General features: G+C 35.0%; 3 protein-coding genes and 1 long non-coding RNA gene across 6 annotated transcripts; 1 reads left to right on the forward strand and 3 right to left on the reverse strand.

Annotated features, from left to right (window-relative positions):
* Nucleotides 1-15,970: 15,970 nt before the first annotated feature.
* On the reverse strand, nt 15,971-18,407 carry LOC132627684 (protein DETOXIFICATION 48-like). Of its 2 annotated transcripts, none has more exons than XM_060343163.1 (2): nt 18,050-18,407; nt 15,971-17,632 (listed from the first exon to the last, which is right to left on the reverse strand). In XM_060343163.1, the coding sequence occupies exons 1-2, from the start codon at nt 18,185-18,187 to the stop codon at nt 16,124-16,126; spliced, it is 1,647 nt and encodes a 548-aa protein (XP_060199146.1). In that variant the 5' UTR covers nt 18,188-18,407; the 3' UTR covers nt 15,971-16,123. The 2 variants fall into 2 exon arrangements, with proteins under 2 accessions (XP_060199146.1, XP_060199148.1); XM_060343165.1 differs by having other exon boundaries at nt 15,971-17,629; nt 18,050-18,406.
* A 10,824-nt stretch (nt 18,408-29,231) lies between these two features.
* On the reverse strand, nt 29,232-45,048 carry LOC132627685 (sucrose transport protein SUC4). Of its 2 annotated transcripts, XR_009577950.1 has the most exons (7): nt 44,139-45,048; nt 38,547-39,289; nt 37,994-38,057; nt 37,867-37,910; nt 37,342-37,501; nt 30,698-30,828; nt 29,232-29,632 (listed from the first exon to the last, which is right to left on the reverse strand). XR_009577950.1 is itself a non-coding variant. In XM_060343166.1 (6 exons), exons 1-5 carry the CDS (start codon nt 44,623-44,625, stop codon nt 37,343-37,345), a joined length of 1,497 nt encoding a protein of 498 aa, XP_060199149.1. In that variant the 5' UTR covers nt 44,626-45,048; the 3' UTR covers nt 30,442-30,828; nt 37,342. The 2 variants fall into 2 exon arrangements, 1 of the variants encoding a protein (XP_060199149.1); XM_060343166.1 differs by lacking the exon at nt 29,232-29,632 and having other exon boundaries at nt 30,442-30,828.
* Nucleotides 34,365-35,402, forward strand: LOC132629048 (uncharacterized). Its single transcript, XM_060344793.1, has 2 exons — nt 34,365-34,826; nt 35,043-35,402. Exons 1-2 carry the CDS (start codon nt 34,365-34,367, stop codon nt 35,400-35,402), a joined length of 822 nt encoding a protein of 273 aa, XP_060200776.1.
* An 8,618-nt stretch (nt 45,049-53,666) lies between the features above and the next one.
* Nucleotides 53,667-56,773, reverse strand: LOC132623153 (uncharacterized). Its single transcript, XR_009576108.1, has 3 exons — nt 56,678-56,773; nt 54,048-54,120; nt 53,667-53,954 (listed from the first exon to the last, which is right to left on the reverse strand). It is a non-coding gene; the product is annotated as an uncharacterized LOC132623153 (long non-coding RNA).
* Nucleotides 56,774-72,089: the final 15,316 nt, after the last annotated feature.

Consider the following 72,089-nt stretch of genomic DNA (forward strand, 5'->3'; position numbering starts at 1 on the left):
TGCTCAATAATCTGATATAGATCTGACTAAGATTCTACTAGACCATTTCTAGCAATGTCGTCTTCTTCATTTTAGACGAACAACTGTTGTAATTTGATTCGAAACCATGTCAAATCTTAACCAAACTGCTTCAAATTTCAGATATGAGATCCCCTCCACGTTCCGGTTCTTTTGAGATATCACTTACGTGAAATAGAGCTCGATTACGGTAATCCAATATTTGAGCAATCATCTTCTTCAACCTTGAGGGTTGCTATAAAATCGATCTAAAATCAAGTCAAATCTCAATGAAATTGCTTCAAATTTTAGATATGATTTCTCCTCGATATTTCAATTTTTTTGAGGTATCACTCACTCAAAACGAAGCTCGTTTGCAGTAACCCACATTTTTCACTTAGAGCTTCGAAGCTTTGTTAATGGTCGTCAATTGCTTCCAACTTCTTCTTCACGTTTTTCAGCAACCAAAATGTATATATACTTCAAGTTTTGCTTTCAACGACAGTAACACACATAGAGGATGAAAGAATGAGAGAATTGGGATCAAAAAAATAATTTTCGGTTAAGAAGAACATGAAAGAAAAAAGAGAGAAAGAGAAAGGGGCTTTTTGAAAAGTTTAAAACCTAACCCCGAAGTTTTTAAAAATACAAAGAAACCTCCATGTTTATGCTAATCCTATCATTAGTAATTTCTGAAACAAAAATAAATGAAAAAGAAAATGAAGGCCCTGCCATTTAGAAAAAAACCTTTGAGGTCCTGCCACCTAAATCTTCCTACTTACATGTTGGGTGAGGGAGAAAACACAATGTGGGACCAAGCTACTCTAAAGATTTTGTTTCTGATTTCTTTTTCTGTCTTTTCTCTTCTTATCTTTGATTTAATATTTAGTGGTTCCCAATTGGAGGCAGACCTTACTTGATCCAGAGTGTGAGTTTCTAAAGGAGACAGAATTACCCTAAGTTTGTCAAACTTTATTGCGAAGGGCCCTAAAATCAACGATTGTTGTGTCCTACAAATAACAACAAATGCTCCTTCTTCTTTAGTGGTGCCCCAAAAGTCCTCACTAGCTAGGCGACACTTAAAAGAAAAAAAGTCAGAGACAGTGCCGTGGTCGTCGTCGTCGTCTACTTGTGCATGTGCTAGTTTAGAATGGTCCACTACCCACAATTGCACCGCATGATGGATTGATAATAGCTAGAAAGAAGAGTTTGATTTCTATACGTTGACAAGGTAAAAAAGAATATTATAAAATCCTTTTTTTCATGGCCTCAGGGCCATTTACAATTACCCAATTAAGAAGTGTCAGATATATGTATTAGCATTGCATTTTTAGTGCATTCATGGGTCACAATTGCCACAAACAAAGATACTAAAGATGAGGAACGTTCTTTTTTCATGCACTAATACTTGTTCTACTATTTTGTCTTAGTCTGACTGCGGAAGAGTTACGGGATGTAAAATATCTATCAGATCGATTGCTTAAAAGATACAGCCAGACAACCGTCTATAATAAGTGGAAGATAACTACAATGGAGTTTGTAATCTAAAAGATAAAACTGGTTACATACTACAATAGATTAAAATACATTGGTTATGTAAAATTCTTTTATATTAACGGTGTATATGAGCTAAATGCTAGAAAGAACACTTGAAACCTTTATCTTTTGGAAAAGGTATACGGCACTGCAGTCCTCGCTGGGTACACACAAAAAAAAAAGCTGAATGCCACACGATTGGCATCTTTGAATGGCCCCCAAAAAACAATCGATCCAAATTTGAATATCAGAATCCTACTTGTTTCTTTCTTTGTCAATTTGTCATAGCCATTTTTACACTCTATTTGGTCAGCACGCATGTTTTTGCCTCAGTCTTCTTTTCGTGGTATGGTAAAAGCCGTATCTCTTGTTAGTATTCTCTCTTATCAGTCTCAAAATAGTAGCTTGACATGACCAAATCTCAATTACTGCCGTCCATTCATCATCCCATCCATCGTACTCTCTGCCAAAAAACAAAATAAAACATACTTTATATTTTTTGGGTTTGAAAAGTCGATTGTAATACGGAAAGTTACTTTGTCAATTATGCATTTGATGTTTGCCTATAGGTCTATAATTTAACAATACGATTCATGAATCTCCATTTTTTAACATATCAGCTAGCTCTGAAGATGTATACGGCATAAGCATTTAAGCCATAGTAGTACTTCTTTTAGATCAATAATTCTTCCATTCGAACATTATAGACTATTGGGATGGGAGTAGGTATTCTTGGAATTTGCCACATGGTAGTATATATCAATGTGGGTCAATTATACTTCTTTTTAAAAATAAATATATGTAAATAACTTTTCTGATGTGTTATTTTATAGGCTTTTTTAGTGCGAATGAGAGGATACCTTTCGGCAATGGTGGAATCAAACAGTTTGTAGACAAGTTTTCCTCCAATGAAAATTTCAACACTTGTTAACGGAGTAGTAGTAAAGCATATACAATCATGCTATGCTATTTAATGACTCTGGGAAGTATTGCTCAAAACTTTTGTCCTTATCTTATGTTTGGTCGGAGAAGGATAAAACCATTTGCTATTCATCTCTTCTAGTGGGGTTTTAATTTGATTTGAAAAGATATTCACTTAAAATCCCATTAATCAAATCAACCTATCCTGTTTCCACTTCCCAAAAAGCGCAGCGTACAAAATTTGGTAGTAGTAGTAATCAAACATCAAACTACGAACAGTTTGTGCTAAATATTGTGAAAATAAGGATTTTCATATCTTCTAGAAGAATAAAATGAAGAGACCAGAATGGTAATAGAGATGGACCAATAATAGGAATTTATTTTAAAAATAAAAGGCACTGAACAGGGGAAATAAGCACAAATGCTGATTCCAGTTTAGGGTATGCCTATGAGGGGATCTCAAAAATAATTCTATCTTTTTTGAAAGAATCTCCAAAAATTTCAGTGTGTCTTTCCACCTTTTTGTTAAATTTCATCGATGCATTACCCTACCACTTCCTTCCACCAAATGTGGCTAGCTGCCAGGCAATTAATTAATTGAGTCTTGAATCTTAATTTTCCATAAATGTTTTTTTTTTCCAGTTATGTGGCACATATGATGCTGCCATTGGTGCCTTTACTAACTTTGATAAAAAGATCCTTTCAGAAAAATAAAAATGGCTTTAGCAGAAGAGGGACGCATTGCCAACAATTGTGACAAGCACTAGAGAGGAGTAAGAAGAATCGAAATTCTTGGGAATAGCACGTCGCACCAAAATTATTCGATATTCGGGAGTTAGAAATTACTAGAATGAAGTGCTAGACGATGATGGGTTTTATGGATACCACCGATGATCGTGGTGGAACGGATAGGATCAACCACTCTTGATTAGAATTCTCGTGTTCGAGTTTCGTGAATGATATTTTTTTTTTATATGGAGTGATCTCTTCTTTAATTGCCATTATGCGGCACGAATTCATGTTAGTTGAGATGCTAAAACGGGGGATCCGCAGCCTAAAGGGTATAAAAATACACGGTATTTACCAAAGGGGATGCCCAAAAATTTATATACCAAAAGGGGTATATCGTAGGCTGATCCACGATATACCCCAAAGTTTTTTTTCGGCTGTCAAAGCCAATCAACGAAAAATTTTTAAAAAAAAAAACTTTGAACGTATAACGTGGACTGATCCACGTTATACAATATATTTTGTATAACGTGGATCAGTCCACGTTTTACAAATATATTTTGTAAAACGTGGACTGATCCACGTTTTACCTCTAAAGTTTTTTTTTTTTTTTTTTTTTGCGCGAGCACTAAAAAAAAAAAATTGGTAAACTTTTTTTTTTGTGCAACACTTAGTGTGTTTTTTCATACTTTGACCAATGATTAATCGTGTGTGAAGACTCCGAAACGTCAATATTTTGGACGAAGAAGAAGTATGATTCTTTTTCTCCTTTTTGATTTCTTCCTTTCTCTCTTTTGTTGCCTTTTTCAAAAATGGAATGACCGATCATGAATTCTATGACGTTTTTAAGACCTCACTAATCAGCCAACCACTTTTTCATGAAGCGCCAGGGAACCATGCATTCCTCCCGGGCTGAGCTCTCGCGTGTCCGGGATCCGATCAGATCATATAGAACCTGATATTTTTTTTTCTGCGTACAATAATGTAGGCTCAATACATCAAGGATACGTAGACGTTCGGATCGTCATTTTAGGGGTTGAAAAGGTGCCCGAAGTAAGTTTTGTTTGAAAAAACTTAGTGTTTGACTATAAGGTTATTTTAGTCAACTTTATATGTCGAGAAAATTAATCAGCTTTATTTTCAAAAATTGAAACCGCAGAAGTGAAATTGACATTCACAGATACATTACACCGCGATTTTTACGTTGAAATCTATTGCGTATCATCATCTTATAAGTAAATAAAACTGAAAATTTCATGCCAATTTGGGGGAAAATCAAAATTGAATAGGATAAAAGGAGTTTTTTTTAAAATCGGCTCGGCCAAACTGCCTTGCGGCGTTTGTCTGCGTAGATCTCGAAAAAATACGCAAGTTCAAAAAAAAAACGCGTAAAACGGACGTCCGAGCGCAAAGTTATGACCATTTAAAGTTTGACCACTTTACAACTAGTTTTTCTCCCTATATCTTTTAGAATTATATTTATATTCAAAATAATGTTTTGTCGTGATTAAAAAATAACACACTTAAATCAAAACCTTAAAAAACAAAACACTTAAACCTTAAACAAAATTTACTTCGGGTACCTTTTCAACCCCTAAAATGACTATCCGAACGTCTACGTATCCTTGATGTATTGAGCCTACATTATTGTACGCAGAAAAAATATCAAGTTCTATATAAAATATTGACGTTTCGGAGTCTTCACATACGACTAATCATTGGTCAAAGTATGAAAAAACACTAAGTTTTTTCAAACAAAACTTACTTCGGGCACCTTTTCAACCCCTAAAATGACGATCCGAACGTCTACGTATCCTTGATGTATTGAGCCTACATTATTGTACGCAGAAAAAAATATCAGGTTCTATATAAAATATTGACGTTTCGGAGTCTTCACACACGATTAATCATTGGTCAAAGTATGAAAAAACACACTAAGTGTTGCACAAAAAAAAAAAGTTTACCAATTTTTTTTTTTGGTAAACTTTTTTTTTTTTAGTGCTCGCGCAAAAAAAAAAAAAAAAACTTTAGAGGTAAAACGTGGATCAATCCACGTTTTACAAAATATAGTTGTAAAATGTGGACTGATCCACGTTATACAAAATATATTGTATAACGTGGATCAGTCCACGTTATACGTTCAAAGTTTTTTTTAAAAAAAAATTTCGTTGATTGGCTCTGACAGCCGAAAAAAAACTTTGGGGTATATCGTGGATCAGCCCACGATATACCCCTTTTGGTATATAAATTTTTGGGCATCCCCTTTTGGTAAATACCGTGTATTTTTATACCCTTTAGGCTCCGGACTCCTAAAACGGGTACCAACCCTCGGGGGCGGGGGCGGATCTAGGAGGGGGTGAGGGTGTTCACCCGAACCCCCCTCGGCAAAAAATTATACTATATATATAAGGTAATTTTTTTATTTTTTATGTCTACATACAGATACTGAACACCCTAAACACAAGACTACAAATTAACTCAATGGTTAAGGGGGTTCAAAATTTACCTTGAGGTTTCAAGTTCAAATCCTAGACACTACATTTTTATTTTTCGAACATTTTAGTAAAAATTCTGGATCCGTCATTGCTCCGGTGGAAAATAAATAAAGGAAAAAGGGTTTTCGATAGATATATTCCATAACAAGGAGAATCTCCTTTCTGTAAGCCACATTCTTTATTGGGCAAAGGGTAAAAAAATACCCCTCTACTTTGAGAAAAGGGTTAAAAATATCCTCCGTTATGAATTTGGGCAAAAAATACCACTCCCGCCATTAAAGTTTTCAAATATACCTCTCTCTTAACGGAAATTGCCAAATCCCCCATAATAATCCGATTTCATTTTTAAACCCGCTTCATTATTTAACCCGACCGACTAAATAATAACACATACTATCCCCTTATTCCCCTCCAATTCTCTCAAAGAAACGAAATCGGGCTATTATTTAGTTGGATCGGGTTAAATAATGAAATCGGGTTATTTTGGAGGATTTGGGGATTTCCATTAAGAGAGGGGTATATTTGAAAACTTTAATGGATGGAGGGGTATTTTTTACCCAAATTCGTAACGGAGGATATTTTTAGCCTTTTTCCCAAAGTAGAGGGTATTTTTGACCTTTTTCCCTTCTTTATACGCAGCTCATGGATTTGATACGCAAAAATAAGTATAATCTTCGTCATCCCAAAAAAGGAATGGAAAAGAAATTGAAACGTGAAAACCAAAAAAAAATATATATATATATTTAATTGTGAATTCAAATATTAATTTCCTTAATTTTAGTATTTGAAAAATATAATTTACGCAATTAATAATTTTATTGACATGTTATAAACAAATGAGCATGTGAGACTTGGTTCGATATTTCGATGTGAAGAACAATTCAAAGAAAGTGATGTTGTAAACGGGATGGATACAGCGTTTCGGCTACGGGTTTATTTGAAGTTTTAACTAAAGTAGAAGGGCCGGTATAGAAGGTACAAGTAGCTAGCCTATAGTAGTCGGCCTAATCAAAGTCTCACGACAACATAAAATTAGCCTTATCTATAAATCTGTAAAAATATTACAGATAAATATTAGCACAGAGCCTATAATTTTTACATTACAGTGCATTTAATGTTAATTTTTTTAAAAGTTTCATTAAATTTATATCTTAAATCCTCCTCTAATTGTAAATCGTGTATAGTATTAGGAAATTGAGGCTTGGAGATGAGCATAATTTGCGCCTCTTAACTTCTAGAACCCTCCCGCATGACCACGAGTCGTTTCCTCATCATAAACAGCCTTGACGGAATAAATGCAATCTAATATCTAAACTAAATAAATAGATGGCGGATAATTCATAAACAGAAAATTTAATTAGTAATTAGTACAACTGTACAATTTTGCGGAAGAATAGTGGAAGGAATCGCCGCCTTAAAATATTGATCGATGACTTGCCATATTATGTCAAAGTAACCTCTTTTAGCACAGCCCAAATCTTAATCTGGATATGCGGTAGCAAGATAGCGTGGAATCTCATATTTTCTTAATCACACATTATATGTGTACTTGTATAAGAGATATTAAGTTTAACAGTAATCATTGTAATTACTTTATTTAATTTATTTTAGTAGACTTTTAAAAAAATTATGGGTGAATTCTTATTTCCAATAAGTCCATCAACAAGAATCGCCTACACACAGAGGCGAATTCAGGATTTTAAGAGGATGGGTTCACCATTAGCTATTTTTTTTTTTATTATTATTTCTTTTGTCTTTGGCTCGTTGCAGCTTAGCGCCTATGTGGTTATTTGATTTATTTTGCCTTTTGGGACTTGGGTAATTAGAAATAAAAGATTTTTTTTATTAGATGTAATATAAAATAGAAACACGATTTTTACTTTTGGGTAATTAGAATTATAGAAGAATTTTTTTTTTATAATAATATAGAAAGGAAAGTTAAAAAGTTGCTTTAATAAATAGAAACACGATTTTTACTTTTGGGTAATTATAATTATAGAACAAAAAGGATTTAGAATAATAAAAAAGAAAAGTTTAAAGGTTGTTTAATAAAAGCATAGAATGTGTAGGAGCTCAAGTTTGATCCCAAGACCTTGAGGAAATAAACACAACTTCTAACCAGTGCTCCACTTGGCCTAGTTGACTATGTGTTTCTTCAGATAATATTAGATATATTTTTAGAATTATACACATAATATATTGAGTTTAATTGAGTGACCCAAAATTAATACATAAATTCACCACCGCCTAGACACCCATTGCTTCTGGAAAGAGGTTACTGTCGATATACAACTCATTATGTTGGTCCACCAAAAGTGACCAACTTGAAGAACAGTTTACACTCTTCTGAACTTTCCATATTTCAATTGAAACTATAGATAATAAAAGTATTAAAAATACCTGGATAAAGTTAATAGTGTTATAAACTGCTTGTATATATTGTCCGCTTTTGGCGCACCTCACGGCTTTAAAACGCGTATACGAAGGAGGAGGGCCACCAGGCACCATAGCTCACTTGTATAAACTGTCCGCTTTGGGAACTTCTGGCCCCTCACGGTTTTCAAACGCGTATACAAGTAAAGGCTTCAGGCCTAGCTTATAAGCACGCACACAATCCCGTGTGCGAGCGATGTGGGAACTTCAAGTTCACAACACACCCCCTCATCGCGTTTTAAAGCCGTGAGGTGCGCCAAAGCGGACAATATCTACAAGCTGTTTATAACACGTTATCAGCACGATGCTCGCGATGAGGGGGTGTGTTGTGAACTTGAAGTTCCCACATCGCTCGCACACGGGATTGTGTGCGTGCTTATAAGCTGGGCCTGAAGCCTTTACTTGTATACGCGTTTGAAAACCGTGAGGGGCCAGAAGTTCCCAAAGCGGACAGTTTATACAAGTGAGCTATGGTGCCTGGTGGCCCTCCTCCTTCGTATACGCGTTTGAAAACCGTGAGGGGCCAGAAGTTCCCAAAGCGGACAATTTATACAAGTGAGCTATGGTGCCTGGTGGCCCTCCTCCTTCGTATACGCATTTTAAAGCCGTGAGGTGCGTCAAAGCGGACAATATGTACAAGCAGTTTATAACAAATAGAAAACTGTTTGATTCCTCAAATGATAATAATGAGATACAACATGGGGTAGATAGACTATAGAGTGATGAGTTAAGATTATAATGACAAAGATGTATATATTGGCATATGTAGTAGGCCTACCATTTATAAGCCATCCCTTTCTGTTATAAAATATCGACACGTCTACGTAGTTCAACTTGTATAGCTAGCAATTGACTGAAGCAGCAGTTGAACTTTGACTAACCTTATTACGAGATTTTTCTAAGTGAACAAATGTTGAAATTTTGGGTGAGGAAAAACGAACGACTGATGTGAACCCTCTACCTTGATAAAAAGGACATTTGAATATGTTAAATGTTCTGCAAGTGATTGTTTTTATTTCATAAAAAAAAAGGTTATTTAAAATAATATGAATTATACTTTTGAGATATTGGTGACTTTAAAAAGTTCGAGTGATACAAAATCTTTAAATAAATTGTGTAGATAGGAAATAAAAGTCAAATATGGATATTAAAAATGTAAAATCCACCCAAGATATATACTCTACACACTATCCGGTATTTCGTTATGTTTTTCTAGAGTTTCGTCTATCTTTCATGAATTCATTGCTACATCAAGCTTATTTTAATGTCCCAGTCTTGATGAGTCCAAATCTTTTCTTTTGTTGATGCCAGACTATATCAAGCACCAACTGCATAAATTTAATTAATCGTACAGAAAAAGAATCATGTAATGATAATAAACACTCCATCTTTATTCTTATTACTCCATTATTGTTGTTTGTTCTTGAATTTGAAAAATTCTTTTGGAACAGAAGAATAGGTGTATTATGAAAGGGGAAGCTTTCAAAATCATAGAGAGTACAAGAATGGTACAGGAGCATAGTAAATGAGAAAAGGAAGGAATTTGTCATTTAGTCTATAGAGAATAGAATAGGGGGAATAGGGGGGCATAATCATGTGTGTTATCCAAAAGGGACATCTCTATTTTTCGTAAGTAGGTACCAAAGGGCAGAATAAGGACGGCAGCTACACTATTTCCATTTTCAAACTCTTACAGTCTTACTCCAATATAGTTGTCATGCACGGTCTTCCCCCAATTACCCACAATCTGACATCACTGTTTCTAGTCTACTATATATATCCTTCTCTTAAAAATCTATAAGGTTTTTTCCCTTCAATTTATGATCGTTCCGCTCTAATTTATATAACATCGTTTGACTAGACACAAATTTTTTTAAAAAATACATATTTTTAACATTTATGATCTATAAACTGTAAATATTTGTGTGGCTATAACCTATTTCATTAAAGATAAAAGAATTTTTTTTGGGATTTTTACAGTTTAGGAATTACTTCATTGAAGATTTACTGCTGAATAAAATAGAGCTAAGATTTTTCTTAAAAGGTGTGTTTTGTATGGAGGATAATACTTTTTGATTTTTTATTAAATTTTCTTATATTGATTAGCCAAATTGTTTTGAAAAATATTTTCTCTAGAAAAAGAAGTTCCTTAAAAATAAAAATAAAAGATTACCTAGTGGAAGTAGGAAAACTAAATTCTATTAGTGGCATTCCACACTAATTTTCTCCTTTCCAACCTCTCCCCGCACACCAAACGCCCCATGCTCCCTTCCCCCTAACCACCCAACTCTCCACCTAGCCTCCACCACCCCCATAGTGTTTGTCTAGATCATATATAAATATTTTTGAGATTTTTCCTACTTACTTATCAAACATAAAAAAAGGTAAGAAAGTCATTTATACATTTTTCAGAAAAATATTGTCCGTGAAAAATATTTTCTTTGGTACCAAACACACCCTAAATATAAATGATTTGAATAAGGAGGAGGAAGAGAAGAAATGTGACGCATTTTTAGATATAAGAGATAACCGATGATGCAAAGAGGACAAGAATGGTACTGCGATCGAAAATTGACCTAATTCAGGCGTGAGTCTCTGATATATGATGCAAAGTCCTTGCTGTACCACAAATGCCAGCAAATCTTCGCACTACCTACTTGAATTTGTGGGACTAATACTCTGATATTTTCATAATTATTTTTCACATAAAATGGGATAAGGAATAGTCATATGATAGCTATATGCCTAAAAAATACCACTATATATCCATACTATGAGCTTTCTCTTTCTTTCCTTTTTGTTGAAAAAAATGTGAAGTAAATGGAGTAATATATTAAATTTAAGTTATATACATTGATCGAGGCGTAAAAAGCCAAAAAGCTACCTCTTGTACTCTCAACTTTTGCAGTGAAACTCACAGGTCGGGGTCTATACCTAATCTTCCACCAATAGGTGGTTTATTAAAAAAATAAATCGCGACGTAAATATTTTTTACACTTACCATTTCAATTTATCTGGCTATAATATATGTCATTATCCTGTTTTCAAGTTAGAACATCACAATATTCAATTTTTTGAGGTTAATGTTCTCCATGGTCAACTTAACACGATAACATAAACGTTTTTTACATACATTATTAGTATATAAAACTTAAACTCTGTTTGTATATATAACATACTTTTGCCCAAACTATATATGGGTTTGGTTGGACCAACAGAACCTTCTTTAACTTAGTCCGCTAATGTGCATGCTCGAAGGAACTAGAGAGGCGGAAGGGGCTCATCCAAATTCTCCTTGCCAGAAAGTCACAAGGTCGATATTTTCTTTAATATATACATAACAAATGGTGAACCCTCTTAGCAAAATCCCCGCCACTGTGTACATGTAGTGGCAGAGCCACCTTTGTCCTGAGTTTGTCGATTGACACATTTATCTTAATACTACACTGCATAGATGTGTATTTTTGTTTTTGTATATATATACTATATGTTGAATTCTTTTGACTTCTTTTATGCCTACTTTTTTATATTTAGACTTTCCTTATTGAAAATTATGGCTCTACCATTGTGTGCATGACCATGGTACAATAACGGACACTTAAATCAATGATAGAGTTCGGTTGAACCCACAAAACCTACCCTAAATCCGCCCATGTGCATGACAATGATATGATTGTGTAAAAGAAATGTACATTTAAAACAACATTGATCTTGTAGTAATTTAGCCTCCTTAGCTTCTACTATAAAAATCCTTTGTTGATTGTGGTTTCTTGGTGGAACTAGTGGATTGTGTTGGTTAGTGGCGGTGCATAATAAGAAAGAAATGGACACTGAGATGGTGGGGGAGAAGAGGCTGGAAACTGCTACGCAGAGGCACTGCACAAAGTTTTGTCATCTGAGAAGTAGACAGAGGCAATAATAGCTGGATTTTGTTTCTTCAGTTACAAACAGGGCCCCCATCTGATACCTCTTCACTCTACTGCCACAATGTTATCACTCCCCTTATGACTTGTTTGGATATATGGTACTACATTCTCTCTTTCTCTCCTCATATTACTCATTTTTGTTTTGCCTCATGCAACAACAATATAATCTCTTAGACACATTCTTGTTGTCACATATTGGGCTCATGATTCTAATTAATAACTAGCTAGATGGTTAATTAATTGTGATTCTAATTAATAACTAGCCAGATGGTTAATTACTTGTTTACTAGGAGTAGTACTCAAAATATTACTAGTATTTACTAATGGTATACTTTTTAAAAGCTTAGAATAATTATGAAAGCTTGTAAAAGATTCGATGGTTTCGAAATGCTAGCTAGGCAAAAAAAAGTGAAAAGGATTGAGATCAATCCTTTCAATTCTGGAAACTATTTTTGGTTGTGATGTTCTACTTTACCCTACTTAACGTTCTCGAAATTAAACTAGAAAAAAAAAAAAAAAAAAAAAGACAGAGGAGAGAAGAACATATATGAAAAGGCGATGAAGAAAGGATGCGTTGTAAAGCAACCTATAAGAAAATGAAGAAACCCTCCATCCTCAATTAACGAAAAAATTAAACAAAAAAGCAAATATTATATTAGATAGATAAAGAAAAAAAGAAGTGCGAAACTCTGACAGAAAAGAAAGTGTGGAAATATTAATATTTTGTTAGCGTCGAGTTGAAGTTTGATGTTTAAGTAATGTAATGTAGTACTAATATATATAGTATGGAGATATGCTTAAACTTTTCCATTTTAGGTAGTCAATGTGTGACCTTTATATGGTATGGAACAATTAGAAAGCTATTTAGTTGTATTATATCCCTTGCTCCCACTCCTTCAAACAACCGACAACAACTTTTCCCTTTCTCTCTCTCCCTCTCCTAATATCAATGCCAATATAATACTCCTAAGTAAGAATTTTAGTTTTATGTACCTTTCGTGTAAAAAATATTTATATATGTATTAGATAATTACATATAGATTTTATAAGAATTTAAGTTTTATATATTGAGCATAGATAAATTTTTACACCGGTCATTCTAAGGATATCTATAGGTAATAATCCTTAAGATGTGAGATTTGAAAGCTTGAAATTAACATATGTTACCTGTTGCAACAAGTAAAGGTAACCCGATGATTTAAAAATTATTTATAGGGATGACGTATATTACTTAAACTCATCTCATAAGTATTACTCCCTCCGTTTCAAATTATGTGGTACCTTCCGTATTTCGAGAGTCAAGCAAGTTTTTCTTTGATCATTGTCCTTTCATATGCCTTTTGAACATTTTGAATCGTTTATTATGGTGACTTATTGTATTTCTTACATAGTTTTCAAATATGTAGACTTTATTTTTAAAAAATTAAAAAATTCATGTCAGAATCTACGATAAAAATTAAGAAATTTCACTCTCAAAATTCTAATTGTGCCACAAAAATTGAGATAGAAGGAGTATTTAATAACCTATTGGTAACTAACCTACTATTACACATTAAATTTCATTCATATGGTAAAATGCCTTTACGAACTTAAAACCATATAGTAATAGAGAGGCTTTTCTGGGTTGAAACTAAAAGGCCAAAAAACGTATATGTACATAGTAAGAGGGTATATTTACAGAACATGACGATATTTTTCAGTTTACAAAATATATAATAGAATTCTTACAAAATCTATACAAATCAGGTAAATTAAAAAGAAGCAAATAAAACACACTAAATAAGGTAAGGAAACTGCTTCCCTTGTTTTATTCACTTTTCTCTCCCCATTCAAAATTAAAAGATATTGTTCATTGATTTTCTCCAACTTTTGCTCCCTTATTTCATCCCCTTTTATTGTTCCCTAATATTCTCCAACTTTTACTCAAAAAATTCATTTCTAATCGGTAATTCTCTCATTCAAAATTCACACCAGAAAACATATATATGTATAATTTTTGTATGCAATATGTATAACTGTATAAATTCGTTATAATTTTTTATATATGAAATATGTATAAAAATTGTATGTATATTTTGATTATGATAAAGTACATATAAATTGTATAAAATCTGATCAAATTAAAGTATGTATAAATTTTGAGAAAATATTTATAATAAATCTTAATTGATACAAACCAGTTTCCATACAAAGTTCATACACCAGAAAATAAATATGTATAAATTTCTGTATGCAATATGTATAACTGTATAAATTCATTATAATTTTTATGTATGAAATATGTATAAAAGTTGTATGTATATTTTGATTATGATAAAGTACATATAAATTGTATAAAATCTTATCAAATTATGTATAGATTATGAGAAAGTACATATGTATAATAAATTTTCTAATTGATACAAACCAGATTCCCTACACACTTCATACACATGTTAGTTTTCAACATTTTTAAGACTAATTCATATCGAATTTATTTGCATTTCATACACACTGTGCCGCATATATCTCAAAAATGATATATAGCAAATTCCATATATACACACATTTTACATTTATTAGTTTTCAACATTTTTAAAAACTACAGTTCATATAATTTATACAGATTTCAAACACACAATGATCACATATATCTCAAAACGATACAAACTAATTTTTATATACAATTAATACATGGGTCAGTAATCATAATCTTTCTATTTTTAATGCATAAATAATATATACACATTTCACACACACAATTACAACACACGTCTCATACACACATTTCAACTTTTTTACATGCTGCATAAAAGTATTTTTTTTCTTTTTAGCATTAAACATATAATCACTCCCAATATCCCGCTCCTTAAATTCATAAGATTTTCTATTCATTATTTCCACAAACAAAAGCCGAAGCACAATTAAAGTCTAACAATGTAGGACCGGAAAACAGTGTTAATATACAAAAATAATGATGAACAATAACAATGGTGAAAGATGATTTGAAAATCGTGAGTTGAAAATGCAGAGAATTTCTATTAGGCAAAAAACGTTAAAATTGGTGGAGAATTATTTGTCGATGAAGCTGAAATCGTATCATACTAGGAAAGAAGATGAATTTTAGGTTTGGAAATGGTGTGTATCATAGAGGGAGAGAGAGAGAGAGAATTTTTTCTTTTTAGCATTAAACATATAATCACTCCCAATATCCCGCTGCTTAAATTCATAAGATTTTCTATTCATTATTTCCACAAACAAAAGCCGAAGCACAATTAAAGTCTAACAATGTAGGATCGGAAAACAACGTCAATATACAAAAATAATGATGAACAGTAACAATGGTGAAAGATGATTTGAAAATCGTGAGTTGAAAATGCAAAGAATTGCTATCAGGCAAAAAACGTTAAAATTGGTAGAGAATTATTTGTCGATGAAGCTGAAATCGTATCATGCTAGGAGAGAAGATGAATTTTAGGTTTGGAAATGATGTGTATCATAGAGGGAGAGAGAGAGAGAGAAATCTTTTTGAAAAGAAGAAGAAGTTAGATTGTTAACTACCCTAAAATCTAAGCCCACATTTAAAATCAGATTCTATTCCTAAAAAAATGCCCAAAATCGTGGGTATCTCATTAAGTCCAAATTTGATATACTTTGTAATTTTGTTGGTATGTTTTATAAATATAAAGAAAAATATCCTTATATTTTGTGATATAGGGTCTTAAGTAGTATTACTAGTTACTTCTTCTGCACAAACTTTAAAGGGATCCTTGAGTAGGATTATTTTATATGAGAGTTAAAGTTGGAAGAAACAACGAAATTGGGAATAATCTATACTAAGATGATACGTGTATATCTATATATTTCACATTATTACAAGGGACATGATGGAAAAGAAAACATCAAGAGAATATAAAAAAGCTAGTAAGGTTTATCCTCATGATCAATACACTGTTTTCAAATGGTAACATGATTAGTATATAAAAATCCCAATGAACAATTTTTCACATCAACCCATTAAAGGGTATTTGGGGGACCAAAAAAGAAAAAGAAAAAAGAAAAAAATGGAGAGTTAATCCAATCAATGCACAATAATCTCTGAATTAATTAAGTAGTAGTGGAAGGTAGGAGAGGGTCTGTGTCAAGTGAAGCAGCTGCTGATTTCATCAAATCATCTTCCTCTTTATTGCACAAAATCTCTTCAAGATTATTATTGTTTGCCCTCTTTTTCTTAGGCATTCTCACTGGCAAAGAAGCAGCACAAGAAGAAGTTGATTGTGTTAGTTGTTTTGATCTTTCCACTTGAACTTTCCAATCAGTTTTGCACAACACATATAGCATGAGAATTGCACATGAGGCCTGTGCTGCAAGCAACCCAATCCATAATCCAGCAAACCCCTTTTTAAATATAAATCCAAGAAGCATAGCTACTGGCATTCCCACTAAATAAAATGAGCCCAAATTAATATTTGCACCAATTGTAGGCCTTGCACTTCCTCTCAGCACCCCACAACCTGTAGTTTGTGGACAATTTCCCAACTCACAAAGCCCTACAATAGGCAATGCAATTGAAGTTAACTTAAGAATCTCCACATCATTAGTGAAAAAAGAACCCCATTTGTGCCTCATCAAAGTTGTAAACAACATTGCCCCTAAACCCAATGCCACGGCACAAAAAAGCGACACGATCATCGAAATTCGGGCCCTAGCAGGCCGGTTCGCGCCAAGCTCATTCCCAACACGAGTCGAGACACCAAGGCTTAGGGAAGATGGGAAGACGTATACTAAAGAAGTTGTTTGGATGAGAATCCCCATAGAAGCAATTGTAGCTTTGGGATTTGCCAAAAGCCCACATAACAATATCATAAATTCATACCACCACCACTCGAGGCAAACGGAGACACACGTGGGAATTGCTAAAGCCAATAAAGAGGACCAACCACGAACACAATCCATGCTAGGAACAACCCAAGAATCTTTATATACACCGGAAAAGTAAATAAATGAGCAGAGTAAAAGGAAAAGGTTCAAATTTGTCCACACCATTGCTAGCGCGACGCCAGCAATACCCAAATTAAAATATCGCACGAGGAGGAAGTTGAGTGGGACATGAAGAAGTACTGAAATAAGAGAACAATAAGTTAAGGGCAATGTAATATTTTGTGTCCTTAGGTAAATCCTCAGGGGATGTAGCAAAGAGAGGAAAAAAAGGTCAGGGATTGCAAAGACAATGAAAGTATGGGCCATAGTTGAAATATCTTCATCTTGGCCACACCATAAAAGGATTCTTTTCATGTTTAGCCACATGAAAGAGATAGGGATTGATGTGGAAAGGAGGAGAAGGACTGTTCTTTGAAGGGTTATTCCAAGAAGTTTCATTTGTTTAGCACCATAAGCTTGTCCACAAATTGGTTCCATTCCCATAGCCAAGCCAGAGATTACAGAGTAGCCAGTGATATTAGCAAAGCCTATAGAAAGAGAGCCTCCAGCTAGCTCAAGTTCACCTAAATATCCAAGAAATAGCATGGAGATCATGGATCTTGAATAGAGTACCAGCCCTGTGAGTACTGTTGGTCCTGCAATCTTCCCTATTTCTTTGATTTCTTCAAAAGCCTGCTTTTTTAAAAACAAAAAAGTTAACGAAAGTGTTAGTGTTATTCTACTAAAGAAAGTAACTTTACATGCATATATATATATACCTATATATATATACACACATATATTTATGTAGGGTGGTTGGCAGGAGAGGAGGCAGAATTTTCACGAGGGGATTAAGAAAGTATTGAAGTATTGTGACTAGAGACCTAGAGTACTTGAACTGCAATTTTAAACATTTCTTGAAATTGCTTTAGCACTGTACTAAAAGCTTCCCTAGAGTTGTAGGGGTTTAAAAAATTTATAAAGAAAAGTTCTTTCCTTGAACTTATATATACACAATATAATTTTTCAATCCCTGGAGCTAACGTAGAGTTAATGTAGCTCTATATTAGTTCAGTTGGAGTAGGGGAAAAGGGTTGGGTTTTTTTTATTTACCTCAGTTGGGGTTGGCCATCTATGAAGTAGTTCTTCTTCATCATCAACTTGAAAATCCATTGGTTTGTGTGAGTTCACAAAATGGACTTTTTCAGTGGAGACAAAGGAGGATGGAGAAGAAGGCTTTGGGTTGCACATAGTTTTCTCTCTGGCTAGTTAGTTTCTTTCTTTGTGTGAAGAGAATGTAAGCTTGAAGATGTAATAGAAGTATAAAGAAAATAATAGTATTATGGTTTTGTGGGCGACAGAAGGAGAAAAGGGAAAGAGAAATAAATATAGAGAGAGAAACCTTTGTTGGGGACTTTAGTGAGGTCTATATGTTTTTGTTGTTTTAGAGCTTTGAATGCAAGTAAGGGTGCAACCAAGATGTGAGTATATATACTGTATACATGCAAGAATTGGATCCTAGAAAGGCTTCAAAAAGACGTGTCGCTAAAGGTGGCAACCGGTTCGTTATAACCGGTTTTAACCGGAACCGGTATAACCGGTTAACCGGTTCCGGTTAATCGTGTATTAGTTTACCGGTACGGTTTCAATATTTTGGAAACCGGAACCGAACCGGTTAAACCGGTTTAACCGGTGAAAAATTAAAAAAAAAAAAAAAAAAAAAAAAAGAGCCGTTGGGCCGTTGTTAATGGACCGTTGGCAACGGTCCATTTGCAAAAATGGTCGTTGTCAAACGGTCATTTTCTTAATTTTTGGCCCCCAATTTTTTTTTTAACACTTTAACCCATCCCCCACCCCTATATAAACCCTTCTTCATTTTCATTTTAATTCACATCAATTCACTCTTCTTCATCTTTCTCTCAAATCTCAATCTCTCAATTATAGTTACTTTGCAATAATTAGCCACAAAGTCTTATTATAGTTTCAACTTTCAATTATTAATTTTGCAATTATAATATTATTGGTGGAGTTGGTGATTTTGCAACAATCCTAAGTAGCTTTGGTGAATTTGCAATTCTAGCCGCCTTCACTTTGTTGGAAATTAATCCGGCAATTTGGTACTTTCGTTCCAACTCTATCTTTAATTTTCGCAATTTAATTTACGCAATTTAATTCTAGCAATTTAATTTGTTGTAATTTATTTTCTTGTGATTTATTTGATTGTGATTTAAATTAATTCTATTTAATAATGTCAAAGAGATTAAGACGTGGTGCCGGTAGTAGTAGTCGTACTATTAGGGGTGCGCTTAATGAGGAAACATTTGTGAAAGAAACACCTAATTTAGGTATTGATGTTAGTGGAAATAATCCACTTTTAGGTCATGAGGCAATGCAACAACATTTTACCGACACTTTTAATGAAGACTTAGATGATGATGATGAAACACAACCCCCCGAAAATCCCATAGGAGATACATGTCCTGCACAATCACATACACAAGACAAACCGCCTAGAACTCTAAGCCAACAGCTAAAGTTTGGAAATTTATGACTAAGAATAGGGAAAACCAATCAGCTACATGTAATATATGTGGACAAGTATTTAGTTTTAAGCAAGGAACTGGTAAGGATGGTGGAACGGGTACACTAAATGCTCATATGAGAACCAAACATATGGATATTTGGGGAGAGCAAACAGGTTCAAATGTGGGGGGATTCAAATGACGATAGACCCAAGAACCGGTAGAAATTTTAAGTATGACAAGAAAAAAGAACGTGTAGAAATAGCTAAAATGGTAGCTTATGATTGTTTACCATTTTCCTTTCCCTCGGGTTTGGGGTTTGTTACTTACATTCAACGTTGTTATAACCCGTTATTTGAGGGTATTCCTAGAAGTACTTGTAGAGCCGATGTTATAGATTTGTTTAAAAAATATAGATTTTATTTGCGCCATGTATTTAATTCTTTAAATTGTAATGTTTGTCTTACCGCTGATTTGGGTCTTAGTATTAACCATTTAGATTTTTTTGCTATTACATGTCATTGGGTTGATGACAACTGGGTTATGCAAAAAAGAATTATAGCTTTTTTATACGACGAAGGAAAAAGTCTTCACGATGGAAAATTTTTAGCCGATTCAATGTCTACTATAATGAGATTTTTAAACATTTATAGAAAAACACTTTGTATTGCTTTAGATAATGCTTCTAATAGTACAAAGGCAATTGGTATTTTAAAAAGAGAAATAAACCCTCCTCTAACAAATATTTTTCATGTAAGATGTAGTTGTCACATTTTAAATTTAATTGTTAAAGATGATCTTGAGCATTTTGATGATTCTGTTCAAAAAGTTAGAAATGTTGTTGCGATTCTTTTTTGTAATGCTAATAGGGGAAGAATTAGAGATTTTAAAAATGCTTGTGTGGAAAATAACCTTAGACCTAGGAAAATTCAAGTAGAAATTGAGACTAGGTGGAACTACACTTACATTATGCTACAACAAGCATATGAGTATAGGATTCCCATACAACAAGTTCACAACAAATATAATATTGATAGTGAGGATTGGTTAACTTTTAGGCATTGGGAAGATGTTAAAGAATGTATTGAACTCTTAGAAATTTTTTATAATGCAACTCTTGCTTTTTCTAGACAATTCTATCCCACGGTAACCGGAATTTTAGCCTACTTAGCGGAAATAGCTAGAGTTTTACAAGAGTATAAATATAAACCCGATTATCAAGTGACTATTTTTGAAATGATAATCAAATTTAAGAAGTATTTTTTTCCCATCCCAACTTTATTTATATTGGGTTCCCTTTTAAATCCTTGTTTAAAAGTGTCTTATACTAAAAATTTGGTTAGTCAAATTTATACATTTTTAGAAATTGAAGAGGGAGTTCAACCATCTTTAGCTGAAGCCGATCTCGCTATTGATGATGAGTTTAGAAGAGTTTTTACTTATTATTCTAGTTTGGAAGAACGTGCTACACCCGTTGCTCCACGCCCTACTACTTCTCAGAGTAGCAAAAAGGGCTTGTCGGGTTTAAAAGTTTTACATTCACAGCCAACTTCTTCTACTGCAAACTTTGATGAATTTAACTTTTATTTGATGCAGCCAAATGTGGATATCAGCCAACTGGATGAGGTGGACGTCTTAGCATGGTGGAAGAAGTACAAGGCAAGCTATCCGGTACTTTCAAGAATGGCTCGAGATATCCTTACGGTTCAAGTATCAACCGTGACTTCGGAGAGCGCATTTAGCCAAGGAAGACAACAATTTGGAGACCATAGACATTCATTATCCGGCTTTAGCTTGCAAGTACTAGTGTGCATTCGAGATTGGATTAGATCGGAGCGACGCAACCAAAACTCAGAAGCGGAGGAAGGCGAAGAGGAAGAAATTGAAGATTTGATAGCTAGTGGACCGGACCAAATGGAAGACTTTGAAGATATTTCCATGACCGAATATGATGTGGGGGAAATTAACGAAATGGTTCAAAATTGGTGATTTTATTATTCTACTATTTTTGTACAACTCATGTATTATTTGCAAGTTAAAAAAAATACAACTTGCAAATAAATGTTATCCAAGAATGAATAAAATATATGGCTCATTGAGCTTTCTTCTATTTACTTGTGTTCATATTTACTTTTATTAAGTTAGGAATATACCTAAAATATATTAAGAATATACTTATAAGTATATTAAGTTATATAGTATACTTAAACATATATAAGTATATATAGTATATAAGTAAGTATATATAGTATATAGTACATATATATATAGTATATATATTAATTTATACACATATATAAGTATATATAGTATATAAGTATATTTATATATAATATATATATTAAGTATATATACTTATATAGTATATATTATATATAAATATATATAGTATATATATATATATATATTAAGTTATACATATATTTAGTACATATATATAAGAATATATAGTATATATATTAAGTTATACAAATATATAAGTATATGTAAGTTATATATATATATGTATACGAAAAACACTATTCTGTATTGCTGACTTGCTGTTAGGCTGTTAGTCAGTAAATATTTAAACTTTAATTATAAAGTTGTATAACATATGTAAATATACCTACAATATACTAATAAATACTATAATATATATATATATATAATACAAAAACAAAAAAAAAAAATTTTAACTACTCCAAACCGGATCGGTTCCGGTTTGGAGTTTAAAACCGGTTAAGCGGTGTCGGTTTTTTAACCGGAACCGGCCGGTTCCTTAACCGGTTGGAACCGGTTAACAGCTTTACGTGTCGCTATATAAGGGTGCGAAAAAGTTCCCAGTAAAAAGCGGCTCTTGGTGAGAAGAGAGATGAGTCCGGAATCAAAATACCCCAAAAAAATCACTTTGAACCAAAATACCCCAATAAAAGAAAATATTACAAAACTATCTTTAGCGCAGTAATTTACTGCGCTAAAACAGTTCACGAAGACGGAGCCGTTAACTGCTTTAGCGCTGTATTTTACTGCGTTATAGAAACAGTTAAAAAAAAAATCTATAACGCAGTAATAGTACCAAAAAAAAAAAAATGGCCAACTTTATTTTTTGCAACACTTAGTATTTTTTTTCATACTTTGACCAACGATTAGTCGTGTGTCAAGACTCCGAAACGTCAATATTTTATATAGAACCTGATATTTTTTTCTGCGTACAATAATGTAAGCTCAATACACCAAGGATACGTAAACGTTTGGATCGTCATTTTAGGGGTTGAAAAGGTGCCCGAAGTAAGTTTTATTTGTAAACTTTAGGTTTAAGTGTTCTATATACATAGACATCCATTTTTATTTGAAGACTTGTTGTCATTAGCTTAAGGTTTTTTATTTTTAGGGTTTAGATTTATTGAAAATAAAGCCGTTGCCAAAAGATTTTTAACTGCTTTAGTGCAGTATTTTACTGCGCTAAAGTTTTTTTTTTTTTTTATATAGCGCAATAAAATAGCGAGCACTAAAAAAAAATGGCAATTTTTTTTTTTTTTGCAACACTTAGTGTGTTTTTTCATACTTTGACCAATGATTAGTCGTGTGTCAAGACTCCGAAACGTCAATATTTTATATATAACCTGATATTTTTTTCTGCGTACAATAATGTAGGCTCAATACTTCAAGGATACGTATACGTTCGGATCGTCATTTTAGGGGTTGAAAAGGTGCCCGAAGTAAGTTTTGTTTGAAAAAACTTAGTGTTTGACTGTAACGTTATTTTAGTCAACTTTATATGTCGAGAAAATTAGTCAGCTTTATTTTCAAAAATTGAAACCGCAGAAGTGAAATTGACATTCACAGCTACATTACCCCGGGATTTTTACGTTGAAATCTATTGCGTATCATCATCTTATAAGTGAATAAAACTGAAAATTTAGGCCAATTTGGGGGGAAATTGAAATTGAATGGGATAAAAGGTGTTTTTTTTTTAAATCGGCTCGGCCAAACCGCCTAAAGTTTGACCACTTTACAACTAGTTTTTCTCCCTATATTTTTTATAATTATATTTATATTCAAAATAAAGTTATGTCTTGATTAAAAAATAACACGCTTAAATCAAAACCTTAAAAAATAAAACACTTAAACCTTAAACAAAACTTACTTCGAGTACCTTTTCAACCCCTAAAACGACGATCCGAACGTTTATGTATCCTTGATGTATTGAGCCTACATTATAGTACGCAGAAAAAAATATCAGGTTCTATATAAAATATTGACGTTTCGGAGTCTTGACACACGACTAATCGTTGGTCAAAGTATGAAAAAAACACTAAGCGCTGCAAAGAAAAGATTTATTAAAATAAAATGTTGCGATCTTTTTATGGAAAAAAACACTAAGTTCCTTAAGTGTATTATTTTTTAATGCGTAACTTTCTTTCGAATATGTTGCAAAAAAAAAAAATCGCGTAAATCGGACGTCCGAGCACAAAAAACTGCGTATATTCGAAATAAAGTTACGCTTTAAAAAATAACACACTTAAATCTAAACCCTAAAAATAAAAAACTTTAAGCTAATGACAACAAGTCTTCAAACAAAAATGGACGTCTATGTATATAGAACACTTAAACCTAAAGTTTACAAACAAAACTTACTTCGGGCACCTTTTCAACTCCTAAAATGACTATCCGAACGTTTACGTATCCTTGATGTATTGAGCCTACATTATTGTACGCAGAAAAAAATATCAGGTTCTATATAAAATATTGACGTTTCGGAGTCTTGACACACGATTAATCGTTGGTCAAAGTATGAAGAAAAAAACACTAAGTGTTGCAAAAAATAAAGTTGGCCAATTTTTTTTTTTGGTACTGTTTCTATAACGCAGTATTTTACTACGTTATAGAAAAAAAATTAATTGTTTCTATAACTTAGTAAAATACTGCGCTAAAGCAGTTAACGGCTCCGTCTCCGTGAACTGCTTTAGCGCAGTAAACTACTGCGCTAAAGGTAGTTTTGTAACATTTTTTTTGTTGGGTATTTTGGTTCAACGTGATTTTTTTGGGGGCATTTTGGCTCCGAACTCGAAGAGAGATAGGGGTGGGGGCCAGGGCGGAGCTACAATATTAGGTACGGGTTCGAACGACCCGAACGACAATTTCTTTTACTTAGACCTAATATTTATATTAGAAAATTTATGAAATATGTAGAGATATTTAATTGCGAATCTAGTTATGTACTAAAATGAGTTATGAGTTCGGTGACTAGTTCAAAATTCATAAATTTTAAAGGCCAAAGGTGCAAATATACCCCTCAACTTTGCGATTTAGAGCAAATATACCCTCATTACAAAAGTGATGTATATATACTCCTGTCGTTACAAAATGGTGCAAATATACCCCTGCCGTTACAAAATGGTATAAATATACCCTTTTCGCTGATGAAATTTTTTTAAAAAAATCATTTAGGTTATTTTTAATTAAAAAAAATGCCACGTGACTTTAAAAAAAAGTCTAACTATTTTTTTTAGTAGACATAATTTTCTAAAACCACATTGGCAATTTATCATGTTGGAGATCATACCCCATAGTTAAATCAACACATTTTTTATTGTATTAAGTCTTGGATAAGCTTTTATGACATCCTCTTGTTAGGTTCCGATTAATTCTGTCCTTAATTTGCCGCCTATCCAACCCCACCCCATTTCTTCCCCCCAAAAAAACATTTTTTTTCTCTATCATCCATCAAAAGAGAGAGAAAAAAAAAAAGAGAATAAAAAGATTATCTCTGTTATGCCAAGTAGAAAGAATGGTTTGACAAGCAATACCAATATCGTTCAAAATTCTAGCTAGTTGTTTTGATATGACAAGCCACATATAACTTCTTGTTCTTGATGTATATGGATGTGCATACAGAATTGATCAGATGCTATTGATAAGGAGCATTTATCTCTTTAATTTTACTCTATAAAATGCAAATATGAATTAATTGGATCATTGAATTTCAGATAGATACTGAATGTTGAATTCTTTTTTGCTTTTTAGGTGTGGGGCGCTGAGCCGGATTTAGCCTTCAACCACTGGTTCACGTGAATTTATTAGATTTTACCCAAATTATTAAATTGTATGAAAAAATCTGCTAAATATCTAACGAATATTTAATTGTGAATTCAATTATTATTATATATTAATTTGATATCATTATTGAAATTCATAAATTTTAAATCATGGATCGGCAAGGAAGTGTGGCTAAGCAAATGTTGGCATGTTGTAAGGCAAAAGAATTGCATGCATGTTACATTCCCCTCGCAGCCCATGTGATGCACCAGAGTATCGAGCATGACTTATGTTGTCTTAACCCACAAAAACAGCTACTTGCAACTTTTTTTGTGAGTGCACATCTGTTTTTCTAGAAATTCTGTTTTCAAGGTCCCATCTTTTTTTTGGCCTTTACATATAATTTATGTACTATTTTTTCCACTTTATATGTATCAAGAACACTAGGAGATTAAAATATAATATCAAAAACTACTGTAAATAAAAATGCCTTATGTAGACAACACGTTGTGTTGTTTTTGAAGAAAAAGCTGGAGAACTTGTGGCCGGAATTTTCCTTCTCTTAAAGTAGTGGGAAGAGCAAATACTGAACGATTCTTTCTATGACATTTTTCATACGATAATATTAATATAGATATCCCTTTTATAGTCTAATCACAGATGTTATGGTCGGTTTTTTTTTTTTTTTGTGGGCCATTTGGTATGGGCATTTACAACAACAACAAAATCCAGTTTGGTCCCACAAGTGGGGTTTGAAGAGGGAAGAATGTACGCAGACCTTACCTCTACCTTTGTGAGGTAGAAAGGTTGTTTCCGGTAGACCCTCGGCTCAGAAAAAGTGTCTGGCACAATAATATCAGAAAGAGATAGCAAAATAACCAGATACAAAAAATAAAAATAAAAATGGCAACAGATAGTAATGCACATCCAGGAATAAGAGACTACGTGATACTGATATATTAATTCTAAAAGGAAAAGAGGAGAGGAGGAGATCCACCCCCTCTCCCCACACAGAAGTCAACAACACTTAGCTACCTTCTACCCTAATCTTCAACCTCCATACCTTCCTAACTTGAGTCATGTCCTCAATCAGCTGAAGTTATGCTATATCCTATCTAATTACCTCTCCAGTTCTTCTTCGGCCTACCTCTATCTCTCCTAATTCCTGCTACCTCCAACCTCTCGCACCTCCTTACAGGTGCATTTCTTCTTTTTAAATCCTAAAAGGGAACTTATTCATTTCCATTTTATTCAATGTGGTAATGTGAATGGCTACTAGCCAATATCAAAGGTAGTTTGTTCTTCAAAAGATCATCCTCATCAACCAGCAACGTCTTCACAAATTTCCAAGCGGACGAGATCAATCCATTGGTCTCAATCGAAGATGAGATCGTACGTGTTTAAAGCTTGAGGAAATGGTTAAATTTGCCAGCAGAATGAAAGATATAGCCCTTAATCTTCAAAATGAGAATGTACACGTTTAGGAACTTTACTTAGTTTGTTTGACAAAGTACAACACTAGAGTGTTTGACACAGTACAACACTAGAGCTTATTTCAATTTTCTCTTGAGTTGATTTGTGATTCAGGAGGGTTGGAGGCGAGAATTTGGATATGAACAGAAGAAGCAACAAACTGGTGGGATTATTTTTATAAAATGGCCAAAAGTGTCAAATCCAACGGATCTTTTCTGTTACATAATATTTGATCTTGTACAAGTTAAATAAGTTATCCTGAATACTCACAGTTTGTGGGAAGTAGAAAAAGAAATGGGGAATTGTTTGGTCAGTGGAAGGTGGTCGTATATATTACAAGCATCATGCAAAATTGCAAGAAAATAAATTAAAAGAAAAAAGTAAAAGGGACCACTAAGGTTAATTGGGTGGGAAGGTGTGTTACAGTAGCAGTAGATGGCCATATGAAGAAGAGGCGGATGGAAGAAAAGGGGACACCGAAAAAACGAAATCTTAAAATTTAAAGTTAAAAGTACGTGCTGCATTTACAGCCATTTAAATTTAATGTATCCAATTTTCACAACAGGGATGAATATGTCTCCAAGTGGGGGGCCTTAATGCCCTGTTTGTGCGTGTCTCTGTATTCTGCAAAGCAACAGAAACAGAAGCCCTATAAGCAGCAGCCAGAGTTAGCTGCAGCTTTCTTCGTCCCGGTCCCCCACTTGAAACGCAACCACAACACTGAATTTTTACAATTTTGAATCAAAATATCAACCCGCAGCCGCTACTTTTATTTCCAGCCAAACAAAACCTTATCATCATGTCAGAGCACTCGTTTTCCCTTTACTGATACGCATGTGTTTAATTTTAGCAATTGCTAGTATATTTCCACAACTATGAGTGTAAATTAAATCAGTTTTAACTTTTGTATATTGAAAAAAAAAAAAAAAAAAACACTACCAACTATAAGACAAGTAACCTGCTACAACATATAATATCGATAACAACATAACACCACAGTCCCAAATTAGTTAGAAACGGCTATATGATACCCCACTTTCATTTGAACTCTGCATGTACGAGCTTACTTACATTGCCGATCCTAAAAAAAGGCGTGAAGTGTTGATAGGCTAGCAGCCAGCATAAAACTCGTCAATTCATGATGAATCCTCATAATACAGTTTAAATAATAGTGGTAATGTAAGAAATTTTTTGCATTATCGGTATATATAAATTATTTAGATCCTATCCACCAGCGTGGCAACGTTAAACAAATGAAGTGTAACATAACTTATGCCAATTGAATAATGCTTGCCAGTTCAAAGGAAGAAAGCTCCTTCACTCTTCAGTACTTCAACTTAACCAAAAAGAATGCCAGTACGCTACTACAATAAACTCTATCATTCAACTAGTAACACACTTGTTTAAAAAAATGTTTTTCCACCGCTGTTCTACTTTAATAATATGCTACTGGATTTTCTGCTCAATATCACAGATGGGAGGTGGGATCCACAATTACAGCAATATTCATATGGAGCTGATGCCATCAGATCGTAATGAACCAAAATTGACAGTGTGTTATTAGAATCTAAAATTGGATCTGATTCACAAGTACGGTTTTTCCTATTGATCATCTCGTCTGTAAATTCATCTGCACCAATTCTTTATTCTCCTCCTACAACATTTGCCCACCAAAACTTTAAGCATCGTAATATGCCCAGTTTAGTACATTCAAATCACCTTTAGGAACAGCAAAAGAATTTTTTAGCTATTGTCATGTCTTTCCACCAGAGATGTCACACCTTAAATATGTTTCAACATTTCCCCAAGAATGATAGCTCTGCACACTACAGAACAAATTCACTGATTCTAATTCTCCAAAAAAAAAAAAAAACAGAATGGCAGCTAATCTTTTATCATTTCCAATATCGTCTCTTTCTAGTCCTCTCACCCCAAAAGTCACACATTACAACCACAATCTACATGTCTTTCGATGGGAAAAGGAAATATCAATGAATGTGTGATTAAGCTTCAAAATCTTTCACATTAAGCAGACAATGATGTGATTCTTGACATCTTAGGTCCACTAATGCATTGCATTTTGTCATTTCAGCTAAGCAATGGTGTTTAAATGAATCGTACCAGGGGACAACTTTATTAGATGTAAACATTACATGAAGAGGCAATTAAAGCCAACAACGCTTTTATAGATACTGATAATGCAATAACAATAGGAATTTATTCCCAAGCACACAAGAAAGCTACAAGAAGAGAGAATATTAGAAAAGGGAACCTTTCTTTATCATCCAAGCTTCACATACACAAAAAAAATCATAATGAAAAATTATGTCTTAATCAAGGTCTCAATCTGCCGGAACTGTTTAGCCTCAATCACAATATATTAAATGAATTCACCAATATCATGCACAAATTGCATGAGATTCGGGGGCGCCTTGATATGTCACCTAAGCAAGTTAGCTTGCTAAAAACATGATATTTTTGGTCAAAGAATAAAGCCTAATGACAAATAAGGATCCCTAGCTCCAACTTCACTTCTTTTTCAGGATAATTAGCTAGGGCACAGACTCCATGACCATGATTGGCTGACAAAAGCACAAGCTTGATTCCAAATAGCCCATCAGACATAAAAGAGAGGCAAAGTTGAGTCCTCTGCTGTGTTTGTGCAGATAAGATGGAATATCTGACATGAAACTTGTTCTCATTGCAGTTACTGAATAATAATTTTGCACTACATGCTATTGGCAGCTCAAATGTAAAGGTTTCAGCAAGTTCTACTTGTACAAAAGTAGGACTCAATGTTTTACATGCTTTCAAATTGCTATTTGGAATTGCTCATGCAAGGAACATTTTGTAACATCCCAATAATCACGAGCATGGGAGTGGGTGCTGAGCAATAGTTCCTCTGCTATCTTGTGAGTAAACGATTATGAGCTCTTATACTCGACTTTTGAAGTACACATAGGAAATAATAGTTGGTGCAACAGATGGTTTGTCTAACGAGACCTGAGGGTAAATTTGTGGTTTGAGATACAGAAAAAGATGGCCCAGATAATGTTCCAGAATAGTTTTCCATCTATGTTGCTTCCATCTTCTTATATATCGTGCATCTAAAAACCAGGTTAGTTTAATATAATACCACAAATAGGTTCTTACTCCCTTGGTTGATTTGGCCAGAAAAATCAGTACGTCGAATAACAAGTTTAGGGTGTCATTCTGTATGCTCGAGATTGTAACTCTATAATACATTCATTATGCTCTAGATTGCAACTCTATACTACATTCATTACTATATTTTGTTTACTATAAATTTTTGTTGCATGTCAGAACTAACAATCTATAAATGGCTGGCAGCAATGTGGATGAGATGAATTCTGATAGCCTTGTATAACAGAGCACAAGTAAAGGGTACAATTTATAGCCTTCTGTGATATGGATGTGATGAACACCTTAGCAGCTGAAAGAGAGTACAATTATACTTGGAGATAGATGGAATGCACAAAGAATATGTGAACACTTCTTGTACAGTTGTACTAATATTTGAAATTTTCTTTATCTTGAAAGTGGAGAACCACCAAACAGAATATTGTTCAGCGGCAATTTGAGTAACTAAGTAAATGATGAGCAAGAACAGCAATCTTGGATGCTAGAATCAATACCAAGTGAGCAGAAGAGCGATATTTACAAAATGATAATGCAAATTGCGGGTTGAACAATAAAATTCAAAAAGTATGATACAACAATATACCTCCGCAAACTCTTCAGCATTCAAATAGAGGAATAGTCAAAACGGCCACCTCAGAAAATTACGCTCCTGCCGAGGCCAATGTGGAGAATTACCAGCACCATCAATCTCATCTTCCAATACGACAAAATAACCTGCCCAGAGAACAAAATATACTGACCCAACAACTCAAGAAAAAGTAACCAATAGTCCAACAGGAAAAATAGACTCAGGAAGTCCTCTAGAATGACAACATGTGTTAAAAAGCATATGATAAAAGTCTTTTAAATCAAAGTTTGTAATCATGTGCATAGAGGAAAAATGAGGAAAAATGGATTTTAGAAAGAGATAGAACTCTTTAAATTTGTAAAGTCTTTTCAATGATAAACCCTCTTACGATCGCAACTTTGTAAGCATGTGCATTGCGTGTAAATGAGGAAAAATTACCATTTTTATGCAAAAATGCTCAATGCATTTCTTCCAATGGCTTCGTAGGAAAAAGATTCTAAATATGAGATTAATCATTCTAGTGCACTCTTTAGTTTGTAACTTGTTTTTCCTTTGTCAAATGTCGCAAGTCATTGTTCTTTTAGAGACATTTCTTACTTATTTTTGTTGTTTTCTCTTTCGCTTAATTTGTGTTGGGTTGGTAATATACTTCTTAGGACTACCTCGTTGATTAACAAAACCTCATTTACAAACTAGCTGGGATTGGCTACTTAATACAACTCATATTGAGGTTTTTTTCATTAAATTATGGGGAGATACTTAGGAGTTATTGGAAAGTTAAAAGAAATAGATAAGCATTAATTATGAAATTAAGGCAAGACTATGATCTTATCAGTGGATATTAATGACCCTATAATAAAATGCTAAAGATACTAAGACCTTGTTTGCAATTAAGGCCTCATTTGTTTTCATTAAGTAAGACATCTGAATCTGAATGATTAACGATATTGTATCTAGATCTGAACACGGAATAATTAAGACTATTTAATTTTCAACATCTGAACGTGCATAATTTATTTATCTCTACACATAATAAATATACAATTCAAATTAAAAAAAATAGAAAATGATATAAAAATAATAAAATAAAATTATTATTTGATCTAAAAAAATGAAACATTTATGTTCGCTAGTGATGGTAGATATGGTTGGTGGTAGTGGCTAGTAACAGTGGTGGTGATAGTTGTGATGGTGGAGGTGGTTGGTATAGTAGTGACTAGAGTGATGGTGACGGTTGGTAGTGATGGTGGTGGCGGCGGTTGAAGAATGTATGGTGGTAGATGATGTGTCTGGCGCTAGTTGGCGACGGTGGTGCTAGCTGTGATGGCGGAGGTGGTTGGTGGTAGGGATTGACCGCAGTGATGATAGTGGATGATAGTGGTGTCAGAGGTAGCGCGGCGGTGACACTAGTGGTGGTGGCTGTGAATATAATTATAATGATGAAGGTGTTAGGTGTGGTAGCGACTGACAATAGTGGTTGGCAGCGGTGGAGGTTGTCAGTGGTGGCTGTGATGGCAGAGGTGATTGGTGGTGGTAACTAGTGGTTGACCAGATTAAGATGTGGTGACCAGATTAAGTGGAGAAGCATAGTATCAAACTATGTCTTTAGTCATATGTGAGCTTATATGGTTAAAGAAATTTCTATTAAGAGTTGGTGTGTTGTAGAAATAAAAAATGCAACTGACTTGAAATTCAAGTGGTGCTGCATGTAGCTTCAAAACTTATGTTACCTAAAATGGAACACATATGAATAGATTTTCCTTTATTAGATAAAAGATGGAATCAGAAGGTATTGCGACTAGGGTAGAGGGGCGGGCCCATTATCCATCGAATCCCAGACTGTGCGCCACTGACCCTAGGGGTTTTCACAGTTATCAATAAAAAATGTATTGTGACTAGTTAGCTGATATTCTTACAAAATCTCTTTTGAGGCTCCAAGATTGAATATATAATTTTTTTTATAATCATGGTGTGGGAGTCTAGATGGGTGGGAGATAGGGCTCGGGATGTGGATGGGTTTAAGTTGTGGTTCTCAGGAGGCCCGAAGGGTAAGAACGGAGTTGGCATTCTGGTTGAAAGAGAGCTCCGTGATCTGGTGGTAGAGGTCAGGAGGGTGAGTGATAGACTGATGACTATTAAGATAGTAGTTGGAGGGCATACTTTAAACGTGATTAGTGCTTACACACCGCAGGCGGGCCAGGATGAGGAGATCAAAAGGCGATTCTGGGAGGATTTGGACGAGGTTGTGCAGGGTTTTCCGCACTCAGAGAAGCTTTTTCTTGGTGGTGATTCCAATGGCCACATCGGGACGTCGGCTAGGGGATACGATGATGTGCATGGAGGCTTCGGGTTTGAGGATAGGAATGAGGGAGGAACGGCGCTGTTGGATTTCGCGAGAGCTTTCGATTTGGCAATAGCGAACTCTAGTTTTCAGAAGAGGGAAGAGCACTTGGTCACCTTTCGGAGTACGAAGGCCAAGACACAAATTGATTTCCTACTCTCCCAAAAGTGCGATAGACGTTTATGCACGGACTGCAAGGTTATCCCGAGCGAGAACCTCACGACCCAACATAGGCTCTTGATTATGGATCTGGAGATAAAAAGGAAGAGGAGAAAGAGGGTTGTATCGGGTCAACCGAAGATTCGATGGGACGCTTTGAACAAGGACAATGCCCAGGAGCTGGGGGAGCGGTTGAGGGCGTTGGGAGCCTGGAGGAGTAGCGGGGAGGCGAATAGTATGTGGACTACGACGGCTGCTAACATCAGGGAAGCGGCAAGAGAGGTTCTAGGGGTCTCAAAGGGTTACTCTGGCAGCCACAAAGGGGACTAGTGGTGGAACAGAGAGGTACAAGGTAAAGTGGAAGCTAAGAAAGCAGCGTATCTAAAGCTAGTAGAGAGCACAGACAAGAAGGAGAAAAGGACTAACAGGGAGCAGTATAAGAAGGCGAGGAAGGAGGCGAAGTTAGCGGTTACGGCGGCTAAGACTGCTGCTTTTGGACGCTTGTATGAAGAATTGGGGGAAAAAGGCGGGGACAAGAAGTTGTACATGCTAGCCAAAGCGAGGGAGAGTAAGGCTCGGGACCTGGATCGAGTGAAGTGTATCAAAGAATAGGGAGGGGAAATTTTGGTGGAGGATGCCCTTATTAGACGAAGATGGCAGTCCTACTTTCATAAACTCTTGAACGAAGAGGGGAACCGGAACACCGTTTTAGGCGAATTGGAGCTCTCAGAAAGCCGCTGCGATTTTGGGTACTGCAGGCACGTCAAGGTTGAAGAAGTCGAGGGGGTTATGCGGAAGATGAGCAGGGGGAGAGCGATCGGGCCAAATGAAATACCGATAGAATTTTGGAAGAATGCAGGTAGGGGAGGCTTGGAGTGGCTTACGCGGTTATTGAATGTTATTTTTAGGACGGCGGAGATGCCTGAAGAGTGGAGATGGAGCACCATGATCCCGTAGTATAAAAACAAGGGGGATATCCAGAACTGCAACTACTATAGCGGCGTCAAGCTGTTGAGCCATACGATAAAAGTTTGGGAGAGAGTAGTGGAAGCGAGGATGAGGAAGATAGTATCTATTTCGGAGAACCAGTTCGGATTCATGCCGGGGCGTTCGACTACAGAAGCCATTCACCTTGTGAGGAGGTTGGTGGAGCAGTATAGGGATAAGAAGACTGACTCGCACATGGTGTTTGTTGACCTTGAAAAGGCTTACAACAAAGTCCCAAGAGAGGTGCTGTGGAGATGTCTGGAAGCTAGAGGTGTTCCTGTGGCATACATTAGAGCGATTAAGGACATGTATGATGGAGCCAAGACCAGGGTGAGGACGGTTGGAGGTGACTCAGAACACTTTCCAGTCACAATGGGCCTGCACCAAGGGTCCGCGCTTAGCCCGTTTCTGTTTGTTGTGGCAATGGACGCTCTGACAAGTCACATTCAAGGAGAGGTACCGTGGTGCATGTTGTTTGTAGATGACATTGTGCTAATTGACGAGTCGAGGAGCGGTGTTAACGCGAGACTGGAGGTTTGGCGACAGACTCTGGAGTCAAAGGATTTCAAGTTGAGCAAGACTAAGACAGAGTACTTAGAGTGCAAGTTCAGTGATGTGAGTCAGGTAGAGGACGAGGACGTGCAGCTGGATACTCAGGTCATCCCAAAGAAAGAAAGTTTCAAGTACCTGGGGTCGATCATCCAAGGGACTGGCGAGATTGACGATGATGTCACACATCATATTGGAGCTGGATGGATGAAATGGAAGCTCGCATCGAGGGTGTTGTGCGATAAGAAGGTGCCGCCTATTCTAAAGGGAGAGTTCTACAAAGCAGTGGTTAGACCGACTATGTTGTATGGGACGGAATGCTAGCCAGTTAAGAAAGCTCATGACCAGAAGATGAAAGTAGCAAAGATGCGGATGCTGAGATGGATGTGCGGGCATACCATGAGAGATAGGATTCGGAATGAAGTGATTCGGGACAGGGTGGGTATGGCCCATGTGGTGGATAAAATGCGGGAAGGGAGGTTGAGATGTTTCGGCCATGTGCAGCGAAGATGCGTTGATGCGCCAGTGGGAAGGTGTGAGAGGATGGCAGTGGTGGGCCCGAAGAGAGGGAGGGATAAGGCCAAAGAAGGCCTAGGGAGAGGTGATTCGACAGGATATGGCGCTACTTCAGCTTACCGAGGACATGACCGTGATAGGAGGGGTGGAGGTCGAATATCAGGGTAGAGGGCTAATGGGGAGCCGCAAGGTTTTCTTTCTCGTATTAGGAGTATTTTTATCCTGCTTCTATGTGTTGGGTCTTGTCTATCTTTGTTGTTGTATCTTGACTTCCTTGCTCTTGCTATTTCTCATTTTCGCATTGTTTTGATTTGCTTGTCCGTATCTGACTCTTTTCCCTTGTTTTCTTTTGAGCCAAGGATCTTTTGGAAACAGCCTCCCTACCTTCCAAGGTGGGGGTAAGGTTTGCGTACATTTTACCCTCCCCAGACCTCACATTGTGGGATTCAACTGGGTATGTAGTTGTTGGTGGTGGTGTCTGGACCACAGCTTGCATGCACCTCAACTAATTGCACAATATCTGCTACCTCCCACTAGCACAGGCAGCGAGTAACTCTGTCCACCAAGGCTTGGACAAATGAGAAGAAATCACCTAGTGTTTTTGGTGGGACAAGATTGATTATGTTTGTTAAAAGGAGTGTACAATATGTAGATCTTAACGTGAGGGGAGAATTAATCTACAAAGATTTTAAAATTGTCCATGTCTTGTTAAGAATCTATAGATATTCCTAAAACCGTTGTTATTATGTGTTAGATCAGTGTTGGAATGTAAAGAAAATGCGAATTTAAATTCATACATATCCAGATTCATCGTATTTAAATAAGAAAAATCTTATAGAATATTCTAGGTGATACCTTATGATCCTCTAATATTTAATTATATAACATTTACTTATGTTATCAGTATAGACGTTGAATACCTTCCATATTGTACGCAGTCTAGGACTCTTATATAAGGAGCACCTCTGATACATTGTTACTTAGTCAAGTCAATGAGAATTTATTTTACTATTTTCACAATTAGAAAGACATTATTGATACCAATTACGTGGTTTACATCTCTTTTCATGCATATTTGACACCACAAAACTTGAGGGAATAATAAAGCAAAGTGTTCTCTTAAACTTGTTTTCCAATTTTCTTTGTTTCATGTCCTCAAGCTCTGGGGATTAAATAGTGTTTGCAGATACCTTCAAATTGGAGAACATACATAATAAGAGACATTAAGTCTTCCTTATTTTTGTCAGTAACTTCATCCTAATCTGAAGTATAATTACTAAGATAACATATATACTGACAGATTCTTAGAACACAATTCTAAGTGCATCTGGACCGTAATGCTTGATATAGGTATAGATTGTACTGTGTTAGTAAGATAACCATGAATGACAAATTAGGACTACATTGTTGACAAGATATCCAAAGGATGGAGAATGAAGCTGGTCCTCGGCACCTCCACTCTGTTCATTTCCTACGCTTCTGGAGATATCTTACTAAAGTGTGGGATTACAAGGAGATGTCTGAGTTCGATATAATGAATGTAGAGATGGCACACAAGATTGAGGGCAGGGACGGAGCTAGACGGCGCCAGAAAATTACCCTGTATTCAAGGTCATATTTATTCTTTATGCATGTATAATAGAAGTTAAATCCCCTTAGCTTTTTCGTGTGTTTACTTTTTTATATTTTGAGTTCCTTGGTGAAAATGCTGGTTTCGCCTACTGATTGAGGGGGTCAATTTTTGCATGAATATTGGCTGATTATTGAAATTGAATAGAAAGTGCCTCACAGCAGAGGAAAATGTAGAGGCTTAAAGAGTTGCCGCACAATGCAGAGAACTCTACTTACCCCTCTATTGTAGCTCTAAATTGGAAAAGAAATGGGTCAAGCGAATATGAATTCAAGCCCTATTAAAGGTCCTTCAATGGGGAAAATTGGTTCAACAGCTTGCTCTTTAGAAGACTAGAAATAAGATAATTTATATGTGGTGGATTATTCTCAAAAACAAAAAAAAAACAAAAAAAAACAAAAAAAAATATATATATATATATGGTGGACAAATAGACAAGGAAAAAAGGGGTTCAAATGAAGACATTAGCAGCATTACCTCATGCAAGTATCTTGGACTTCTCAACCCGTGTTCGAGGAATCGCCAAGATGGCTATAAGTCCACCAGCAAATGCTGAAAGTGCAGCCACAAAAAAGGCTGGCGAGTTGCCACCACCAAATAGCTCATCCCACGGTCCACTTCCAAGTGAAACCACGATCTGTGACCAATAACAATATATTCTCATTCAGTGGCCTATATAACTTTAGGAAATGATAAGATACATGCTATAAAGGCGCAGTGATATTCCTACTGGAAACACCCATGAGAATAATCATGTTCTGTATTCAGTTGAATGATAATCTAAATTTCCATCACGTACGATGCTTCACTGTTTGCTTCATCATTTTTAACTCTAACCAAGGGCTCAACAGATAACAGTTACAAGATCAAACTAGCAAGAGGCAACAAAATGCATTGTGCCACATCTATCTACATAAAGGCTTTGATGTTTATTTGGACCACTTTCTAGAGATTGTTCTTATTTCGAAAAAACCCATAGAAACAGAAAAGCAAAATGTATACCTGTGGGAACACAATTGCCAGGTTCAGAACGCCCATTGACAAGCCTGCAAGGTTGAAGTAGTAATTGAAGCACTATTTTCTATTAGACCTACAGAATAATGATCAAAATAGACATAACTCAATCTACCTTGTCCAAGCCCAAGAGCTTCAATCCTTGAGGATACTAAAGCATATGGAACACTGTATGTTATCTGCAGAAAATGACTTGCATTATACAATAATATACCTAAATAAAGCTCACTTCTAATCCCACATGAAACTTGTGCTTAAGCTGAAGCCTTTAGAAACAGTAACCTCCAATTTTCTCTCGTATCATGTTACATTTGACAGGCATCTTACATGATAAAATTATTTCAGCCTGACTGAATTTCTATATATATTTTGCAACAGTAACAACTCTGAAAAGCACAATTCAGCTGTACAAACCTTTCCATTAAAATCTTTTGAAGATTAAAGAAAGTTAAAGATAAGTCTTTGACTAAAGTGATGAAATCACAAAAGTAGAAATGACAAAGACAGATAAGCTGGTTGGCCGTAATAAAATATTGGAGAAAGAAAAACATAAGTGGTTTAGAGAAGTTTAGAGAAGTTTTAATTTCACTAGTTCTACACATAAAACTGTGTAGTGTGTGGTAGTGCAAAACAATTTCTTGTTGGGACTTGAAAATCAAGCAACTTACAGATAGTGGGATCCCAAGAATTGCAAATACAACTAGCGCCGCAATAACAATGCCATCTGGGGGAAGACCCTGGCCAATGTCTATGTTACTCCTAACAGCAGTAATTATAAGCATGGCTATAAAGCAGAGGGACATGACAACATTTGAAACTCCCCATGTGAAACCAGTCCCCCATTTTCGACAGAGCTTCTCCATGAACAATGAAGTTACTCCAAGAAGCACGGAATTCAACATTAGACCCAACGAACCCATTCGGACTCCTGCACTATAATTCTTTCCATCATTTGGTTCACCACCATAAATTTCTCGACCAAACCAGTCGGTATCGAACAAAAGAAACGGAAACCATCCAATCCATGTCAGGGCAGTAACAAGTAGGATGACCCAAACAACACCTGGGAAATATTTGAAAATACCAAACAACTCCCAGAGAAAAGCTTCTTCTTGACCATGGCTTGATTCGGCAATCTCTTCTCCAGTATGAGAGGAACCACGACTGGGATCTAGAGGCTGCTCATTGGCTGCCGATATGCTGATACAAGTAGTTGTTGCGATAAAAATAATATCGAGAATAAAAGCAGCCTTTAGATTGGCACAGTTGATGGTGCACGCAGAACTGAGGGTGAAAGGGAAGATCTTGTACCAGCCACTGTAAGATCCAGTTGCAAAGCCAAGGATGTTACCAATGGCCATAAATAGAGAAAAGTATGCATTTGCCACCCGGGTTCTTCTAAGATCCTTTTCTGCGTATGAAAAAGCAGAGAAAATGTCACTAGTTTGAAGGAAAATTCATGATATAAATATGCAAACAGCAATGACAATGAAGTCGTACAAAAATGTAAAACTATTATATCTCGCCCTGAAAAATTAAGTTCAACAATCTTTTTCTTTTGGTGCCTCTATCAACTCTGCAATAGCAGCATCTCTCCATTCATCATCCCATGGAGGCCCTCTGTTTCAAACCCCATAAGCATTGTCAAACTCTAGCTCACCAATTTTTGTTGTTTCTTATGCTTCAGTGTTATTCTTTCCTAAATGGTTGGGGCCAATCAATTTTAATAAAACAAGATTTTCTTTTGACCGTTAGATATGTAAGTTAGCTTCAACAAATGAGGATGTCATGCAAATTAGGAGGAGGTCTTATTAGCTCTTAAGACAGGGTATATAATATTATTAACAACTAAAATAAGCATTTCTTTATGCTTATGTAAGGAAGGATTCTATGCTAAAACAAATCAAGCTTTTCAAGAGCTCTAGAAAAAACGAAGGATTTAAATAAATAAAAGAGTAGGTGTATATGTAGACTATTGGATATCCACTGCATGAGTGATTATAACATACTGACTACCTCTAAAGGCCAGTATATGTAGACTATTGGATATCCACTGCATCAGTGATTATAACATACTGATTTTGGATCCTAAGGTACCATGTTATTTTCAACTTCAGAACCAAAAATCAATAAAGCCCTTTTCTGAATAAGAGTGAACTTAACACGGGATTAAAGAATAGCGCCGCAGCTTTAGAACTACTTTTTGGAGAGGAATCATGTATCAATAAAATCCCAAAAGTGAGAAATCAGACTTTTTTGTCTCTTTTTCATTAATACTGTTGAAGGAAAAAGAGGATGAGAGATGCTAGCTCAGCAAGCAGACAATCTCTACTTTTAGCCATGATTTACTTTAAATTGGAGATTGAGCTCATTACAAAGTTCCAAAAAATTTTCTTTTCCAGAAGTTATAAATTACAATTTTATTTTTCTCATACAGTTGTGCACCGGGATTCCCTTTTTAGATGATTTATTTTGCTTCTTTTCAAACGTTCCTTTTTTTTTCCCCCTCCTTATCAAAAAAGAAAAAAATGTTCCTAATTTTGATCTCCAAAAGAGTCTCAAAATGTGATGATGTAATCATGCCATCAACCTTAAAATTGTATATGAGAATCCTTGGTCAGTGCTTTCTATGCTTATTATCAGATCCGCACTTCTAGGAACAAAGCCCCACTGCCATCTTTTCTTTGAATCATAAAAGCTTCTTCAAGGGGAACCAGGAGACTAAACACAAATACAGTAACTTCTTGCACGAAACCAAAATATAGAAAATGTGCATATGTCCCTCATATTAGGACTAGCTGTATCATAATTCCAAACTTTATTCACTAAAGATGTCTAAACCTGAATTTACCAAGCAGTAAGCTTCTACTTATCAAAAAGAATACTACTCTCTTCCTTCACTTCGCCATTAACTTTTACATAGTAAGACCAAAAGAAGAATGTCAAATGTGGTAGCTTCTGAAGATGGAGGAGGTGCTGCTGAACCCTCTACCATCACCACTAAAGCAAGTAATACTAGTCTTCTTTCCGAAGGAAACAAACTTAAGAGTAATAAAGAGCACGCAATGTATGTAGACAAAGTAGACCTAATCATTAGACTCCATAATCATCTCTTTTGAGACGCAGGCTCCATAACCTTCTCAGCAAACACCAAGTGCTTCTTATCTGCTTCTGCTATCCTGAAAAAGGGGTTAAAGAAAACTAGCTAATTCTGAATTTGTTTCTTTTCATTAGCAGCAGTTCCTGGAATATATGGTAACTGCTGCTGGCAGAGGCTCCTGAAGAGCTAGATAATGAACACTTCTAGGAACAATTAGCTCAAAAATATTATCTTAGAGGGAAAGGGTAGAAAGGTGATGATGATGATATATCATGCCGCAAGAATGCAGTTGTTCTAAATCAACACCACCACATTTCCCGTTACCCCTTTTGTCCCCTCTCCCCTTTGAAAACACTCTGCGATTCATTGTGCATTCAACCACTAACTAAAAAGTAAATTCCAAAACCCCCAAAATGCTTGTAAGTGTGTGATGCCAAAACTTCAACTAGTTTTTGTTTGTTCTCATTTAAACAGTCCAGATATGGATACAGAGTAAAAAGATGGTTCCTACTTGTTTAACTCACCACTTTAAATATTATGGGCACAGGATCTAACATTTTATAGAGCAGGCGTTTGGCTTTTCTTAGGAAACTGACCAGATACGATGTGTGTTTGTACTTGTCAAGAATTAATAACCAAGCCAAGCGGACTAAAAAGTCATATTTCCTTGGCATGTTCGGGTAAGACATATTACGTGGATAATGTCAAGGATTAAGATATAGTTACTGCCAAACAGTAGGCACCATTGAGCCTTTTCTTTCATTGCGGTATGCTAGTTCGAACCGATAGTGATAGGCACCAAAGCGAAAAGGAAAAACTCAAATAGATTCACTGAGATACTTGATTTGCGTTATTAAAATAATATAATTTGAGGAATCTGATTCAAAGAAGAAACAATGGTTTGATCATTCATAGTAAGTAATACTTGTCTTATGACCTTTCACCTTCAAACGTTTGAACTGCCAATTGTAATCTAATAGGTATTATAAGTGATATCTCTATTCTCAATTGATATCAGTCTTTTCCAGCTGTAATTCTTCTGCTACTTTCAGCAGTGGAATGGACACCGATATTTTGTCAATGAAAAGCTTTCGATTGTCCATAGGATAAATACACAAAAAAAAAAAAAAAAAAATCTTTACCAAACAATGAAGCCTAGTGCAAGTGCGTGAGGAGCAAAAAACTACATTATCAAATAGTTAAATTGAGTATTCACTACTTCTTTCTTCTTTTATTATCATAAATGTGACTTCTACTACCTTAGCATTTACCTCTTATATAGTATCTAATTTCGCGAGCACTTGTGGATAGGTGAGGAGAGGAAAATCAATTGATATTGAATGGAGCGAATGCACTGACCTTCCCACGCATGCTTAGCTAAACAGTGGCGTTTAACCTTATTTACTTGATTCCGTACCTTTTTTCTTGTTAAACTATGCGATGATTTATCAGATATTTTAAATGGCTTCAACTTTTCATCATCTTGCGCAAATCTGAAGCTTCTGATTTTAGAGATATTATCTAAAACCTTATTGACACGTTACAAATGATTCATGAAGAATGTCGCTTTAAGCTAAAATGTCGCTTTAAGCTAAAGTAGAAGTTATGCAAAATTTTAATCTATCTTTAGGCATGCACCATAAGTAAAGGTTATGGCCACAACAATCACTAAATCTCACTAAATTCTAAATACAAGCTTTTGACTGGAAATAGTGGTCCTACTTCACATATCATTAGGCTTACAAGGAAGAGATGGCTGGTTAAAAATCATCAAAGTGCAATAATCCCCAAATCAAACAACTAAAATTCATCGGAAAGAAAGTAACAACATACCCAGTGTAATCCCACAAGTGGGGTCTGAGGTAGTGTGTACGCAGACCTTACCCCTACCTTGGGAGGCAGAGAGGTTGTTTCCGATAGACCCTCGGCTCAAGGAAAAACATATCAAAGCAGAACGAAAAAGAAATAACATAAATAAAAAAAAATCACCTCAAAATACTAAAGATAACATGATTTCATCGGAAATACTCCTATAGTATTACTCCCTCTGTCTCAATTTATGTGGCACACTTTTTTTTTTTTTTTAGTTTGTCCCAAAAAAGAATATCACATTTTTATATTTAGAAACAATTTAACTTTATCAAATGATTTAAAGCCGCACAAATATTAAAGACTTCTTTTTTTTCTTAAACTCCGTGCCAAGTCAAATGGTGTTAGCTGAGGGAGTATGTTATACATAGTGATACGTATGTATAAGAGTAAAGTACAAGTATATTCCCGATGGTCTTAACAGCTCAAGTCAACAGACGTACATCAGCAATTATTTAGCCGAACAAGACAGAAAATATTAGCAACAAAAAGGGGGAAAATAGAAAAAGAGAGAAATTAGGATACAGTGGGTCCCACCCTGATCATCAAAGGGACATTTTTGTCTATTTGAGCTTAACAAGTGCGCTTAATACGTTTTTATACCTTCAAAAAAGTATAAAACATGCCACTATAGTCTTATGCAGTTATACTGAAGAAAGCTATCTATTCCATACTTTATTCAAGAAAAATAATAATTAAAGGAGATATTTAAAGCTTCATCTTGCTTGGAAAGCACTTAACAAATCAAACGCATCAAAATTATTAAATTATAGATGAAGCGTGAAAAGAAAGCACAAAACAGATCTAGTAATTCACAAGCAATAAATAAAACAATAAAACAAGGAAATTTTCAAACATATACCGCTTTTGAAAATATTTACGCCATATAGTCCAACATACAATATTATACCAGGGAAAACATTATACATAATCAGTGGCGGAGCCAGGATTTTTACCGGGGGTTTAAAATATAAAAACGTAAACACACGAAGAAGCCAAAGGGGTTCAACGTCTATTATATATAGATAAAAAATAATTTTAACCATGTATAAACAGTATAATTTTCCGCCAAAGGGGATTCATCTCTTCATCCCTCCGCCCCTGTACACATAATGTATCAACCTTGTATAATAGTGTACAAAAGGTGTTGTTTATACACAAATATGGAAAAATAGGATGTTTATACACAAAGTATGGGCTATGTGGCGTAAATATTTCCAAAAATAGACATAGAGTGTAATTTACGAAGATCAAAAAGCTGTAAAAAATCGAATCTCGAAAAAGCACTTACGTGTAAGATCAGCAAGAAGAGCTCTACAAGGACCTTGAGTCATATTATTAGCAACATCAAGTAACCAAAACCCTACAACAAAGGCAGCTATAGCTCTTACTTTGATTTCACCTCGATCACCTAATAGCCATCCAATATCAGCTGAGAAACCAATAATCAACACAGCAATCATGATCGAAGCTGCTCCTGCTACAATAAACGGACGTCTTCTACCGAACCGACTTGTACACTTGTCACTCATATGACCTACTAACGGTTGAACCAGTAAACCTGATAACGGTCCGCATAACCATATTATACTAGCCCAAGCATGTGGTATACCTAGTTCTTGTACGTATGGTGTGAGTAAAGACAGTTGTAGGGCCCACCCGAATTGTATTCCACCGGCTACCGAAGCTACTCGGAATAACAGACGTAAAGGTACTCTGTTTCTTACCGGATTAGCCGGTCGGTGATGACGTGTTCGGTGTCTTTCTATTTCCGGCATCGTGTATGGAAGATCAAAACGTTGACGTATTGATGATGATTATAGATATTTGTAATGGAGAATTTTTGTTTGGGAAAGAAGGTGGCAAGGTGGTAGTGGTGAATTTGGTGATGAAAATGTTGGGAGTGTGTAAAAGTGGAACGAAATGCCCTTGTAGAATGATGAAATTACGGGATATATTTGAGAATAGTGAGAGGGAAAAAAAGATGATTTGAGGGGTAGAGTTGTAATTATGCTAAAGGGCGCTGGGGAGAATGTGGAGCTTGGTATATATGCCTAGACTTTTTGCTTTACAGCTTTTGAGTGGTGTCATTTCCTAATTTATTTGTTTTTTTGGTACATTGTCACTTCCCTGTTGCTTTTAGTAGATCGTTGGAAACAGAAAATCATGCCTAACTAACCCAGATCCAGAAAATTAGCTGTCTTGGGAAAACGGAGTGATTTTTTTATTTTCATGATTACTAACACAACTACCTCAGTTAGAGGTCATTTTATTGTATTGGTGAAATAAGAGATACTTTACTTGATGATAAATGCTAATTATTTTATCTCTTATTCGGATACAACTACAACAACAAGTTCAGTATAATTTCATCATGATTTTATCTCTTATTTGGATATGGGTATTAATTAGTTTCGGAATATATTTTGTATTAAAATAGTGGAATAGCTAATTTCACGAACATCTCAACTCATGAGTGTGTCCACTTTCTACATTTTGACACGATTATATAAATGAAAAATTATGTGTGCTTTAATTTTACTATTTTCAGTACAATTCCTTTTATTGAAACAAGAAATTAACGTACATAATTAAATCATACAAATATACTCTTTGTACTAAGAGGCATGGCCAGATGAACGAAAATGTACATAATTAAATCATACAAATAAACTTGTTTGTTCTAGGAGGCATGGCGAGACGAACGAATACCATTAAAAATTTAACGTAAAGAACCAAACGCCAAAAGAGGAACAGAACGAAAGGGATTTTTTTCGTTTTTTATTTATTACATAAAATATAAAGGTGGGGACGTTATTAGGTAAATCATGATGCCCTAAATAAAAAATTAAACTACGTTACACGTCATTCGTGAAATTTGGCCTTTTTTTATTTTTTTATGATTATGTTTGCCTAGAATCTTTCGGGTGCGGTGGCTAATTTTGTTTCATGCTAGTAGCTCTTTTCCCTACTAGTTTTACCAGTTATGAACAGACAAACTTTCTAGAAACATTTAATAATATTTTCTCAATGAGTCTAATTGACATTATTTTTAAAAAAATATAAAACTTTTTCTTATTAACATTGTCCGTATCAACTTCTTAAGAACATAGCAAAATTTCTAAACGCTAAGTAAACAATATTCTATTTAGTCACTTATAAACATCTATACAAATGTATTTTCTATTGAATTGATAATATCCCATCTGAATGTTTAAGATGGTAAAACAAGCACATTTTTATTTATTTCAGTAGATTTTTACACGTCGTCTCACGTACGCCTGATTCTTTCTCGTAGATCAAGCACGTGAAAGTGCTTTTTGATAATGAATAGTGGTGAGACTCAAACCCAATACTTTTATATGTTATAATACCATATTAAATAGTGTGATGATCTTATTTAAAAATACTAGTTATAGAACACACGTTTTTTAATAGAATGCACTTGTTTCTCAATGCTGGTATTGTTGGATTTAATTGATAGGTTGAATGCGAAATTGAGGGAAAAGAAGTGGAGGGAAAATTAGTTGTTCCCTCTTGCTTTATGAAATAAGCATTTGTCTCTCATAGGTGATGGAAATAAAAGTTCTCCTACTTAAAAGTAGAAGCACTCCTTCGTGTTGCTAAAGGGTTAAGAAGAGGGTCTCCCCTCGCGCCGCCATCGTCGCTCGACTCGGCTTTGGTCAAATGATCTGATTGATCCGACCCGTTTTCTTTCTTTCCCGGATTAATTTAAAACATTTGCCTCCGTTTTTTCAACGAAATTTTTCTGAAAGGTTGCAAACCTTTTCCCAAACAGGCTATATATTTCTGTTGATCCTCAGAATTTTTCCTTACGAAATTTTCTGATATTCATCTTCTTCTTTCTTTGCACTTCTTAAAAACTCTCGTGTGATATACTACCTTCGAGTCGTTCGTAGTTACCTGAATTTGTTGTACCGCTATTTTGGTGAGTAAATCGTTCTATTCTGGGAGGAAAGATTCCAAAACCTCGGGTACATTGAGTCGAATAATTTCCTTAAGGACACACTGTGAATTTAGTGAGCTCGATTTGATTTTCCATATATTGTTCATATTATTTTTCAGTTTCTGTTAATTTCATTTTCTACAGTTTTGCAGAAACTGAACAGATTCTATTTTCTGTTTCAGGAATTAGTCTAACTTACTGGTTCAAAGTATTTTTTGCAATACAGATTTAATAACAATCTTAAGGAAATTATTGCTTATATATTTTAATCTGTATTCTGTTTTGGAGACTAAAACCTTCTGGTTTTCTACTCCGTTGGAATTTTTCTAGTCCAACTTGAAGAACATAAAAACTTCGTTGGATTATTAAATTTCATAACAGTGACGCGATTTGAAGAACATAAAAACTTCATCGTGAAACAGATTCTGGGAAAAGGAAAAAAAATATACATATATATATATATATATATATACAAACAACAACAACAACCCAGTGAAATCCCACAACGTGGGGTCTGGCTATATATATATATATATATATATATATATATATATATATATATATATATATATATATATATATATATATATATATATCTTCTCTATTAACTGTTCTGTTTCATTTTTCATTTATTAAACAGTTTGTCAATTATTGACGATGAAGAATGGAAACAGAAAGTGATGTTAATGCTCCTAATAGAACTGCAACTGTTGGTGTTGTTATACCCCATTTAAACGGGTCAAAGTAGAGTACAACATATTAGTAATTCCTATTTTGTTTATTTTAAGGAGTCACCACCTAATTAGTTTAATGGTGAATTAGGGCACCTAATTATTAACTAAGGTAAAGCTAACTAAACCTCTGTTAATGGTCTGCTTAATTAGCGCGATTCTAAGTAAGGGTTCTAGATTATCGCAAAGGGAAGGGGTTAGGCATCCTTTAGAATATATTAATTATGGTTACCGTCCAAACTTAGGTTAATATCGGAAAATATAATAAATAATATTCTATAAGTAATTTTAAGAGGGATGTCTCATAAAATGCATATACGTAATTAAAATAGTGAAACTTTGCAAATATAATGCGTTTCCAAACTGGAATAAGAAAATAATTATTTTCAAAAGGCCAAAAATCAATCTTATAAATCATACATTTTAATATCATTTTATAAAAATATTACCACTACACCTTGCGTGAATTTCAAATAAGGAATTACATATAAGTAATAGCTTTTAAAAGAAAATCCGGCAAATTAGAGCCTTGGATAAAAATTACGTTATGTGAATATAGCGATGTAAACAAAATCTAGATTTAGTTTATAAATATGGTGCAAAAAGACGTGAGTTTTCTTTCTCCTTTTTATTATTTCTTATTAACTATGCTTAGCTAAAAATATGCGTGATTGATTCAAACTTGAAGGGTTATTTATAAAAATATACTTGAGTACATATTTGCGTATTAGTAACGCTTTAAAACTTCCAAGGTAGTAAGAATGAAAACATGATCCTAATTAAAAATATGTGTTCACGGCTTCACGCCCTTGAAAATCAATTGTTTTAATAAAAGCAAATATTATAGGTACTATAAACAATTTTAGAAATAAAAAAGAAGAGAACGAAACCGGTAGAATTAATTATTGGTTTTCCCTTAAATTAACTACCCATTACCACTAACACTATCCACACTAATTCTCCTATAATTCATCTAAGCTAAGAGACGAAAATAAGATAAAGTGTTAGTCATGTAAGGCAAATCAAAATTACACAACAAACAAAATAAGGTAGAGGGGATAAAAAATCAAATGGATCGGCCCATTTCAGGCCCACTGTTGCGATCTGTTTTGCTATTGGGCTTTGGCCCAGATTTTTTTTTTTTTTGTATATATGCTGCGGATAGGGGCTGACTCAAGAGAGAAATCACGTTGGGCCTTAGCCCAACACCGAATGCGGAAGAAGACGAGTCCCTCGGACTCGTATGCGATAGTCATGCATAAAAACGAAAGAAAAAGGATCAGTACGTAACCAATAAATAAGGCTAAACATGTATAACGTAAATTCAAAACAGACCAGTGGATTATGTATATACTATGTATATTTAAGTATACCTCAGGTATATACATTCACAAGGAGGTTTAGAGGGTTAATATTGGAAAGCTTTTGCCCCCGTCTTCCCGATGTTGCACAAGTTCCAAGGGATTTCATGAATCCCAGGCATGGCTAACACCGGGGAGGGTTCAAGCTTGATCCATAATGACCAATCTAACCTCCCTATCAATGTGCTAACTACAATATACTCATAATATACACTCGTATACATACTTTACATATAAGAACACCTACTGCATATAATAAGACATACTGATTATACTCTTATTCTTACTTAAACTTGAAGGAAAAAACTACTGAACCAGACCAATATGCCCTTAACCTATTGAATTTTTGTTTGACTCAGACGTGAAGAGAATGAGGAAAATGAATAGCAAGAACAAGAAGATCATATATGGGAGCAGAAACAACCTTGTAACAGAACTAATCCATATGAAGTCGGAAATAAACACAACTAAATTGAAATGAAAAACTAAACTGAAGTAGGAAAACAGTTGTCAAATTCAACAACACTAAGATTGAACGAATCTCCCTAAACTCATTAAAACATCAGAATATGCAAAAATGAGAAATTATTACAATAATTGATTAGTTTTAACTACTAGTAGTGATCTTCAACTATTGTACATTCACAATTTCTAGTCTCATGCATGTCTTATCAACAGTAATAACAACCTTTGACTGGAGAAGATATATCCACCAGTTCTACTTCTTTATTCTACTAGAAATCAAGCAAAATGGAAAATAGCATTTCTCACACAGATGCAAAGAGAGGTGATTTCAAATAATAGACTAACAAATACCAAAGTTTTAGTTTTGGACAGGACATCTGGAGGAAAATATGCATTAGACATGTTCATGTGACACTTTAAGGATAACGACTATATGCAAGAATGAAGAATAGATTCAGATTCAGTAGAAGGTAACATAAGAGCATGCAACTAAGCATATTGTCACTTAGGCAGTCAACAAAAGCCTCGTGGCTCACATTAGATACATGGTTAGAACATGCAAAGATTCAAAAATGGTCATGCAATTATTGTAGATTTAAAGACTTTGCATAAGACTCATGGTGGTTAAACTAACAAACCTATAGCTTAGTTTGACTTGTGTTTAGACAACAAGTAAAGTCTAGGAACAACCTTTATGTGATCTATTTAAGAATCCGATGACCAAGTTTATTAAGAACATCAAAAATTATTTGAGACTCAACACGGATTCACATAAAGCAGTGGCATTTGACAAGGACATTCGCATCCGAAAATGGACATATTTAACAAATGCAAAGATGGGACACCAAGTTCAAATACAGAGGATCAGCTCATCATACCATATTTAGTATAGTTCATAGATATACACCAAATTCTCAAGTTAACAAACTCCACATCCAAGCTTGAAACAAGTTTGTCATACTAACACAACCAAATTTAAGCATCTTTACCTTAATATTCATAATAAACAACCTAAAAGATATCCGACCCAATCTAGACGACTCAGATCTTGTTTTAAACTAACATTTAAACATACAGGGTCATGCTACGGTTTAATAATGTATCATTACTAGTTGACATAATCATCCTCGTATGAACTCATGTGAACACATAAATACTAATAAAATTGAAATTAACTAAACTGAATTAAGACATAAACAGATAGATACTGTTAAACTACTAAACTGGAAATTAAACCAAACTAAACGTGAACATCTAAATATTTTAACTTCTGAGCCGAGACTAAACTAACTAAAACAAGAATATGCATAATGCTACTAAGCTAAGCTAAACTGAAATTAACCAACCGAGACAACAAACATGTATGAACACATAAACACTTATTGAACTACCAGACTGAAATTAATTAACTAAATAAAAGTTGTTCACATACTTAAACAAACTAAACTAAATTATCATACATAAGCATGCTTAACCCCACAAACAGACTAACACAGAAACATGCAAACAGACTTATCTATCAAACTAAATTAACTTAACTAAACTAACGTGCTTTAATCACAGAATAACAAACTAAAATAACACAGAGCAACCAAATAATGCAAAATAAAAATAAAAAAAGGGAATGGAGAATTACCTTCTTCGGGTGCAGCGAAGTGAGGTTTCGAATCTTCGATCTACCTCGAAACACCACAAACTCCGAGTTTGTATACCCTCGGATCCGAAACAATACCCAGGGCAAAAGAAGAACAAAAAAAATGATTTAACATTTTTAAGAATCAATATCAAGAAACGCTGAAACTAATATTTTCTAAGAGGGTTTCTGGGAGGCTAAAGAACTTAATTTTTAGGGAATTTTGGCGGTTAAAGAACTAGTCTTTTGTAGGGGGATTTTTGGGCAGCTAAAAGGACTCTCCTTCAATGACTCCCGAAGCGAATATTTATAGCGGACATTTAGGGTTTTTCTAGGGTTCAAAATTGCGCGGGATTTCTGGTCGAAAATCTTTTCAAATCAAATGTTAGGGTTCTATCGTCGATCAGAAAACCCAGAAGAAGAAGACAACATTCATAAAAAATTTGTACTCGAAATCAAAGGAACGGATAAAAGAGACGGATTTTGAATTCACAAATGGCCAAAACCCATTAAGGTGATTTCAGATCGAAGGAAAAAGCCAGAGAAAACAGAGAGAGGAACTCGCCTCTTCAACCTTGACCCGGATGATGGAAGGTACAAGGCATTAATTTTCTTTCCCGAATTGGCCATGCATGGACTGGGGATGGCGAAATGGATCTGTGACTTCACCATTTTTGTGAGGAGAGAGAGAGCGTGTGAAGAGAGAGGAGCGGGAAGGGGGGGGGGGGGGGGGGGGGGCGGATCTGAAATGGTGTATAACCCTAGTGCTACATTTCTTGAAAGGGGAATCGGGTAGTAGGTCGGGTTATTAGGTTAAAATAATGGGCTGAGTTGAATATTGTTTTGGGCTGGGTCGGCTGAAGAATTAAACGTGGGCTGGGTAGTGAGTTTGGTATTAAAATGTGGGCTAATCACAATGGGTTGGTCCGAAAGTGATTATAAATTGATTGGGGCGGATAGGCTAAAATATATATTTGCTTCTTATGTTATTTTGAGCTTCTAAATTTGCATAAAAGATCTATTTTAATTAAAAATATTACCTATTATAAAAGTATGTATTTATCAGTGCTCGGATAAAAAAATTTATATGACATCGTAATGGTCATGCGATAATATCAGTGAATAAACGCTATTATTTAACTGCGCAAAATAGATGCGATGCGTGTGCATAAGGTGATAAAAATGCTGAAAGTGTACAATGCAAATTATAATAATACTGGTAATAATGATAATAAAATAATAATGATAATAATAATAATAATAATAATAATAATAATAATAATAATAATAATAATAGTAATAGTGGTAGTAGTAACGGTAGTAAAATAAAAATAATAACAGCAGTGACTACAATAGGATAATGAAACGCCTGTATTAATAAAAGCTAATAATTGTAGTAAAGTATAAATAATTATTTTTAAAGTTGTCCAAAAATACTAGAAGCGTAAATAGATATTTTGGGGAAGGCGGGACAAAATTGGGTGTCAACAGGTGCGATTGCTGGTACTACTGTTGGCGTGACTATTGGGCCAACAAATGTTGCATCGTCAAGCCGTCCAACTAGGGGTGGGCGTTCGGTTGTTCGGTTCGGTTTTTTCAAAGTTCGGTTCGGTATTTCGGTTTCGGTTTTTTTAAAGTGAAAACCAAACACCGCACCGAATTAATTCGGTTCGGTACGGTGTTTTGAAGTTTGGTTCGGTTCGGTTTCGGTTTTTTAATTCGGTTTTTTGACATTGATTAAGTCCTCTTTGGTATGTTATCCTTGCACTTACAAACATCAAAGAATAAATGTGGACCACACTGATACAGTCATACTACCACATTACTCTAAGCAAAAACTACAGAATCACGTTTCAGACAAACACAACACTTTCACTGGCCATAAGTCCATTCTTGATTTTTCTATGTTGCTGGAGGATCCTTGTAAATTTCTACTTGTTTACTTTTACTCCATAGAATAATATACAAGCCAATAATAACCAAAATAGATCCCAATATGCTGTTTAAGGAAAAAAAAAATGGCAGTAGTTAAGACTTAAGAGTAATCAAAACTTATCCTCTGATTACAACATTGCTCTGATTGGAGTAATCAAAACTTATCCTCTGATTACAACACTTTCACCTGAATTTTATCATTATTCGTATAAAATATGAAAGTATGAAAGACAAGAAAATGAGATAATACAATGAAAATACTGAAATTATACAAGGAATCAAATATGCATAATAGGAAGTTATGGATTTTGTTGCAACTGAACACAAAGACATCCACTTTTTTTATGATCCAATTACACAAGTATTTTTAAAAGGTGCATCTTTCATAAAACAAGTACAGCAAGCCAAACAGCAGCAGCCAGCAGCCAGTAGCACCAACCAGTGCCACTGCCAGCAGCCAGCACAGCCACTGCCACTGCCAGCAGCCAGCACCAGCCACTGCCAGCCAGCACCAGTCACTGCCAGCAACCAGCAGCAGCATAGTTTACGTACAAAATCAGTACTTTAACACTTAACAGAGGAAACCAGTAACAACATGCAGCAAAACAGCGCACACAGTAAAAACGAGCAACACAAATGAAATAACATAAGTTTAAAACAAGTAGCATCCAAACAACACAAATTTCTTAAAATCTAGCTCCAAATACAAAACATTAGTTGTCACGAACTAAGTCTTAAATCCATCATCTTAACACAATACTAGCAATCACAATTTGGTCCGAAATTCACCAAATTCAAAACATAAGCTTAAATTTGAAGGCGAATTTGCCTCTCTTGTTGACGCTCAAGACATTTCTCAATATGCTTCAACAAGGAAATTGTGCCAGACACTTTTGGATTATATTTAAGTATCATACCGCATGTCAAGCACCTTACTTTACGCCCTTCTTCATTGTCTTGAACTATCGCAAAGTATTCCCAAACATGTGAACGAGCTTTAGGAGGCATGGTCGAACTTGAACATGATAAGAAGTAAGATAAAACCAAAAGTTAGAATATAACTTTCAGGATAAAAGAACAAAACTACAAAATAAAATATTGAACTTACCACTAGTAGCAAAAAATAGCAAATTGCAATCAAACATCAACAATGCAAGGATCTCTTCCACTATTTGCCATCTCTAAAGTTAATTTAATAAAATGTGTCATATATTATAAATAAGAATATGATTTTTGCACTAAAACACACAAAAATATATAAAACGTTACCAAGTTCAAGTTTCTCAAGATACTCCAAACTTCCACACTAACGGGTTTAGTCTCTTCTCTAAGCCAATCTTGAGAACAAATAAGAGATTGCACATATTTAGGAGTTAATGAACTTCTAAATGGATCAAGAATAAGCCCACCGGTACTAAATGCACATTCCGATGCCACACTAGAAACCGGAATAGCCAATACATCACGAGCCAACTCTGAAAGAACGGGAAATCTAGGAGCATTTACTTTCCACCAATCTACGATTGAAAACTCAACACGTTCATCTTCAAGTTCTTGATCTTCACTAATGTATCTATCCAACTCCGATTTAGCACCCGCACACCCAGAATCTTCTTTTTGTTTTTTCAAGTCAAGCTTAGCTCTCAAAGCTTTTTTTTTTCAAATAGGTGTCAGAATTAGAAGATACATCAGATGAGCATTGAGATGAAGAAGATGTAGATGGAGATGATTTATGATGAAATTCTCTTGAATAATTTTTTAGATACTCTCCAAACAAAGATTTCATATAATCATACACTCCTTCGCTTACTTTTTTTCCTACTTCCTCACCAAATAGCTCTTCAAGCTCAAAGTTAACATACACAAATTTATTACGAGGATCCAACACGGAAGCAATAAAAATCATTTTGTTCATCTTTTCGGGATCCCCCCAATACTTTTTGAACTTTTGTCTCATTCGCTCAGCCATTATACATAAACTAACATCTTCACTTTCTAAACACACTTTCAAATGTACATCAAGCTCACATATATCCTCAAAATGAACATTAGAAGTAACGTAATGTGAACCTGAAACCTTTACGGTGAGCTCATGAAATCTTTCAAGAAACTTTACCACATTCCTTACATTCGCCCAATCATCACATGCGACAGGACCTGCAACACTTCCATCTTCGCAAACATGAGTAGCAAGATAAGTTTTAAAATTCTCATCGAAAAAATCAAACCTATCAAAGGCCTTCTCAAAGTGTTGTGCTGTATCCAACATTAAGTAGGTGGAATTCCACCTAGTAGGCACATCTAGCTCTAATGATTTAGAACATTCCACCTTTTGAACTTCACAACATTTCTTAAAGTGAGCTCCTCTTGCCGAAGATGATCTAACATACCTTACCATTTGCCTAACACGTTTGACAGAAGCATCAATTTCCTTCAAACCTTCTTGCACAATTAGATTAAGTATGTGAGCCATACATCTCACATGAAGATGTTTACCATTCATTATATTAGTTTCCCAATTATTTAACTGTTTGGACAATTCTCTAACTGTAACATCGTTGGAAGAAGCATTATCAACAGTAACAGTAAAAATTTGATCCAAGTTCCAATAAAGCAAACAAGTGCCAATAGCCTCTGCCATATGCTCACCCTTATGACTAGTGATAGGGCAAAAATTCAATATTTTTTTATGCAAAACCCAATCTCTATCAATATAGTGAGCAGTCAAACACATATAATTAATTTTTTGCAACGATGTCCATGTGTCAGTGGTAAGGCAAAATTTTGCTTTTGCTTCTCTAAAAGACTTCTTCAAATCTAGTCTCAATTCATCGTAACGTCCATAACAATCCCTTGTTACTGTTCTATGGGAAGGAACTTGAAATAAAGGTTGGGCTACTTGCATAAACTTCTTGAAGCCTTCCTTTTCTACAAAGCTAAATGGTAGTTCATCTATAATTATTATCTCAACTAAAGCCCTCCTAATTAATTGTTGATCAAATTCCCAACGCGGCTCATGCTCATCCGTAGATGCAAAATTTATCTTTTTCTGAGTGCTAGTTTCACTCTTGGCTTTATATGGTATGCACCTCAAAGCTATATGTTGTCTCAATCCCGTTGTTCCATTTACAGATGTATTAGCTGCATAAAGATTTTTACAATGCCTACACTTTGCTTTAACAATACCATTTAAAACGACCTTATCAAAGTGCTCCCAAACATCTGATCTAGATTTCATATTCTTTCTTTTCTTTGTTACTTGGGGCTCGGTGTCAAGTGAGTTGTCATTGCTATCATCTGTATTAGTTACGGTATCAGTTGAACCAGCCAAACTTAATCTAGTTTCATCCGCCATCTATAAAAAATTAAAAAGAGAAACTATAAGATAAAGCTCTATAATAGTAGAGCAGCAAATATGCAAGAAATTATCCTAAGTCCTAACCCACTGATAATTTAAGAAAATTTAACAAATCTGAAAAAATACCACAGCAAAATACCACAACAAATCTGAAAAAATAACATAGCATTTTTACAAACTTATATATTGACATACCCATTTCTCTACGATATATTGAGGGAATTTATTGAGATTACAAACTTGGGGAAATTGTCACTACCATCTTGTAAAAGTTAAAACTTGGGGGAATTGAAATTCGTCTGAATAAGAAATTAAGAATGTAAAGATACTAGTTTGTGGGAGCCTAAAAATGAGAAATTATAAGAAGGAAATAAAACTACCTTATGGGTCTTGTGGAAGAGCTGAAGCAGTTGTGGTCTTGTTGAAGAAGAGGAAATGGCGTGAAGCAGTCAGCAGTGAAGAGGATTGAGGAAATGACGTGAAGAAGAGGAAATGGCGTGAAGACTGAAGAGCAGTGGACTCACTGGACTAGGGTTGAATATTGTTTACTTGATAATGAATTTGGGCTTGGACAATGAATTTGGGCTTGGATAGTTGGATATCTGTTATGAACTTGTTCTCATTCATGGAAGTAATTATGATGTTGATATATATTATATATTGGTTAAAAAAATATTATAATAAATTTTCGGTGAAACCGAAAAACCGGAAATCCAAAACCGAACACCGAATTTGCTATTTTAAAAAACCGGAACCGAACCGAAAAACCGAAAAAACGAATTCATTCGGTTCGGTTCGATTTTTCGGTTTTCGGTATTTATGCCCACCCCTACGTCCAACTGCTGCACACGCGATGGCACCGGCAGAGAAACCAGGGAAGTTTTCTGGTATCAACTTCAAAGGATGGCACCAAAGAATGTTCTTCTGGCTGACTACTCTAGGCATGCAGAAGTTCACAAATGAAAATCCTCCTACTACTGAAGAAGGAATGCCTAAAAACCAGCGCTTTTTGATTACTGAGGCTTGGAAGCATGCATATTTTTTGTGCAAAGGATACATCCTTAGTGCACTAGATGACGATATGTATAATGTCTACAGTTCTACCAAAACTTCAAAAGAATTATGGCTTTCACTCGAAAAGAAGTATAAAACTGAAGATGCATGCTTGAAAAAATTCGTGGTTGCCAGGTTTCTTAACTACAAGATGACAGACAGTAAAACTGTTGGAACCCAAGTTCAAGAACTCCAAGTCCTTATCCATGACCTTATTACTGAAGGTATGGTGATCAACAAGGAATTTCAAGTGGCTGTTGTGATTGAGAAGTTGCCTCCTTCATGGAGAGACTTCAAGAACTATCTGAAACACAAGCGTAAGGAAATTTCACTGGAAGATCTTGTGATTCGCTTGAAGATTGAGGAAGATAATAAAGTTGCTGAAAAGAAGTCGCATGGAAATTCAACGATTATGGGAGCGAACATCGATGAAGAAGTTGCTCCAAAGAATAAGAAAAGGAAGAAATCTTTTGGAAAGAGTAAGGAGCAGAACAAGATAAAATTCAAGGGCAATTGCTATAATTGTGGGAAAGCTGGCCACAAAGCTCTAGATTGTCAGAGTGTAATTTGGTTGGAAACCCAAAGGAGTAGTGGCTTGATTCTGGTGCCACTCGACATGTTTGCGCTGTAAAAAAAGCATTTGCAACCTATGCTCCCGCTGGACCCGAAGAGGAATTGTTTATGGGAAATACTGCAACAGCCAAGGTTGAAGGATATGGGAAAATACTTCTGAAGATGACTTCTGGCAAGGTGCTGACTCTCAACAACGTTCTGCACGTTCCAACAATTAGGAAGAATTTAGTTTCAGCCGGACTACTAGTCAAAAACGGGTTAAAGTGCGTGCTGGTTAGTGAGAAAATTGTAATAAGTAGGAATGATATGTTCATAGGAAAGGGCTACCTCACCTAGGGCCTTTTCAAACTCAACGTAATGGTTGTTGACAGTATTAATAAGAATTCAGCTTCGTCTTACTTATTAGAGTCAAATGATTTATGGCATGTTCGTTTAGGACATGTCAACTACAAAAACTTGCGAAAATTGATTAATTTAGAAGTATTGCCTAAATTCGAGTGTAACAAATCAAAATGTGAAATCTGTGTTGAATTTAACTATGTTAAACATCCATATAAGTCTATTGATAGGAGTTCAAATCCTTTAGACTTAATCCACACAGATATATGTGATATGAAGTCAATACCATCACGCGGTGGGAAAAAGTATTTTATAACTTTTATTGACGATTGCACTCGATATTGTTATGTGTATTTTCTTAATAGTAAGGATGAAGCAATTGATGCATTTAAGCAATACAAGAACGAAGTGGAAAATCAATTGAATAAAAAGATAAAAATGATTAGAAGTGATAGGGGTGGAGAATACGAATCTCCTTTTGCAGAGATATGTTTAGAATATGGAATTATTTATCAAACTACAGCCCCCTACACACTACAATCAAATGGAATTGTGGAAAGGAAAAACCGAACATTAAAGGAAATGATGAATGTTTTATTAATAAGTTCCGGTTTACTGCAGAACTTGTGGGGGGAAGCTATCCTTATAGCTAATCGAATACTCAACAGGGTGCCCCACAGCAAAACACAATCTATTCCATATGAACTATGGAAAGGAAGAAAACCCAACTTGAAATATTTCAAAGTGTGGGGGTGTTTAACAAAGGTCCAAGTTCCTTTGCCCAAAAGGGTAAAAATCGGACCAAAAACTGTGGATTGTGTTTTTATTGGCTATGCTACAAACAGCAAAGCTTGTCGGTTTTTGGTTCACAAATCGGACAATCCCGAAATTCATGTTAATACGGTAATTGAATCAGATAATGCTGAATTCTTTGAAAACATTTATCCGTATAAAACTGAATGTGAGTCGTCAAGTGAAAGATCTAAACGGCCACGAGAAGAACCAAAGGAAAGTAAACCAAGTGAAGAGGATCCAAGGCGTAGCAAACATCAAAGGATATCTACTTCCTTTGAACCAGATTTTGTGACATTCTTGCTTGAAAATGAGCCTCAAACATTTAAAGCAGCAATGTCTTCTTCTGATTCAGCATTTTGGAAAGAGGCAGTCAATAGTGAGATTGAATCAATTTTGAACAACCCTACATGGGAATTGGTTGATCTTCCTCCTGGAAATAAACCTTTAGGATCAAAATGGATTTTTAAAAGGAAAATGAAAGCTGATGGCACTATTGACAAATATAAGGCAAGACTTGTGGTAAAAGGTTATAGACAAAAAGAAGGCCTTGATTACTTTGACACATATTCGCCGATAACAAGGATAACATCTATTCGGGTGTTACTGGCACTGGCAGCCGTATATGGTCTTGAAATCCATCAAATGGACGTCAAGACAGCTTTCTTAAATGGAGAATTGGAGGAAGAAATTTACATGGAACAACCTGAGGGTTTTGTGGTTCCTGATAAAGAAAGGAAAGTGTGCAAACTTGTTAAGTCACTTTATGGACTTAAACAAGCACCCAAACAATGGCATGCGAAATTTGACCAAACAATATTGACAAATGGATTTAAGATTAATGAGTGTGACAAATGTGTTTACATTAAAAATACTCCAAATCCTGAAGTCATTGTTTGTTTATATGTTGATGACATGTTGATAATGAGTAGAGATATTGCCGATGTAAATGCTACGAAGCGTATGCTCGCTAGCAAATTTGACATGAAAGACTTAGGAGTTGCTGATTTGATCTTAGGAATTAGGATCCATAAAACTCCACAAGGTCTAGCATTATCACAGTCACATTATATTGAAAAGGTACTTGACAAGCTCAAGTATTTAAATTTCAATGTTGCAAAGACTCCAATTGATGTAAGTTTTGCACTTCAAAAGAATGAACGTGAAAGTGACTCACAATTAGACTATGCACGAGTTTTAGGAAGTTTGATGTATATTATGAATTGTACACGACCAGATATAGCATGTGCTATTAGCAAGCTAAATCGATTCACGAGTAATCCCAATCAAATTCATTGGATGGCAATGAAACGATTCTTGGGGTATTTGAAACACACCCAAAATTATGCTTTGCATTATAATAAATATCTCGCAGTAATTGAGGGATATAGTGATGCAAACTGGATCACTGGATCATCCGAAGTTAAATCCACGAGTGGATATGTTTTCACCGTTGGTGGAGGACCAGTGTCTTGGAAATCATCAAAACAGACATGCCTCGCCCGCTCTACAATGGAATCTGAATTTATAGCTTTAGACAAGGCCGGTGAAGAAGCTGAATGGCTCCGAAATTTCTTGGAAGATATTACATTTTGGCCCAAACCTTTGGCACCTATATGTATACATTGTGATAGCCAAACGGCAATAGGTAGGGCAGGGAGCATTATGTATAACGGAAAATCGCGTCACATTCAACGGCGACACAATACCGTTAGATAACTACTCTCTAGTGGTGTTATCACTATTGACTAGTACAGTCAAGAGATAACGTATCAGATCCGCTAACAAAAGGCCTATCTAGAGAGGCTGTTGAAAGATCATCGAGGGGGATGGGGTTAAGGCCTAGGACAAGTCATCATGGCGGTAACTCTACCTAGTAGATTGGAGATCCCAAGAACTAGGTTCAAAGAGATCAAACAAAGTTATGAATGACGGTTTAACATTGTCAAATAACTCAACCCATTCTCGTGATGATGACAATGTTCAGAAACAAGGATAAAACCTTAAGGCTTTTTAAGGAGTTAATAAAGCATTAAAGTTGTTTAATGATTATCTAAGTCTGGCAGAACATGACCAGATAGTGTGTCTATAGGACTACACGTTTAGAAATCACCTATGTGAGTGTGAAGTATATGCCGCTTCAAGGGGAATGATGGTAAAAGCCCATTCTCTATGCATTTACGAAACCAGGCGGTGTTCATGGCTGAAACGAACACAACCGTGAGAATCATAGATGGTTGAGGGTTAATTGTGTGACTTATGTTGTCTAATTATACAACAAAGTTCGACGGTTCAAAGATATCACATCTACCGATTGATCGAGTATATCCGAAATAAGTTCACTACGGAAAGTTCAAAGGGAAACCTACTTATCCAGATGCAATTAATCTTCGCTTGTATATCACACACTTGTCCGTGCATTCCTTTATCTTATAGCCATTCCCTATTCATGTGGGGGATTGTTGGGTTTAATTGATAGGTTGAATGGGAAATGGAGGGAAAAGAAGTGAAGGGAAAAATGAGTTGTTCCCTCTTGCTTTATGAAATAAGCATTTGTCCCTCATAGGTGGTGGAAAGAAAAGTTCTCCTACTTAAAAGTAGAAGCACTCCTTCGTGTTGCTAAAGGGTCAAGAAGAGGATCTCCCCTCGCGCCGTCGTCGTCGCTCGGCTTCGGCTTCGGATTTGGTCAACTGATAATCTTTTTGGACCAAATTTCCTTTAATTTTAATTATTTAATTAATTAATTAAAGATCCTGACCCGCAACCCGACCCGTTTTCTTTCTTTTCTGGATTAATTTAAAACATTTCCCTCCGTTTTTTCAACGGAATTTTTCAGAAAAGTTGCAAACTTTTCTGAAAAGTTGCAAAGCTTTTCCCAAACAGGCTATATATTTCTGTTGATCCTCAGAATTTTTCGTTACAAAATTTTCTGATATTCATCTTCTTCTTTCTCTGCACTTCTTAAAAACTCTCGTGTGATATACTACCTTCGAGTGGTTCGTAGTCACCTGAATTTGTTGTACCGCTATTTTGGTGAGTAAATCGTTCTATCCTGGGAGGAAAGATTCCAAAACCTCGGGTACGTTGAGGGGAATAATTTCCTTAAGGACACACTGTGAATTCAGTGGGCTCGATTTGGTTTTCCATATACTGTTCATATTATTTTTCAGTTTCTATTAATTTCGTTTTCTATAGTTTTGCAGAAACTGGACAGATTCTGTTTTCTATTTCAGGAATTAGTCTAACTTATTGGTTCAAAGTATTCTTTGCAATACAAATTTAATAACAATAAGTGCTTCTAATGGGGTTTACAATGCCTTAGGGTCACTCCACCCATTTTCTTAAGGTTTTGAGTTGGATGGTGATGGTCTCATTGATTATGTAAGGGTTATACGTGCGGGAGGATGTTAAAGAAATACACTATATTTCTAGTTGATTATAGAGGGGTTCCCAGATGAGTTTATAAAGTTTGGAGCACTCCATTCATTGCTTTAAAGTTCTAGGTTGGGTGCTCAAATTTTTCACTTTTTTTGAAAATTTTGTTCAAATTGAGTTGGATTAATTATCAATCTCCTTAATAAGCCATTAAATTTGACGTAATATATATGAGATATCCGATACCTAATCTAATATATAGGGGTACCTTTCTAAGAATATTGAACTATTGTAAAATAAGAAGATAAGAAGTAATAATATAAAGAGGATAAGAAGTAATAATATAAAGAGAATCGACAAGATTAAGTAGAGAGGAAAAGAAGAATTTTTTTTATTTCTTCCAAGTGTCTTATGCATTACATCTCATGCCCCTATTTATATTGTATTAAATAAGAGATTGTTGAGGTTGCCTTAAACGTGACATTAATCATAAAGATCATGGAAAGATTATGTGAGATCGCGAGGGACAGTATGCAGGCGAGAAGATGCCAACATAATGGTGGACATTATACCTTTAGGGGTCGTTTGGTGTGAAGAATAAGCAAAAATAGTCGCGGGATAAAATTTTAGTGTCTTCTTATCCCATGTTTGGTTGGAATAAAAATCCGGAATAACTAATCCCGAAATTATAGCCTTATTTTATCCCACCTTGAGGGTGGAATAACTAATCCCGGGATTAGTTATCCCGGGATTAGTTGTTTCCCAACCAAACGAGCCCTTAGAAGTTATGGACGTCCACAATAATAATAATAATAATAATAATAATAATAATAATAATAATAATAATATTTACAATATGAACTAATATATATCCACAATAACTAGTGTTCCTGATACTTGATTTGAGTTTATCCCCAAAGGACCTACTTTGACATTTAATTTCAACAGATTAATTTAACTCATAAAAAAAATCAACAGATTTAGTAATATCTAAACAAACATAAATTATTAAGCAAAAACCTGAAAGACAAGTAATGAATCAAGAACAAAAGAGAAAGTAAGCAGTGCAGGATAAATTGAAGGTAAAAAAAAATGCTAATCAAAGCAAGGCAGGGCGGATTAATAAAACTTTACTCTTTACTCTATACTCTTCACTCTTTAGCAAGTTAAGTAAGACTTCATCCACCCATTCCCGTTTGCGATCCCTAGCGTGCATTATTATTTCATCCGTTCTAATTTATTCAATTAGTCTAATATTGGTAAAGTTAAAAAAAAAATAGAGAAAGCTATTTGAAACTTGTAAAAAAATAAATTATAATATTTGTGTAGTTATAAAACTTTTTCATTTAGAATAAGTAAGAAATGTATTCCTTTATCTTTAATCAAGTTTTGTGTTTGACCCTGTTGGATGCGGAATCGCCTTTGTTAGGGGCACTTTACCTCCGATGTAAGACTTTCCTACGCGAGTTCAGATTTAGTCAGACCCAATACAGATACAAAACACCGAGTGAAAAATCAAAAAAAATGAAAGGAGAGTTTGTAGAAAATTGTCAAAAGAACGGTGATGATGCTAGTTCTTCTTGAACATTAAAGTAGCCGATATACTTTCTGCGTTTTGTGCTCCGCGGGAAACCTCCAATTTAGATGAGACTAGATAGCCTATGCCCGTGCCCAACACTTCGGATTATAGTGTATCTATGTATATGTAGTTGTGTTTAAATAATGATAATATATATATATATATATATATATATATATATATATATATATATATATATATATATATATATATATATATATATACTATGTTCAAAATACGATTAATATAACATTGTAGTTTGTGCTCCATATCTAGAACTTTATTTTATTCGTGTTTGCTACGAAAATTTATTAATACTTTTTAAAAGAGAAAACTTGTTTAAAAGGAAACTATTTTCCTCTCTTTGACATAAAATAATAGCAATATTTAAGAATCAGTTGATACTTTCAATTTTAATTCGATTAATTTAAAGGTGTAAAATACTTATTATTTTTTATCAAATTTTGATTTAGATAATTCTAATTCAAATTATTAAATTAATTTTACATGTTTAAAACGAAACAAAGTAGAAACTGATTTTCTAAATTGATTTTCTATTTAAACGAAGAAATACTATTTTTTAATTTTTGGTAATATTCTCGGTTTAGCTCATTTTACTTGTCATGTTGTCTTTTGGATGGTTTTTTAAGAAAACGTCGATTAGAATTATAATTTGACTAATTTACCTTATTCATTATTTGATCTCCATTTGATATATTTTTTTTTACGATTTGTTTTTTAACATTGTTTGTTTTATTAATATGGGATTCACATTTTTTTTTAATATTGTTTGATTCTGTTAATATGGGGTCCACTTTTTTTTCCCGTAAGTTTGGATGTGGTGAGTTACACTTTTTTTTCTTCCTTTTTTTTTATTCCTTGGTGTTATTTAGTATGGGGCCCACCCTTTTTTTTAAGGGACAACAGACTTTATATAGTTTTTTTTTTTATATTGCTTGGTGTCATTTAGTATGGGCCCACCCTTTTGGACATTATTAGTTTGCACTATTTTTATGCATAATATATATATATATATATATATATATACTATGTTCAAAACACGATTGATATAACATTGTAATTTGTGCTCCGTATCTAAAATTTTATTATATTAGTGTTTGCTAAGAATACAAAGTCTACATTTTTTTTTTTTTGACATTGTTTATTTTTTTAATATGGGATTCACTTTTTTTTTATATATATTGTTTGATTTTGTCATTATAGGATACTATGTTCAAAACACGATTAATATAACATTGTAGTTTGTGCTCCGTATTTAAAACTTTATTATATTAGTGTTTGCTACGAATACGCATGGTGTTTAATATGGGGCCCACATTTTTTTTTTAACATTGTTTGTTTTTTAAATATGAGATTCACTTCTTTTTTTTTCAATATTGCTTGATTTTGTTAATATGGGGTCCACTTTTTATGGGGTCCACTTTTTTTTCTCTGAGTTTGGATGTGGTGGGTTCCACTTTTTTTCTTTTCTTTTTTTAATACTGGATGGTGTTTCCCACAATTTCTTTTTTTACAAATTGTTTTTTTTATGGATCTGTTTAATATGGGGCCCAAAATGTTTTATTTTTTATTTTTTATGGGCCTGTTTAATATGGGGCCCAAATTTTATTTTATTTTAGGGGGGGGTCCACAACGGACGACGAAAAAGGAGCACCAACCGGTGCTTCTAATATAGTAGTAAAATATGAGATACTATGTTCAAAACACGATTAATATAACATTGTAGTTTGTGCTCCGTATTTAAAACTTTATTATATTAGTATTTGCTACGAATACGCATGGTGTTTAATATGGGGCTCACATTTTTTTTAACATTGTTTGTTTTTTAAATATGTGATTCACTTTTTTTTTTTCAATATTGCTTGATTTTGTTAATATGGGGTCCACTTTTTTTTTCCCGTGAGTTTGGATGTGGTGGGTTCCACTTTTTTTCTTTTCTTTTTTTAATACTGGATGGTGTTTAATATGGGGCCCAAATTCTTTTAATTTTTATGGGCCTGTTTAATATGAGGCCAATTTTTTTTTTTTATAGGCCTGTTTAATCTGGGGCCCAATTTTTTTTTTTTATGGGGGGGGGGGGTCCACAACGGACGACGAAAGGAGCACCAACCGGTGCTTCTAATATAGTAGAAATGAGAGTTGAAAAATAATTAGGCTATAACGATGCATAAGCTTTGGTGCAACGAGGTAAAAGATCTTGAAAAGAATAGTCTATGCTGTACTAATTAAGCTACTTATTTATTTAGGATTGGAATTATTGAATTTTAGATACTACTCCATTCGTCCACTTTTACTTATCACGTTTCATTTCTCGAGAGTTAATTTAACTAATCTTCGGAGCTAGATGAAATTAGATTAATTTAATATTTTAAAAGTAAAATTTAGATATTCAAAAACTATACCAAAAATACTACTCCATATAAGTTACAATTTTTTTCATATTAATATTATAAAAAGATAAACCTTAAAATATTAATCTTTTATGCAGTGTATTACGAAAAAGCGAAACGTAACAAGGAGGAGTAATTCCTTCATGAGTTGTAACAGCAGGTCCCTCACTCTTTTTAAAATGTGTGCAAACTGTCGTTTAGTTGGTGACCACGAACATATTCTGGAACGGAATAAACTTTTAGGTCTATCTTAGAATTGAAATCTCACTGTACTATTTCTTTTCCTAAAAAGATTATTTTATTTTTTTTATTAATTTATTTTAAAATAATTAATATTTTTTTATATTTAAAAATAATTTATTATAATCACATAAATATTTAAAATTTATTTTAAACCACATATATTACAAGCTTTTATTTATTTATTAAATTTCATATTAAATTAAACTAGGACAATCTTAGAAAGTAATTATTACTCCACTTAATTACAGCAAAGGAGTCATTATCAGGGTCATGTACTTAAACAGTACTCCACTTTACTTACTTTTGATGTAAATTACACGCAGCGTGCAACACGCCTGTTTCTTTGTGTAACACTCTCTCCGTCTCAATTTATATGACACTCTTTTACTAGGTACGAAATTGAAAGAAGAAATGAAGACTTTTGAATTTGTGATCCAAAATAAGTATTAAAAATTTGTGTGACTGTAAATCATCTTATAAAGTTAAATTATTTGTAAATATAGAAAGATAACATTATATTTTGGACAAACTAAAAAAATAAAAAAAAATAGTGCTACATAAATTGAAACAGATGGGAATAATGGAGAACTGGGAGGGTGCATGGCCAGGTGGGTGCTGGTGCTGGAAAAGGATGACTATATAAACAGAAAAGGGCCTAAAATGCCCTCGAACTATGGGATTTGGTAGATAAATGTCCTCTAATTATCTTTGCACTCAAAAATGCCTTGTTGTCAACCTATTACGCCTAAATTGCCTTTATTTTTAACAGCAGGGGCATTTTTGGCCTAATAGATGGACGGAAGGCAATATTGTATCAGATCCCATAGTTCAGGTGCATTTTAGGCCCTTTTCCCAAAAATTAATTAATTTTTTTATTTATTACGTGGCACGTTTTAATTGGTTAGTTATAAATTTAACCTTCTCTCTTGGCGCATGTTAGGTGCTGCTAACCTGCGCTATCCTCGATGGCTCGGGGACGACCGAAGAAGGATAAACTACCGGAACAATTGATTGAAGAGTCTCTCTCGCTAGGAAGAGGCTCGGGGAAAGGAAAAATTGCTGAACAGACTGGGGAAGTTGATGAACAATGGCCAGATCTGACGCGTAGTCAAGCGGGTGTGAGACTCCCTCTGCCCCATAAATCGCCTAGGTGTACGGTGCCAGGTGTGGAGACTTCTCAAGCAGTGGTGAACCGCTACAGCCCGAAGTGTTACAACGAGGGTCACCCAAGTTAGGTCAAACGGGAGTGACGACGAAAATTGGGGAAACCTCTAAAGTGGCTAGCCCTAAAATTGCAGAAAATGGTAGATCTTGGGTAGGGCTATTTGATGTGAACAAATTTGCAGCAAAAGGTATGTGCCTAAATTACATTACGCCGGTAATTGAGAATGGTAAAGTGGTTGTTCATTTGCTGAAGGAAAATTTAGATGAGGGTAATCAAATATGGAGTAAGGCAATGATAATGTATGTGGTGGGCAATACGCCAACCTTAGGTGTTGTTGAACGGTTTATAGCTGGCCAGTGGAACTTTGTGTCAAAACCTAAGATACTATACCACAATGATAGCTACTTCGTGATTAGATTCAATGGTGAAACAGAGAGGGATGAGGTGATATTCTCAGGCCCATATTCTCTCAATAACAGGCCAATTATACTGAAATCGTGGACTGTTGGGTTTAACTTCAGTGAGGAAGTATTGAAGACCATACCCCTTTGGATCAAATTACCCAAGCTAGCTTTGAATTGTTGAAGCACTAATGCCATAAGAAAAATAGGTAATGGATTGGGTAAACCTTTGTATGCAGATGCTTGCACCACCAGTTCAGATAGGATCTCGTATGCTCGTATTCTTGTTGAAATGGATGTCACTAGGACCCTACCTAGTTCAATCAAAGTGTGTGATCTTGAGGGACAAAAAATTGATCAAGTGGTGTTATATAATTGGAAGCCGGTGTATTGTCCTAAGTGTTGTCAAGTTGACCATTCTTGCCCGACACAGAGTGAAACAAGATGCTGCCCAAAATGCAATGAAACAAGATGCTGCCCAAAATGCACTTACTCAGGTCAAACCTCTCAAGACAGAATTGAGGTTTAAGAGGAACTTAGATCCTAAAGTTGATACTCATATTGATGCTCAAGCAAGACATATCGAGCACTTAGATCTTAAGGAAAACAATTTCAATCCAGAAGGTAACAATCCCAATCTCAGACCTGAGTGGATGCATGCTAAAGGAAATTCAGCTGCAAAAGCTGATCGACCAAATTCAATTGATCCAGGGGGAAATCTCAATGTTTTTAGTGCTTCTGTTGCTCATCAGTGTCTGGTTCTGCCATCTCCGGCTTAAGCGCATCATATAGATATGTGCAATAAGGATGAGGCAAGGTTACAAGTCCCCTACACCCTATCTCATGAATATAGTAGCCTGGAATGTGAGAGGAATCAATAAGGTGTACAAGCACCAGGAGTTTATACAATTTTGTAGGAAAAATCATGTAGTTATTATAGCAGTTATAGAAAATAGAGTAAAGGAAAGAAATGCTTCTAAACTCATCAACAAATTGTTAGGAAACTGGGAGTGGGTTGCAAATTATCAAGAGGCACCAGGTGGAAGAATATAGGTATTATGGGATCAAACTTGCATTATCTTCAATCCTGCAGCTCTGCACAAGCAATTTATTAATGGCACAATCACTTGGTGCACACTAACATCAGTTTCAATGTAAGCTTCATCTATGGCCTGCATACTATTCATGACAGAAAATGTCTTTGGGAAGATTTACAGGGCATGCTCAGTAATCTGACTACTCCTGCTCTAGTGATGGGGGATTTCAACACAATATTGACAGCTGAAGATAGAAGTCATGCTACACCCGTACAGGAATGGAAACTAGAGACTTTCAGGAGTTTGTAAGTAACACTAATCTGATTGAAATGAAGTCGATTGAGAGGCAATGCACATGGTCGAATAATCAGGTCCTTGGAAAAATTGATTGGATGTTTGTTAATGCTCAATGGATCCAAAAATGGCCTCATATGGAAGGGGTGATTATGGACCCCCTCTTCTCATACCATAGCCCATTAAGTATCCAGCTTGAAGCACCTAAGGAGAGGAAATCTGGATCATTCAAAACGTACAATTACTTGGCTGACCATCCTAGATTCCTACAGGTGTTTGAAACTTATTGGAGGAAACCTTGCTATGGTACTCATATGCTAGCGGTATGGAACAAACTAAAAACTGTCAAAAAGGGTATACAACAACTAGCACATCAAGAATTTAATGTGATTGGTGACAAAGTTTCAGATGCTATAACAGTTCTAATAGACATCCAACAGCAAATGAGGGATCATTGGAGGCATGCTGAACTTGTCCAGGCAGAAGTTGAGGCTAAGAAACAACTGGAAAATGGGCACTAGTAGAGGAAAGCATTGCACAACAAAAATCCAGAGTTACATGGTTGAAGCTGGAAGATGCTAACACAGCCTACTTTCATGCTTGTCTGAAAAATAGACAAGCCCAGAACCAAATTAAAAGGCTGGTAAACAAGCAGGGTGTATTACTAACAACTGAGCAAGAAATTGAGCAAGAAATGAGTGATTTTTATAAGGAACTCTTGGGTAGTTCAACTACACAACTTCTTGTGGTACGGCCTGATATCATGAGCAGTGATCCAACATTAAACTGGGAACAACAAAGGAACCTAGTAAGGCCTGTTAATAGAGAAGAAGTATATGCTGCCCTACAAGAACTAAAGCCCCTAGCAATGATGGGTTCAATGCTCTATTCTTTAAAAAGGCTTGGCCAGTTATTGGTCAAGATGTAACAGATGCTATCCTTGATTGTTTTCGCTCTGGACAGATGTGTAGTGCAATTAACTGTGCCTCCCTCACCTTAATTCCTAAGGTGAAGAATCCCTCCTCCATCAAATAATACAGACCAATCTCCTATTGCACCATCTTGTACAAGATCATGTCAAAAGTTTTAACTAGCAGACTTCAACCCCTGATGAGTATATTGGTAGATAGCAGCCAAACTGCTTTTGTTCCTGGTAGGCTTATCACTGAAACATTATATTGAGTCATGAACTTGTGAAAGGTTATGGAAGGAAGAACATATCTCCACGATGCATGATGAAAATTGATATGCTGAAGGCCTATGATTCAGTGGAATGGCCTTTCATTGAGCAGATTCTGAGATTACTTGGATTCCCCCGAATTTTATCCAATTGGATCCTTATGTGTATGAGAACTGTGACCTACTCAGTGATGATAAATGGGAAGGCTAATACCCCATTTGCACCTAAGAAAGGATTGAGACAAGGGGATCCTATATCCCCCTTCCTCTTTGTCCTAGCTATGGAGTACTTATCCAGACTGCTGAAACCATTAAGTTCTAATACTGGTTTTAAGTTTCATCCTAGGCGTGCTAAGCTTAATCTAGTACACCTTGGATTTGCGGATGATTTAATCCTCTTCTGTAGAGGGGATTTGGCATCCGTTTCAGTTCTTAGTGAGAAATTTCAAATTTTCTCTGCTGCTTCAGGTTTAAAAGCAAATGAGCAGAAAAGTGCTATCTATTTTGGGGGTGTATCAAATGCCACTCAGTAGCTCATACTGGAGGCTCTTAGTTTTGTGAAAGGGGATCTTCCTTTTAGGTACCTAGGGGTGCCATTAAGTTCCAAAAGACTTATTATACTACAATGTGAACCCCTGATAGAAAATACGTTGGGGAGAGTAACTTCCTGGACTGCTAAATTCCTCTCACATGCAGGGAGAACTACACTGCTGAAAAGTGTATTATTTGTTATCCGAACCTTTTGGGCTCAGGTGTTTGTCCTCCCAAAAAAGATCATACAGTTTATTGAAGATCATACAATTTATTGAAGCAATCTGTAGAAGGTATTTATGGACTGGTACTGCTGAAGCTTCAAAGAAAGCTTTAATAGCATGGGAGAAGTTGTGTCACCAAAAAGTTGCTGGTGGACTGAACTTGGTGAATATTGAACTCTGGAACAAAACAACTATTTGTACGCTGTTATGGTTCCTTTGTATGGAAAAAGAGAGTTTGTGGGTAAAATGGGTTCACACTTACTATATAAAGAATGATACTATCTGGAACACCAACCCAAAGATTGCTTCTTGGGTTGTTAGTAAGATCTTCAAAGCTAGACACTATTTTGAGCCTGCTGGATATGATTTGCCTGAAATTCAGAACCTCACCTCATTTTCTATCAGAAGTGTCTATAAGAAACTATTGGGGGAGCTTCCTAAGGTCTGGTGGAGAAAGTTAGTATGCAAACCAAGGAGCTTCAAAATGGATATTCATACTCAGATTAGCCATTATGGAAAGATTAGCTACTAAAACAAGACTAGCGAAGTGGGATATAACAACTGATCAAGAATGTGGACTATGCCATCAACCAGGT

The sequence above is a fragment of the Lycium barbarum genome, chromosome 2 (genome assembly GCF_019175385.1).
Source record: "Lycium barbarum isolate Lr01 chromosome 2, ASM1917538v2, whole genome shotgun sequence".
Classification (NCBI taxonomy): Eukaryota; Viridiplantae; Streptophyta; class Magnoliopsida; order Solanales; family Solanaceae; genus Lycium; species Lycium barbarum.

Coding starts and splice junctions, on each gene's coding strand:
- LOC132627684 (XM_060343163.1), bottom strand. CDS start 18,187: ATGTGCAACCCAAAGCCTTCTTCTCCATCCTCCTTTGTCTCCACTGAA. Junction 17,633..18,049: donor GATGGCCAACCCCAACTGAG/GTAAATAAAAAA, acceptor TTTTTAAAAAAG/CAGGCTTTTGAAGAAATCAA.
- LOC132629048 (XM_060344793.1), top strand. CDS start 34,365: ATGGTGTTTGTTGACCTTGAAAAGGCTTACAACAAAGTCCCAAGAGAG. Junction 34,827..35,042: donor ACGTGCAGCTGGATACTCAG/GTCATCCCAAAG, acceptor ACGGAATGCTAG/CCAGTTAAGAAAGCTCATGA.
- LOC132627685 (XM_060343166.1), bottom strand. CDS start 44,625: ATGCCGGAAATAGAAAGACACCGAACACGTCATCACCGACCGGCTAAT. Junction 38,058..38,546: donor TTCTTGGGATCCCACTATCT/GTAAGTTGCTTG, acceptor CATTTTCTGCAG/ATAACATACAGTGTTCCATA. Junction 37,911..37,993: donor AGCTCTTGGGCTTGGACAAG/GTAGATTGAGTT, acceptor TCAACCTTGCAG/GCTTGTCAATGGGCGTTCTG.